This window comes from Cupressus sempervirens, chromosome 3 (genome assembly GCF_028749045.1).
Source record: "Cupressus sempervirens isolate cs-2001-9-10 chromosome 3, ASM2874904v1, whole genome shotgun sequence".
In the NCBI taxonomy this organism is placed as follows: Eukaryota; Viridiplantae; Streptophyta; class Pinopsida; order Cupressales; family Cupressaceae; genus Cupressus; species Cupressus sempervirens.
In genome coordinates this window covers 302,454,436-302,526,524 of record NC_143120.1, presented here as the reverse complement: position 1 = coordinate 302,526,524, position 72,089 = coordinate 302,454,436, and the positions used below count along the sequence as shown (strand labels likewise).

Genomic DNA, 72,089 nt, shown 5'->3' with positions numbered 1-72,089 from the left:
ACATATTTTCCCAAATTTTCATATAAAATTTACAAAAAATGACCTTCACATGAAGTGACATGATGTTTGTATGTACTAATTACCTATAATAAGTATTAATTTTTCCAACTACCCAAATTTGTTCCAACTTTTTTTTATCACAACTTTGCTCCAATAAAAATATACCATTAAGTAAAATATATGGAAAACATTAAAGTATACAAATATAAAAGATTCGAACTAGAAAATTTATTTATTTATCATATGTAAAAATAGCTTCAAATGATTTTAAAAAGTTATAAATATAAGTTAATTATTGTTATTATTATTCTTAAATTTCATTCTAAAAATTTAAATTTACATAAAAATTAAATCTTACAATATATATGAGATTATATCATATGATAAAAAAATGTTCCAAATATCAACTATTTTAGTTTAATAACTTAGCAACTAGTATACATATTGATTGTTAGAATATAATTGCTTTAATTTTAAAAAAAATTTAATCGGTGAATGGTCGAGGCCTTGATTAATTTATATAAAATAAAATAATTTTTTTTACAAAAGCTAAACTCCGTTCAAATAGGCACTGGTAGGAAAGAACGAAAAAGAAAACTTCCAGTCTTGCCTGGGACGTATGTCCTATATTATTACAATTTAAAAGGGGCATACCCCAGTAATCATAATAATCAAAAAATAATTTACAAAATATAGGAATCATAACCCTTTGAAAATATACATCGCATCTGAATATGCTTACAAAGCTAATCAACTGATATTTCAAAGCCTTGTTGAAAGAGGACCTTCATCATCCAACCGACCTTTATTCGAGTTGGGCTTAGAACAAACATGTTAGCGAACACACAAATCTACAAGACTGAAATTATATAATCAAACAATATTTATGCAAAATCCATACCTTGTATTTAAAAGTCCCAAACAATTACCCAAACTATAATAAAGTGTCAATAAAGACGCATTTCAAATGAATAATAAAGTTTCAACAAATGTGAAATAATCAACAAAACATCACCCATTATAACAATCTAAACCTAGAAACATACTAAACAAGAAAACACCTAAAGGGGTAAACCCAAATAATCACAAGAGACAAGAAAAAAATATACTGAATACAACTAAATCTAAAACCAAACACAATAGGGTTAATTAAAACCTCAATCTACGAAATCCACTATATGCTCTGTTATCTAATGAGAGAAGCCCTTGTATCTCAAAACCATTAGTAAAAAGCAATCAACCTAAAAATTGATATACAAGAAAAGTCAATATATTGATTCTAACATTACCATTACCCATGGTGATGTATTTGTGTCTGCAGATCTATCCATATCCAATTAAAACCCAAAGCCGCATAAACTCCTTACCAGGAAGCAAATACAAACCTTCAATCACACTCGCTACTAGGAGCCATACAAACTGTTAAATTTGAAAATAACCCTAGGGAGATTAGAAATAAATGAATCGATCAGCTTAACCCCAAACTTCTTACCGTAATGTGTCTTTGAAGCACATCTGATAATTAAGATAAATTCCTATCAATACTGATAGACAATTCCTTTCCGCCACTCAATAATATGTGACAAATTCATAGGGGAAGGGTAACAATATTGGCTAATGGATTAAATATAGAACCCATTTTTAAATTAGAATTCGAGAGTCCCCAACCTTCCCTGACCACTCAAACCCGACTAGATCATTCTCTAACCAGATACGCATACAATTCAGGATTGTCTGTTGAGCAAGACCTAATCAGGGAGAATTAATAATACAGAGTAATCTTATGCTAAACCCTAATTGGAACTATTAGGAATTTGCCAAAAATAGCTTAAAACAAAAACCCATAAACATACAAGAAACGTAATTTGTTATCGGAGCATAACATTATATAATGTAAGCCAAATCAATGAACAAAAAACCTTCCACCAATACTAGAAGGAAGATTAAATTCTAGCATACCATTGCACAAGGAACAAAACATGGAAAGGATAAAATATCAGAGCCCACCAACAAATTAACATAACTAGATTAGTATATTGATAATATAATGATAATATAAGATTTTTTACAAAACAATGCTATACAAAAGATATCACTTTAACCAGTATTCTTTAATACATATTTTTATCAGTAGTCCTTTATCATACATTACTGTAACCACTTAATGCATAAACCCTAGATGAAAATGAAACCAAAAGTTTAGACACAAAACTAGACAACAAAAAGGAACTAATCTCCCAGCCATCCGCTAACCCAATCTAGGAAATACCATAATGACTTTCGAGATGTCATAGGGATTCTCCACCTGAAAATTTGGGGGAAGCTGGAAGTCGGCCTTCACTTTGCTAGTTTTGTCTACGTTGGGGATACAAAATATGAGGGCTTCCAAGTTGTCAAATGAGACGCCTGGGTGAATATAAGCATGAAATATATTTAGATACTCTGTCAGCCACAAACTGTTCACTTCAACTACTATTCCCCTCTAGTGAAGGAGGAATCTAATTGCTGCCTCCATTTTGGGCCACTGGTTGTAAAATTTGAGACTTTCCTGGACAATCAACGAGGGTCTACGATATGCCATATCTAGCTCAGAAGATCCTAGAGGGGAGGCCAGATATCTCTCAGGGAGCGAAATCCTCAATTTGTTGTCAATGCTCCTGACTATGTTTTCCAACCCCTTATGCCACGTAGCTCAAAAAATATCATTTCAGAGTTGGATAATTAGGTCATGCTCCACCTTAGCTCTAATTAAATAGCCTATGAATGTACCAATAATGCTACTGTTAGTCTGCCAGGTGTAACTATAGTTGAATATGCCTTCACCAATTGCCCTTCCCATTACAATCCTTGTCATGTCGTCTAAACGATTTAGGATCCTATTCCATCGTTTTGGTTTTACCGAACCACAAAAATCCATAGTCCTAACTTCTTTAGTGTGAAAAACCATAACATTGGTGTCCACAGTCGCTAAGATGGAAAATGACAAGCTTCGGGTATGGACAATTCCATAAAACTTGGCATAGACAGATCTAGAAGTTAATGCGCCTCATCATGGAGCTAACACCATTAAACCAAGTCACGCAGGAGGTAAAGGATGAGTGTTAATTATTAATCACAACTCCCATCATGAAATGGTAATGTGAGACATCTACATTCTGATCCGAGTCTAACTCTTTTGTACTAAGGTTTTCACTAAAAGTACTGTTACAGCCACTATCTTACAAATTAAACTAATAATAATAGGGACCAATATATAATTCGAGAGAGAAATAAAAATCCTATATAATAATTATGGTGCACTTATGTTAATGGAGTAAGCTATACTCTAATATACTTGACATCAAATTAAGTGAATGAATCCCTAATTAAATGAATGTTAATACCATCTGCCCCTTTATTTGCTAGTTGATCTGCTTTTAGGTTACCTTTGCGATAGATATGACAAATTTGATAATCCTCAAAACGATCAAGAAGCTTAAAAACAGTGTCTAATCTAGAATTAATGACCCCATTAGGAGTAGATCACTTTCTAATTGCATTCAAAATGATCTGAGAGTCTCCTTAAATAACCATTTTGGTAATCCCAACCTCCAAACATAAGAGTAATCCTGCTTCTAAAGCCTCAAGTTCAACCATGTTGTTGGATGTGGGTCTAATTGCCATCGCCTTTTTAGCTAACCAATGACCATAATCATTATTGATAATGCAACCTATTCCTGCTATCCTCAGATTACCATGAGTAGCTCCATCAAAATTAAGCTTAGCCCAACCCAACGAGGGAGGGGACCATCTGCAATTTGCCCTATCTTCTTTGCTTTTCTTTAGATAGACAAGGGGGGGTTGATCAAGGAACCTTCTTCTTTCATACACTTTCTGAGATGTGAGTTAATGACTTCCACTATACTAGCTTCAATTTTTAAAATTAGCTCCTCAACCTTCAATTCAACGTTCTTAAAAATGCACTGGTTCCTTTCCTTCCAAATCTCCCAAGATACAATTGATGGACAAATATTCCAAAGTTTGTTGTAAATGCCTTTAACCAAATTATAGGGCCAACTGATAAGAAGATCCCTATAGAATTTTGGAAGAGGCACACAACAACCTAGCTTAGATCTAAGCCACTCCCAACAATTAAGCGAATAAGGACATCTGTAGAGCAGGTGATTAGAATCCTCATAACTTTGTTTACATAGAATGTAACTAGAAGGACCTTGTATCCCAATTTTTCTTAGCCTATCAGCAGTTAAGATCCTATTTTGGAAAGCTAACCAAAGGAAGAAACCAACCTTACGGAGACAGGCCCCATCCCAACAGAGCTTGAGTGGGATATCGATACTATCCTAGCGATGAGAGTAGAGAATTGCATTATAGCCATCCTTAACTTTATAGTTTCCATCATTGGCAGCTGCCCAAATTAGCTTATCTAGTTTATCTGATTGCTTGACTACCCTGTCAAAGATAATCTTGACATAAGCTTCTACTTCTGCTTGCTCAACACCCAAGTCTTCCATCGATTTCCAAACCCATTTATCCACACCATTATCTAAGATCTTGGTTTTATATTTACCAACTTCCTTACCCCATCGAGAGATTAAAACTTCATTTAAATGTTTTGGATGGGGTTTGGAAATTAGAGGGGGATAGCCATCCCACGAATCCTCCCAAAATAAGGCCTTATCGCCTTTTCCCACATCCCAGGTAAGATAATTACCTATGAGATCATGACAATTTAGCATAAAGTTCCAGCTTTCAGATCCCCTAGGGGGGTTAATCATTCTAAAAATGGAGAAAGGGTCTTCTACATTGAGATATTTGTTGTAAAGAATCTGAGCCCATTTATGGTCCCTTTCATTGTACAGTCTCCAAATCAGTTTTGCACCTAAGGCTTCATTCTGCCATTCTAGGTTTTTAATGCCAAGTCCTCCCAATGTTTTAGGTTTGCTAATATTTTCACACTTAGTTAAAGCCAATTTTTTGTCTTCAACATAATGCTTCCATAGAAAATTCCTGAGTTTAGATTCCAGTTTATTACAGTAACTCTTAGAGAAAGGGAGGCAGGAGAGGGGATAAATCAGAATGGCAGAAAGTACCAAACCAATTTTAGTGACTTTACCTACTTTAGAGAGCCACTTGTCTTTCCATCCCCCAATCCTGGCCTCCAATTTCTCAATTGTATTCTACCAAACTTTGCAAGATTTGGAGCCTTTTTCGAGTGCAATTCCCAAATATTTGCAGGGAAATTGTCCTTTCTAAAAGTCCATCATCTCATAAATCCTATCTTCTATATCTTTCTTGGTATTTAAAAAGAAAATCTTGGATTTATCCTTATTTACTCTCTATCCTAAAGCCATCATATATGAATTTACAATGGATTTAAATCCAGAAGCTTCCGCAATAGTGCTTTTTCTAGGGAGAATCGTATCATCAGCGTATTGTTGACGAGTGATATTTAGCATGTTCCTAGTAATGGTAATACCAGATAGTAGTTGATTCTGTTGAGTAGCTGTTAAGACTCTCCCAAAAGATTTAGCCATAATGATGAAAAGAGAAGGTGATAACTGATCACCTTGCCAAATACCCCTGGAGATTTCAAAGAAGCCTTCAAGCATGCTGTTGATAAGAATAGATATTTTGGGCGTAGATATGAATTTAAAAATGAAATTGATCCATTGTTGTGAGAATCCAAAGGCTTCGAGAGCCTTACACAGGAATCTCTTGTCTACCATATCGTACACTTTTTGAATATCAAGTTTCATAAACATACACGGTTCTTTGCTTTTGCCGGCCAAATGAATTGTTTCTTGTAGAGTAATAATACCATCAAGAATAGATCTCCCAGGGACAAAACATGTTTGCTCCTCAGAAACCAATTTAGGCAAGAAGCCTTTAAGCCTATTAGCTAAGATCTTAGAATAGATCTTATAGATCGTATTTCATAAGGCAATAGGCCTAAAATCTCTTGCAGTCTTAGGATCATTAGTTTTGGGAATTAAAGCGATAAAGGAAAAATTAATTTTCGATAGTAAAGCGCCTCCATTTCTTGAGGCTTCAATGGCTCTCCATAGATCGATCCCAATAATGTCCCAACATTTTTAGAAGAAAAAGACCTAAAAACCATCAGGTCCTGGAGATTTATCAGGGTTCATGTTAAAGACTACAGATGTAACCTACTCCAAAGAAATTGGTTTATTTAAAAACTTCTTATCCTCATCTAAGATCAGTCTAGGAATAAATTACAACATCTTATCTTGTGCCACCTTATTAGATCCTTCATAATTGTTTAGTACATTCTTAAAATGAGTTATGAAGATATCTACAATCTCGCTTGGCCTCTCCACTAGATTACCTGAGTGATCTTGGATGCTGGTAATTTTATTCTTAGATCTATTATATAAAGTTGAGTTATGAAAATTTTTGGTATTATGATCTCCTTCTTCCAACCATTTCTCCCTAGATTTTTGTCACCAAAAGGTTTCTTCTTTTGATAAAATAAGCTCTTGCTTAGCCATTAATTCTTTCTCTAACTGATAACTTTTGTTGTTCATGCCATTCTTTATGATATCCATATTTAGATTTTTGAGTTTGTTTTCAATATCTAACTTCTCTTTGAAAATATTATTGAAATGACATTTGTTCCAATTTAGGATACACTCTTTAAGTAATTTTAGTTTAGACACAAATACGAACATCTTAGAACCTTCTACTTTATCTTGTTCCCACAAGATTTTAATGTTTTTAGTGAAATCTGGGTCTAAGAACCACATTTTTTTCCCATTTGAATGGGTTCCTGGTGGGTTTTTGAGGTTCTGAGAGTTTCGAGCGAATTGGAAAATGGTCTAACCTGGTGATAGGCAGGATTGTCAATTGAAAATTATAATTATTATCAGCTAGCTCGCTTAAGATAAAAAAATCTATCTAATTTTCTCCGCGATATATGCGAAGTCCCTTCTCCTATTATTCCACGTGTAAGTTCCATTATTGGTGGGGACATCTATCATGTCATGTTTACTAACCCATGTTCTAAAGTCTAATGAAGATTGCGAAAGGTGATGGATACCACCAGTTTTTTCTGATAGGTCTAAAATTGTATTGAAATCACTACCTATTAAAAAGGCATTATCCTTAAATTTTAGGATAAAATTGCTAATCGCATTCCAAACCTTCTTTTTATCCAAGAGACTAATAGGACCATACACATTAATGAGAATAAATTACAAATCAAGCCTTAGACTCTTAACACTCGAACTAATCCAGTTAGGACTATGACAAAGATAGCTAAGAGATACCTTCCTAGGATTCCAAAAGACACCTAAACCACTTGATGCTCTCGCAAATTCTTGGAAAAAAGAATTCCATAAGCCTAACATTTTATCTAATTTAATTTCTTCATCCTTATTTAGCTTAGTGTAGTGCCTGCCCCTAAGTCACATTTCAGTCATCCTTGCCAAACTCTTTTAGGCCAATTTTATGTTTGATAATTAGTATTATTATTTTAGAGATTATCAGATGTTGTTTTACACTCAGTTTATTATATGATGAGATTACTTGGTACTCTATATTTCATGCATGTATGATTATTATTTAGTGTTTTCAGTTATCAATGATGATTAGTTAGATGGTTTATTATCACATGTGCTTTCTTATGGATACTTACCCCATACTGCATGTGTATGGTGTGCGTGTTTGTTTTCTTTATGTATGGTGTTTCTGATGTGGTTAAGGAAGGGAGTCGTAGTCACCTGCTAGTCGGGATCTACACGATGCACCACTTCCTGCCATTGTCTGTTTAGCTTAGAATATTGTGTCTGTACATGCATGGATTTTATGCAGGTTGTAGGTACCGGGTATCGACTTCCCTGAATTGCCAGGATGAGCGTACCCTATCGCATTATCTCAATGGTAAGAGAGTGGAGATAAACTCTTAAGTCCAAATCCTAAACCCTTTAGCCAATTGTCCTAATTGATAGTTAGGACAAGTATTTGAGTTAAGTACCCTCCGAATGCATCAAATGATGTAATTTCATGATTATAACCCTTTTGTTTGATTTAGTATGTGTTTTTCTATGAAGGGGTTTCGTATGTTGTTATATGAGTCCTTGATGTGTTTTCTATTAATTAAGTCTAATTAAAAAGATTAATTAATGATTTAATTTAATGGAGAATTAATATGATATCTTTAATATTTAATTAATTGAGAAATTAATTAAATAAAAGAATTAAATTGGGAGATAAAAGTTCAAAGATAAATTTAGAACAGGATAATATTTATTTAATTTAATAATAATATATTTGGAGTTCATTTTTAAATAAATGCTAAATATTATTGTTATTTAAATTAATTAAATATGTTATCAATTAAGTTTCTAAAATAAATTAAAAGTTGAAAGATATTAAATTATTAAGAATTATAGATCGCATAATCTAAGCATGAGTTTAAATATGAGAAATAAATTAAAAGATTAAATTATAGAAAATAATAAGTTATTTTAATTTCATAAAGTGCACATGAGATTAAAGTAATAAATTAATTTAAAATAGAAGTCAAGTGGAATATTAAGTAAAGTTATTTAATAATTCAACTTAATGTGCATGAAAGATGAATGCAAAATAAAAGAAAATATAATAAAGGTTAATTTAGAGTTAACTTAGTTGTGCAAAGAGTCTTCTCGGGTAAACGCACAATTAGTGCCCCGATTTGAGGAGAAAACTTCTTATCACAACTTTGGGGGTTCATTTTTGGGGACACACGAATTTGGATGGGAATTTTTGGGGAGACAACTTTTGGAAGCAAATTTCAGAAGGCTAATACCAAGGAAAGATTTTTGGAAGAAGGTTATTGAGAGGAGCGAATTCTCTTACAGTTCTTGGAGATTGCATAATAGCATCAGGATCAGGTAGGGTCTTGTGTTTTTTATTATCGATTAAATATGCAATTATCCTTTCCTGTCTTCTTCGTGTCTGGGGTTTGTAAACCTGAATTTTCTATGATGAATGTTTAAACATTACAATATTGGAATTTATCAGATGCTTGTCAATAAACTTCTGTATACATAAGATTTAAATGGGAAGGGTTGAATCTAAGACTGAAATTCTAAATTAGAAGTTCGGATGGTTGACTATATTTTCTATATCAATATAAAGAAAGAAACAAATTTTCAATATATATATTTATATATATATTAAAAGAAATTATTTTAATATATTTATAAATTTATATATATCTTTAATTGATTGGTTTATCAATAAAATTTTATTATAAACAAATTGTATTTTTTTTTTTTTTTAAATTATAAAATAAATATGTATACATTATAGTGGGGGGGAGGGAATTACCCCGTACCCACCCCCATTGTCGGCAGAGCCGACAGTACCTACGTCGCAGGTACTGCGACGACAGGTATAGGGTACCTGCCGCCGCAGACCTTGCGACCGCAGGACTGCCGCAGGCGGTCTTAAAGCCGACGGGTTTAATAAACGTATGAATATAATGTGTTTTGTTTTAATTTTGTTTTTCATAATTTTTATTATTTATAAAAAATTTATTATTATTTAAAATTTTAATTAATAAATTTTAAAATATATTTTAATCTTTATTAATATTTAATAATTAAATATTAATGCATTTAACATAGTTTTTGTAAATATTAATTTATTAATAATTTTGGTTAAATATTAATAAATTAACAATTAATGAATAGATTAATGTAAGTAATTAGAACAAGTAATTATTGATTAATTTAATTAAAATTAGTTTAATTAAAGTTAATTAATAATGGATATTATTTGATGAAATTGTAGATTTAGATTATTGATTTAATGGAAGTTATTATAGAATGGGTTAATCGTAAGGGGTAGTTGTGAAAACTTAGTTACTTGAAATAAACGTTAAACTGGAACATAAACCTTACCTTAACTCAATAATATACTTTCAAATCCAATCTGTGAGACTTTGATGTTTTCTATGTGTTCTTTGTGTTTTGGGGTTGTTCTAGTATTGACCAGTTTAGGTTGTTACTAGAGGCCCGGGTTTGTGAATGTGAGGTTATGATGATTTGTTCTCGATCTTTTCAAACCAACCAAGGTAATGTGATAGTATGCTCTATGATGGATGTATTTACTGTTTGTTATTGCTTTCCAGTTTCCTTGTGTGAAGCTGAGGTGTATGTATTTGAGATACCTAACTTAACCATTTTTGAGTCTCGATCAGTTATATGTGATAACCATTTTTGAGTCTCAATCAGTTATACTTGTATTACCTTCTAGTTGCTTTGAGAGGACTGAAGTGTTCGTTTAGATCTTGATGATGTCATGTTGTGACATGTTTTGACTTGACCATTTTGGAGTCTTCGATCAGTATTGTAATTTACTATTGGGATACGTTCTGGTTGCTCATTGGAGAACCATTGGATTTTTTGATTTATCATTGATGCCTTCAGTTGCTGATAGAGAACTGATGTGGTCATATGATTAATATTTGATGCTTATCTGTTGCTCATGAAGAACTGATATAATTTTTGTGGCTTATCTTTTATGATGTTTTTCAGTTGCTTGTATAGGACTGAGGTGATTTTATTATGATTTTTTGATTTTTGATTTCATGAACCTAGGGTAGGTTATCTATGTGTAGAGTCGGGAAGTGGCTTGCAATGGGGGTCGAGGCCCTAAGAGGCTGCCTGGAGAAACCCATTGTAAGTCATTTTAATAAGTGAAAACATTTACACTAAATGAGAGAAAATGAACCTAACAAGATAATTGTATGTTCTCTCCCATACCTTGAGTGCTAGTACAGACTAGGATGGGGTAGAGAGAATGCTTGGTTATGACCTTGCACTCCATAGTATGCCTCGTCATTATGAGAGGATACTAGTGGCCGCAAGGATCACTAGGGACTCGGGATTCCTAAGGGATTGCTCGGGTAACTTCTATGTGACTTTTGCGATGACACTTTCCCGCTTGCATAGTAGGTTTCCTACGTGTCTTTGTGGTGCCTCTGGGTTTAGATGTCGAGCTTTTTAGGAACCCTTGAGTTAGCATACTTATAGGATTTCTTGGACTTAGAGAGTATTTATGATTATAGGTTTTGTTATCCTATTTGGGACTTGAGACTATCTCCTCAGCGCGGTGGGAGGGGACCATTTAGGTTCCACGTGGTCGGGTGGTAGTTCTTTTACTCTTACCATTGAGATCTGTTCGTAGTCGCCGTGGCTAGAGTTTTCTTGGTTGGCATTTACCTTCACTATTTGAGGTTTTGATCTTGAAGTTCAATCTCGGGTTCTTCTACACCCATCGTAATGCAACTTTGTTTTTCTTTTTTCACGCAAGTGTAGTGTTATGCCATTTTTTACCATCATTTTCCTACTCTACAAAATATGCTAGTTCGCACTTCACCATTTTTTATAATTATATTATAATTGCTTTAATTTAAAATTAAAATATACAATATAATAATAATAAATTATTTATGGTTATAATCTAAAATAAATTATATAAATCAAAACTAATATTATATTTTAAATAGTGTGAATACAATACTATAGAACTTTAAAAAATTAAAATCTAAATTGTTGTATTTCAATATAATATAATGTATTAACTGTATTTAGCAAGGCTTTCACTTTTTTAACCCTATTTTGGAAAACTTTAGGGTTGGTATTCAATTTCGTCTTGTCTCATGTTTCTTGATGTTTTGAGAATGGAAAGATGGACAGAGGAGGTGGTTGTGAGCCTCCCTATGACCTCTAGTATTACACCTATTTCCTGTTTGGAAGGTTAGCTAAGAGGTTAAGATAGATCGATTATTAGTTGGTGTTTCTCTTGAGCCAAATGGGATTTAATAGTTGCTTTTTGGTCACTTTAAGAACTGTATTTAGATCTTAAGTATTTCTTCTTATTTCTATATGAGGCAAAAATAGGACAATGTTTTCCCAAATATTACTATAAATATAATGTTTAGTAAAGGTTTAAACACTAACAATTTTCTGACACGTTTAGTTATGGAAGGAGGGATTATAGATATTTCGATGAATTGGTAAGATTTATGTTAATTATAATGGTTTTAGTAACAATAAATTAAGATCAAGATAGCTTTTATTGTTTTAAGACTACTGTAGTTTTATTATTAACCAATTTGATTGGCAAGATAGCTAGACAGGGATGAACGTATCTGTCAGCCATGAAAGAATGCAAAGAGAAGTGATGGAATGCTTCTTCAAAAGGTCTTTGTTGTAACTAGGAGTTATCTGTCCAAATAAATTCATTTTAAATAAGATCCTTATATTGTAATATTTGAAATGAGGACAATTTGACTAGGGTATGCCCCTTTTATGATGTAATAATAAAGGACCATGGTCCTGGGCTAGACTGGAGGTTTTCTTCCCCGTTCTTTCCTACCAGTGCCCGTTTGAACGATGGACCGCTATTATAATTAATTTTTTTATTAATAAAAATTTCCAAGGCCTTGGTCGTTTACCAATCTCTATATATATATAATTAAATTATATGTATTTATTAGTATTATATTTTTACTTAATTGTAAATTCTATAAGATTAATATTATACTTTTTAAAAATTTAATAGAAAATAATTAGTCATTAAATATATTAAAATGTAGCATTGGAATGATGTTTGGAATAATTTATTTTCTATTGAATTAGTTTATAAGAAATTTGCCATAAGTAGGGAGAGGTCAAACATCACAACAAGAGAAGTAGTTTAAATGAGAGAAATAGTTTAAACTTGAAGAGAAGTCCCTTTCATTGTCAACTCCTCCATCAAAAACATTAAAATTTATGTATAGTTTCCTAAATTTAAGTTATATATTTAAGTGCAATTAAAATGTAATTATTTAAAAGTAATATTTAAAGAATAAATAATTATTTATAAATTAAATACATGAAATTGATATGTATCTAACTATAGATAAGTTTTTTAAAAATAGATTTGTATGTCACATAATAGTTTATTTAGTTATAAAATATTACAATTAAAAACAATCAATGCCAGTAATGATGTATTGAATAAAATTGTCAACGTTCCTATCCTTAATTTAATCCAAATATTAAAAAAAAAACAACAGTTGCAATGCACTTCTTGCATATTTTTAAAAATCGCCATATATGAAGAAAACATATACATCTGTCATTGGATATTGCACCCATCTTGTATTCATGCAATGTAATATGTTTTAAAATATTCCTCTTAACATAAACACTTATATAGCTAATATTTTCAATGTGCAGGATATGGACTCTTACAATGGAAAAGACCGAGATAAAGCCCAACTAATGGAATTGAGGAGGTTGCAAAGTTGTAAGAGCAGTTGAGATTACTATGCCCACAACAAGGAGGAAATAGTTGGCCACACACAAATAAAAAATGAAAGAAAATGAAAACAACCCCCAACAAGAAGTGCAATAGTTATAGAACTGTAAAGTAGTTCAATTTTTTTGGGACGAAAAAAAAAATGAGTGTACAAAAGTGTCATATAAACTTGGGTAGATAAATATGTCAAGAGCACCAGACTCATCAACAACATCACATAGGTGATGTAATGTTGTTTAGCTGTGATGTTAACTTGACATATGCACTAAGAAGATTAAGACAATGAATATATGTAATATCCAATTTGCATACATGCAAAACATGCAAGAAAAATTACTAAGAAATGCTCCTTCAAACATCATAGCCTTCATACATTGATTCTCATCATTGGAAAACATTGATCCAAGAGAACAACCTACCATATTGAAAAGACTTGCCCAAGTGGAAGAAATGCTCATTGCTAGATTAAACACAATATTGTAAGCAACCCACACTTTTGGAGGTAAATACAAATACATGATCACATCATAAGCTTTGCTAAGACATTAAAAATATCACAAGTGTGCTTCCACAAAGAATACAAGAATTAGATGTATAACTTAAATGTTGAATATACAAGGGCAACATTGTGATTGCTATGGTAGTAGAAGTCATGTTAGGGATGCTTAGAAATACAATACCAAGAATGACCCTTACTGCAATGATATTAAAATAGATGTTGAATATTTAGTATAAATCCCTGAAATAAGAACACACATTTTAGGTATGCTTACCAACATTGAAACATATAAAGACACGACCATGCAAAATAATGAGCAAGAAATTGATGAAGACCAAAACAAAAATAACACAACTTTAACAACATCATTCATGTCTAGAATGTTATAAATATGAAGTGGCCATATCTACATCAATTGTTATCAATGATCTTCCTATTAAAATGTAATTAATTAAGCAACATTTGGAAAATATAATCAATAACCCCATACTACAACGTTATACTTGATTAAAAAACTCACAATATTTTAGGAAGAAGTGATTGAAAAACTCCTTGATGAAAAATATTATTGGCACATATATGAGTGGTAACATAGAGGTACATCACATGTACATGGATTTTTTTGGTTCCTAAATGCACCCAATACAGACAAACTTGATTGGAAAATTGATGTAGAGGATGAAAGAGCAAGAATTTTTTTTACATGTATGTCAACGCGTGGAACCCTCACAATGCGGAGTGCAAAAATAACACAATGTTAAGATCTCCACTATATAATCCATGTTTGTTATAAATAATTGAAACATCTATTGCACATCTTGTTGATGACTATGAGGAAATAATAAACCATGTCTAAAGGTACATAAAGTGTAGTTAGGGAACATGCTTGTAGAAAAAGGGAAAACAAATAAAGTGTGAATATGAAGCTCTCTTGAAAGAACTGAGTGACTCCACCCTATCATGTGACAATAATGGTAAAAAAAAAGAACCTACAAGAAATGATGACAGGCTAAACATACAAAATCAATAAATGTTGCATATATGTAAATGCAAAATAGATGGTCAATTGTGGTCTTTCACACACTTATTCTCAGATACATTACCAAGTATGAATGAAAAGCAGAGAGAACATCCAAAACTTTCACCAATATGTTACTAAGAATATCTGCAATACAACAAGCATATAGTTTGGCCCTTGCACTATACCAAAAAATTATTACTGAGATTATGGTTGAGTGTGATATATGAGCATAAGAAACATGCCAATGCTCCAAAAATTGCCTCTCATTGTTTGCAACTACCCAATCACATCTTTGGATGTTGGAAGAAAGTGTCAATGGCATTGCCAACATTTATTCAAAGTTCTATGTAGTCCCAGATAAGGACTCAAAACACTCTAAATTATTCCATTGGATACCACTCTTATAAAAAACAAAATTACCATATGGAAAATGACATAAGAATACAAAAGTGTCAATAATTATAAATTGGGAGCAAATGAATGCAACCAAATACAATGTATGACATGTCAATCGTATCAGCCAAGAAGAAAAAATCTGAAAGGAGAAGAAGAAGAAGAAGAAAACAACAGTGAGAATGACAAAAATATAGGGAACACATTAACACTATTGCAGCCATTGATTATTAATCTCCTATCATAAATGATTATTAAACTATTAAAAACAAATTCACAGCTAATATCAAAAAATAACACCGCTGCAACTTCACCAATAAAATACAGAAAGAAATTCACAACACAAAGAATGCAATATTTTTGGACAAATCGTCCTTGGAAAAACCTCTAAGGGAAAACTAGTTCTATAGATGGAAAATATATTAACTTCAACAAATCTAGAGATACAAAATTCCTTGCCTCTCACTAGTAGAATTTAGACAACCTCCTAATTTCTCCTACTGATACTCCCCACTGCTATCCCCAAAGCTATCACTATGTCCTTGCTAACACTATAAGATTGTTTTCTATTAATACAAACTCATTTGTTAACACTGCAAATGCTTCTACAACTCCTTGTATTCCTCTATTTTGTTTTGTACTCCAAATGCCTCCCTTGACCCCCTTTTATACTACCTAACCAAGAGGTTTCTAGTTGCTTCTTGAACAAGAAGTTTCTAGTTGCTTCTCGATTAAAACAACCTAACCAATAGGTTACTAGTTGCTTCTAGAAGGAGTCAATTAATTAACAAATAATTATTTGCTAATTAATCACATATGGATGAACAATTGTCCAAGCTACCTAAAACTAACACTCCCTCTTAGCGAGGAAGTTGTTCTGCATGACACCAAGCTTATCTTTGAAGAAGATGAATTCTGCCTTCCCTAATGCCTTAGTTAGAATGTCTGCTACCTACTCCTTTATAGGTACGTACTATAGTTGAACAACCCCTCGTTGTACACAATCTCTAATGAAGTAATATATGATGTCTATATGTTTAGACCTATCATGAAATATTGGATTCTCATACAACTTGATGCAACTCTTATTATTGCAATGTATCACAATAGTCTCAAACTTCTAACCAAACAAGGCTACTAACAAATTTTGAAGCCATATAGCTTCACACGTCACCATGCTAGTTGTTGTGTATTCTGCTTCTACTGAACTTAGAGCCATGAACTTTTTCTTCCTACTAAACCAAGATACAACTCCTAATCCCAAACTAAAACAACACGCCAAAGTGCTTCTTTTGTTCATTTTACTTCCTATCCAATCTGCATCAGTATATCCCATCAACCTGATACCTTCATCTCGAATATATTTGATCCCATACTCAACTATAGCATGCATGTAACATAATACATGCTTGGTTGTTGTCCAATGCATTCTCTTCAATCTACACACATGGGTCTCTTTGTTGTGTGCTACAAAGCCTTCTACTTGCTCTATGTATACCTCCTCCTTTAACTCACCATTAAAGATGTTGCTCTCGGATTGGTTTTGACAAGTGAGTGTCAACACACTTAAGTTATTTACTTAGTTCATACCAAACAATTAGTACATGTCGAGCATGACATGTATATATTAGACCACGACGAGTCATGGTGAGTGTCAAGCCACTCATGTGCGAGGTCACTCAAGTGCTAAGCAAACAGTATATGTGATGAGGACACAAACCACAACCAGAATGAATGCAACAAGGGAAAAAGGGGAATATTATTATCAATAAAATATGCTACTACATTCAGTACATGTAATTAGACCCAAAGACATACCCTATGGGCTTACAATGGTTAGATCTTGAAGAAAAATCCTCCTTATAGTACCTTCTCACAAACTCCACCAAGAACTGCCTTTATAATGCCATAAATGTTCTTAAATAAACCCCAGTTAGGTTTAAGGTTAGGAATACATTCTAGAATATGCCACTTGGCATCCACTTCCAAAACAGAAGGTTCTAGAAGTCACGTTAGAAGCTGGTGTAAAATTAGAAGAATCCAAAAATGGTAGTCCAACTTCTGGGAGGCATAAGTTTTGATCTGGGACTCCGATTGACGAACTGTTTCCATTTTAGAAAGCTCTCGAAGCACTCTATAGCCTTATGGACCAGCTTTGCTTATCCCTCATTTTTTGGTCTTGTATGAGGTCATTTAATGCCTCAAATTTGACTCAAAAGCACTCTTAGGAGGTCTCCAGGCAACTTAAAACTGTAATAAATTTCAAGCCATAAAGCCTTTTGACCTTTTTTTTTTTTGAGTGTTTTAAATTACAAATATAATCATCCCTCTAACTTACACCCTCTAACTCATCATAATTATGGCTCAATTACAAAATAACCCATTTTTTTGCATTGACACGTAGCCCAAGGTGCTCAAAAACTCTAACCCAGAAAAGCAATAGTGGAACTATGAGAGTTGGAATCTTTATTTGACCTAAATGGGTATTTATAAATGAAAACACTTTAAATAGAAACTAACACTAAGCATATTTTTGGGTGATACAGGATTGCCCTTACACCACTAGATGCTCCTGCATCAATATGCTGAGTGACACGAGAGCTCAGTAAACAGTGGATGCCAAGCAATACAAGTGTCAAGTCATAGTATAAAGATTAGTGTATGCCGAGTATCATAGACTTCAGATGTTGAGTAAGACAGTTTTGACATATTTGTTTGTAAAGACACAAACAACTATGTAAACCATTTTTGAGCCAACTTAAGATTGAATTTCAATATTTTGGAGATAAGGACAAACCTCAAGTTGGATTCCCTGTGCAATTACATGTAGCCAATCAGAAAATGGGAAGGATTAAGTGGCAAAATGGATGAATCTCAGCTGTAGATTCATACCTAACCCTAACTCACCTAAGTCTTCTTAAGGAGGACAAACCCTAAACTCTCTATATATGTTGAAGGAGCAAAGAGAATAGTTTGCATGCACAAACAAAGCATTCATGGTGGCTTAGAAGTTATGAAGTGAAACTACATTGTAGAATCAGTTAGAATAGAATAGAGGATAGAGAAAAGGATACAACAAAGAGACAACTGATCAAGAAGGATCAATAAGACATTGTTTAGAGGTGCTCCGTTATCAAGCAATCAACTGCTAACCACGTGATCAAAGATGAGACATTCTAACAGGTGATTTCAGTCAAAATCTCTTAATAGAGTAGTCCTATCAAGCTGTATGAAATCCTTTAATAGGGTGCTTACTTAGTTGTAAGTTAAAGTCCTTTAGCAAGGCACACTTCTAACAGTGTGTTGAAATCCTCTAACAAGGTGAGACCTAAAAATCTTTGTAAGCCTTTATCAGGGTAGACCTTTCATAGGGTAGATCATGTTTCAGTCAAAACATTGTAACCTTCATTAGATACACTTTAATACTGCAGTAGTGAAGATTTGTGGGTGTCATCCCCACCCCAGTTTTACCTTCTCACCTGGAGGGTTTCTGGGTTATCATATCTGGTGTCATATGTGTGTGATTGCTTATATGTTTTACATGTTTTAGATGTACATGCTTTACATGTTACTTCAGTTTACTCATTGAACGTATGAGATGGACGTGTGGCAAAAAATTTATGGGTCCAAGTTTAAACTATTGATTCACCCCCCCTCAAAAGTTTACCTTTCCTATTGTAATTCCAACAATTGGTATCGAAGCTTTGTTCTCTAAAAGAGAAGCTTTGTCGCTTTCAGGAAAGATCTTGGAAATGGAAGTCTACAAGTTGGGAAAGACTATTGAGAATTAGGAGATTGAAATACATCTCATTCTAAATCAATTGAATGAAGCTAGAGATGAACTAAAGAAATCCTTGAAAAGAAGGAAGGAAATTTCTATTGCAGAGAATGACATACAATACAGAGAGATAAACACTACTAAGCTATTTGCAGATGGAGACTTTAATGAATTTGATGCAGCAATTGTAAATCTAATGGAAAAGAATAGAGCCTAGGCTGAGGAAATAAAAAATCTTAAGATAGAGCAAGAATCACAACCTATACTGCTATGTGATGTGACTAAATAGAAGAAGAAAGCCATGGAAGACAAAGTTGTGATTGAAGAAGACAAAAGAGTTTTGGCCAATAGACTGGAAGAGAAATCATCATAACTAACCAAGATTTCCAACATGCAATTAGATAATCTAAGTCAAATAATGAATGCCAACTCTAAATTGAATGTCAAGGACATTGAGATAACAACATTGAAACTACAAAATGAGCAACTATAGAGTGATCTAAAGAAGGAAAATGAATTTGTTTAAAGTTTCAACAAATCAAATGAAGCCATCAAATAATTTGAGCAACTATTGAGTTCCCTTAGATCTAATAATGATACATCTGAACTGGGATACACAAGCACTGAAGAAGGAGAGTCATCCAAAAGTGCTAAAGAAAGGAGCAACAAAGGTAAGAACTCCAAACTACTTTTCATAATTGTGGTAAGAAAGGACATACTGCTAATATGTGTAGGAGCAAGACTACAAATCATAATGTTAATCATAAGAGCATGGTTCACTATCATAAGTGCAACAAACAAGGTCATCAAGCACATGAATGCAGAACCAAGACCATGCACACATAGAGATTTGAAGGATATTGCTACAATTATCAGAAGTATGGATATGGAGCTTTTGGAATGCAGATCCAAACCCATGTGGTCATCAAACAAGCAAGCAAAGGTAAGGAACAATGGAAACTCTTATAATACAAGATATATCTATCATTATTGTCAATAATATGGGCATGTTCCTAAGAATTGTATTAGGACACACTTCAGAGGTAACTACCAAAGGTGGTTGAGTCAAACCACATGGTCAATTGTTTAAAGACTAGTCGCATCAGTAGGTATTGTCCAACTAGGTCAAAGGCACTAAGTTGTGAATTTGATAAAGGCAAAGCTAAGGCAAATGTTGAAAATGTCAGAGATGAAATGAACAAGACATGGAAGAAGAAAGATTATTGCAGTACATCAAATGGAGAAGGGATCACTTCACCCAATGGGTCAAGTGATCACACCTCAACAAACTAGGCAATCAAGAGGTATGTGGAACTGATATTTAAAGGTTATATCATACATCAGTTCCAAAATGACTTAGCATTGAAAAGATTACATTAGCTTGAATAAAGAGGCAATATATTATTAGAAATCCAAGATAAATCTTTAAGTTTTTCATGTTGTTTCTAAGCACGAAATATTTCCTATGTGTGCCGAGTGAAATGCTAGAAGATACTGAGCTAACAATCTAGCTAGTTGATGCAGAGCTCGTAGTGGTTGCAAAGTGATTGAAATGTTAGTGGATGCCGAGTGAGCTTGAAATAAGCACTCAACATTTATTGTAGGATTTTCAATGGGTATTTGATCGATTTTAGCTCATTTTTCATCACTTCAAAATTGAGAAAGAGTGAGCAGAGTAGAAGGCATTCTGGAAATCCATTCAAAGTAGTTGCAGAAGATTCTAGCAACGATCTCACACTAGTTCATCAAATTTCATAAGGTATTTATCAAGAGTCGAGCTACATAGTTTAAATTTTGCAAACCCTAGTTTCACATTATGGCACTGAGTTCAAAGAATGTAGAGGGAAAAGAAGTTTTGAATGTTTAGTTAGTGAGTAATGAGGTCAATCAACCCATTTTCAAAGCTATTCCTGATATTGTGTACAAGAAAGACCCTTCTAGTGCATTGTTGATGATTCCACCAAATGTGATAATGGTATAAGATGTAAGAAAATGATATAATTGTAAGATTGGTAGCATTAGTGATATGGAGATTAGGGAAGCATATGGCAGACTCTGTGATAATGGCGTGTTGAAAGAAGAATTCAAAATTGTTGAGAGAAATGGATTGACACAAGCCCTGGATTTTCCAAATGTCTTTAAGACAGAATGGATAAGGATAGTGCTTAGCCGAATTCATGATGGTTCATTATGGCTAGACAATGGACCTATCAAAATTACTAAGAGAATAATTCATAGGGTTACTGGCTACCCAACCCTATATCAACCTAAGACACTAAGAAGTGATTCAAGGGAGGTTACCCAACCCTAGAAATGGATTGACATGAGCCCTTTGTCAGAGCTTGAAAATTTATGTGAAAATGCTAAGAAAAGTGCAAACTTATTAGGATTTAGTCATGTTGATTTTGATAATTTGGGTAAAGTAGAGAAAAATCAAGTGGAGGAGGCCATATATGCCATGATGGAAAAATTCAAGACAACCACACTAGAGATTGCCAACTCAATGCCAAAGAGTCTATATGTCAGAGTTGAGCAAAAATGGCACTGTTGTCTAAACTTGGAGAGACAAATTAGATAAAGATCTCTAGCCCAAGTGATGCTTGAACTAACTAAGACACAAATTGCTAAGGCTATGAAGAAATATCTAGTTAGGTTTACACCTAAATGCAGAGCCTTCAACATTTTACAAAATAACATTGAGCATGTTGTTAAGAAGTCCACAAAGATGTGGAAGCTCACTTATGGGTTGACAATAGTCAAGGAAGGAGAGCAAGCACCCATTGAAGTGAAAGATGATGAAGAAGATGACAAGAATGAAGGTACTATTGAGGGAGGAGTAGAAATGAACATAGATGACAAGGTAACAGCTGAGCCAGAGCAGCAAGAAGAAGAACAAAGTGTGCAAGACACACAATTGTCGAGTGCCAGTTCTCAACATGTAACAAGGGAGACAACTAAAACAATAATTGTTAAGGATGTCTGATCTATCAACTTAGAACATCAATCCCCTTACAGAGGATGATTTGAAGAAGATACTAGATTAGTCTACACTGCAGGCCAAACTTTGTGACAATCCTGTGTTGGTCAATGTGGATGAGCTACAGAAAACAATGACTGATACTAAAAGGAAAAAGGTGGATCCATAAGAACCACCTTTGATTATCTCTCCAGTTAATAATGTACAACCTTTGGTCCAAATACTAGAAGATACATCCAACAAGGTTGATACAATTGCCAAGGTTGATATAGTAGAGAAGAGCACAATGGAAACACAAGTTGCTACAGTAGAACAACAAGAAATAGGTCAGATAGACTTATTTGCACCTACAACACAAGATCAAGGTTTGATAGATTAGGGCAAGATTGAAGAGAGTGAGATGACACCACAACTGAAGGGCAAACTATTATCCAAGCCCTGGTAACCTTACCAGTATCTAGCACTCCTACTCAAACTCTTCGAAAGCCAAGCACAGATGCTACACCATTGCAAATCTTAGTGCTGAGTTTGAGTTCATCAAAGGCAAAAGAAGTGATCCAATATGGAGATGTGAGCCTTGATGGGGAGATCATTTTTCCCAAGTATGACTATGGTACCATGACCATAGAAGAGATGGGTATACTACAACAAGTCTTAGCAAGGAAGAAGCATCAAAAAATGCTTAGAAGGGAGCACATGCATAAGCATACACTACAAGATATTAAAGACGTCATTTTAGATACATTCAGTCTACCAACTCTGGATGAGACCAAGCCACTAATGGAACAACTAATAGATATAGTGGAGAAGGTCAATAATGAAGACATAGATACTAATGCAAAATTGTTAGAATGGTCAGAAAAGAAATTCCAAAACAAAGTGAATGAAAAGATATCAAATGACATAGCACTGACACATGTTTCATTAGAAACTAAGGTTGAGGATGTGAAGAAGGTGCTCGAGAATATATTCTCATTATACACTAAATTATGCAATCCATCACTCTTCACCCAAAGACTAGAAGTCACATTCTGAGTCTGGAAAGCCAAATTACTGCATTAGGTGCAAAACTACTAATGAATCCAATGTAGAGTGAGAAGCACTTCAGGACATTGCTTCAAACCCAAATTTAGTTAGCTATATTGATAGTATATAAGGCCAACATCAGGGCCAAACTGACTAGCATCCAGGTCACTCTCACACCCCATATGGAAATTTTGCACAAGGAGTTAGGTTATGCTGAAACCTCAATGAAGAAAAACTCAAATCTTTCTACTTGAGATGGTCTAGTTCACCTTGTTGTCGAGCTAGCAATCCAAATCATGTCATTGGATGTAGCATGTGAGAATCAGGATGCAACTCTCAAGATGATATTGGATGTCCATAATCTTTCCTGGACAAACACACTATAAGTGTATAGCCCATTTGACATAAGTGTCAAAAGGGGGGAGAATAAGATAAAGGGGGAGAAATATTTTGGGGAATAATGAGAGAATGGGGGAGACATAAGGAAAGTGAAAAATGGGAGAAGTATCAAATGAAAGAGTGAAGATGTTAATGTTAATGCCTCTCCCACAATGAGAGAATGGGGGAGACATTAAACTCTCTATGAATGTTGAAGGAGTGAAGATAATAGTTTGCATGCGCAAACAAAGCATTCATGGTGGCTTAGAAGTTATGAAGTGAAACTACATTGCAGAATTAGTTAGAGCATAATAGAGGATAGAGAAAAGGATATAACAAAGAGACATCTGATCAAGAAGGATAAAAAAGAAATTGTTTAGAGGTGATCTATTATCAAGCAATCAACTGCTAACCGCATGATCAAAGCTGTGACATTCTGACAGGTGATTTCAGTCAAAATCTCTTGACAGAGTAGTCCTAACAGGCTGTATGAAATCCTTTAATAGGGTGCTTACTTAGTTGTAAGTTAAAGTTCTTTAACAAGGCACACTTCTAACAAGGTGTTGAAATCCTCTAACAAGGTGAGACCTAACAGTCTTTGTAAGCCTTTAATAGGGCATACCTTTCATAGGGTAGATCATGTTTCATGGTCAAAACATTGTAACCTTCATTGGATACACTTTATTATTGCAGTAGTGAAGATTTGTGGGTGTCATCCCCACCCCAGTTTTACCTTCTCACCTGGAGGGTTTCTAGGTAATCATACCTCGTGTCATATGTGTGTGATTGCTTATATGTTTTACATGTACATGCTTTACATTTTACTTTAGTTTACTCATTGAATATATGAGATGGATGTGTGGTAAAATTTTTATGGGTCCAAGTTTTAACTACTAATTCACATCCCCCCCCCCCCCCCCCCTGAAATTTACCTTTCCTATTGTAATTCCAACAAAGGAATGTTGTCTTGACATCCATTTGATGGATTTGCCATCCCATCTATGCTGCAAATGAGATCATAGCTCATATAAAAGTATACCTGGCCATTGAAGCAAATGTCTCCTCATAGTCTATTGCCTCCTTCTGAGAGAACCCCTTGGCCACGAACCTCGCCTTGTATTTCTCGATGCTACCATTTGCACCGTGCTTTATCTTATAGATCCAACATGATCTAACAATTGCCCTATCTGTTGGTCTAGGCACTACTTCCTACACATCATTCTACATAATTGAGGAATACTCCTCAACCATAGCATCTCACTATACCTAATGCTTTACAACATCCTGATAGGTAGAAGGTTCACTATCTACCAACTGACTAACTAATGCCATATAGTCATTGAACTTTGTTAGTTGTCTCTGCTATCTAGGACTCTTCCTAGGAGCTCCCACAAACTCCTGAGTATCCCTTAGTGTCTCTTGAACCTCACAGTTCCTAATGCCAACTGTAGAGGATGAAATATCAACCTCTAAGTCTTCTAGATGCATTTCCTATTACACATGTTGCTCCATGCTTTGTGAATCTTCACCACCCAAGCCTACACTTATACTGGTAACTATACTTGTGCTTTGTTTCCCTTGACTAGGCCTTGGAGCTTCTATTGGCTGCTCACTTTGATCATCTGCTAGCAAATCTCTAGACCTTCTAAATGCCTTGTCCTCCATGAACTTTACATCATGCTTGACAATAATTCTTCTAGTCTCGAGGATAAAGTTCCTATATGCTTTTGAGGTTTCATTGTACCCAACAAAGTACCCCCCTCTCTGTAGTCTGATCTAACTTTGTACATGTATCACTTGGAATATGATAATATGCCAAACTCCCAAATATTCTGAAATGGCTAACATCACGCTTCTTAACTGTGAAAGCTTCTTCTAGTGTCATCCTCCCTAGTGCCTTGTGTCAAACCCTATTCTAAATGTAGACTATTGTACTACACACTTCTGCCCATAAGTAGTAGGGCATATCTTGGTCATTTAGCATAGCTCTTGTCATCTTTGATATAGAATGGTTCTTCCTCTTAGCAACTCCATTATGTTGTGGATTGTAAGGAACAATCCACTCTCTCTTGATTCCTTCACTGGTACGAAACTCCTGGAAGTTATTTCCTTTGTACTCACCTCCATTGTTTGACCGAAGAACTCTTGTCTTCCTTCCTGTCAAATTTTGCACAAGAGCCTTGAACTCTTGAAACTGACTGAAAACCTCATCCTTGGTCTTCAAGAAGTATATCCAAGTATTCCTGGAGAAATCATTGATAAAAGTAACATAATACTCATATCCTCTGAGAGACTTTATCAACATTGGTCCACAAACATCTGAATGTACTAGATCAAGAACACCTTTAGATCTAGTGTCACTCCTTGGAAATGATGCTTTCATAAACTTCCCCAACATGCATCCTTTACATACATCATCATGCTCTGTGCTCACCTTTGGAACACCTGTCAGCGTCTCATGAAGCAATTTGAGTGCTCCATGATGAATATGGCCCATCCTCCTATGTCATAGCTCTCCAAGATCTCTAGGATTACAACTGCTCATGAGTGCCTTAGGAGTATCAAACTACAACCTATAAAGGTGACCACTCCTAACTCCAATAGTTAAGGGTGATTTCCAATCCTTGTGCTTAATCAACACATGTGTCCCTCTAAAGAGTACATTATACCCCCATCCTAAAGAACATATGCAAAAATCAAATTCGTACCTAAGCCTAGCACATGTGCAACACATCATGAACTGGAATTATCTTTCCATTCTCCCTTTGAAACTGAACAGTCCCTTTCCCAACTGGGTTGAGTTTGGACAAGTTTCCCATTGAAATTTGGATATTGGTGTTCTCCTCCTTATAAATGGAGAAGTACTCTCTAACTCCTGTCATATGAAATGACGCCCCACTATCTATATACCAAATAGTCAGTGAGGTTGAGCTCACCATATAAGCGATAAGTGCAAACTCATCTTCCATTCTATTGTAGAGTTCTTCTGCACTTGTTGAAGCTGCCACCTGCTTGTTTGCCTTCTTCCTTTCTGGGCAATCACTGACATAGTGACCATACTCATGACATCCAAAGCACTTGACCTTAGAAAGGTCCTTCTTCTCACTTTGTGAATTTGATCCTTTGCTAGATCCCTTCTTATCTTTCCCTTTCCCTGCTAGGGCAACATTTTCATGTTCCACCTCACTTTTCAGACTCTTGTTGGCACCATTGACAAGAATTAGTGTAAACTCCTCCTAAGTGAAATCAGTCCATAGTCAATCCCAACTTGATAAAGTATCTTGTACACTGACAACTTGAACAAAGACACTCCATTATTTAGAAAACTCATTTAGGGCTATTCTCACTAGCTCATCATCATTGGGACTATCTCCAACAACTGCTAACTCATCCTTGACAAGTCTAAGCCTAGTAAGGTAACTTGTTATGTCTTCTCCCTAGTTCATCTAGGTATTCTTCAGCTTCTCTTTGAGAATCATCTTCCTGTTGGTGGTAGTATTCTGGTATAGATTCAAAATGGCATCCCGCATCTTCTTCATTGTATCTAGCTTCGCGATATGTGGAACAATATGATCCTTGACACCATCAAGGATAATCCTCCTCACCTTGGCATCATCCTTCTTATATACTATAAGTTGTGTCACATATGTTGGTATAGCTACAACACTGGTAACATAATCCTTGATACTATTCTCTTCCAACAATAAAGAAATTCAAGCCTTCCAAACACCAAAATTCAAGGCACCATCCAATCTGTCTTGATCTCTCAAACTAGCTGAAGCCGTCTCAAGGGATTAAAGCAATAATAATTCAGAAGAGATCAACCCTTAATTTCTTTCCCAGGGCAAAACATTTCTACCCTTAACAATGCTCTGATACCATGTGAAAATTAACACTATTGTAGCCACTAATTATTAATATCCTATCGTAAACAATTATTAAACTATTGAAAATAAATTCACAGCTAATATTGAAAAATAACACAACTACAACTTCACCAATAAAATATGGAAAGAAATTCACAACAAAAAGAATGCAATATTTTTGGACAAATCGTCCCTGGAAAAACCTCTAAGGGAAAAACCAATTCTATAGATGAAAAATATATTAACTTTAGCAAATCAAGAGATACAAAATTCCTTGCCTCTCACTGATAGAATTTAGACAACCTCCTAATTTCTCCTGTTGATAGTCCCCACTACTATCCCCAATGCTATCACCTTTCCCTTGCTAACATTGCAAGACTGTTTGCTATCACTGCAAACTCATTTGCTAACACTACAAATGCTTCTACAACTCCTTGTGTTCCTCTGTACTGTTCTATTCTCCAAATGCCTCCCTTGACCCCCTTTTATACTACCTAACCAAGAGATTTCTAGTTGCTTCTTGATCGAGACAACCTAACCAAGAAGTTTCTAGTTGCTTCTCAATTAAAACAACCTAACCACTAGGTTACTAGTTGCTACTAGAAGGAGTAAATTGATTAACAAATAATTATTTGCTAATTAATCACGTATGGATGAAAAACTGTCCAAGCTATCTAAAACTAACACACATTAGAGATGAATGAATGGGAGCTATGTTCACAAATAGGTCCATCAAATATTATCAACCTAAATGAACTAGATACATGTTCACAAATGTGCTTAGACAATGTGAACTCCATACTAACTATAGATGGAATCAAAATATGGTAACCTAACACTTACATAAAATGCAACACAGATCATCAATACAAACATGACATGCAATTAGGATAATACCATGATGTCCAACTCCAACATTCCAAGCTTTTCTCTGGTAGAAAAACAAGAATCAAAACTTATAGTAATAACAAACCATAACAAATCCCCTTTTACTAAACCACTTTACATGATCATTCAAGGAATAGCTAGTATAAGAAAATTTGTACTTAATATAATGCATAAGAAATGCGCTCGACAGTAGGATACTACAACAAAAAATTCAATTTCATACAATAGATCCTACAGAGGGTGTTGCATTCAACATATGTATAATAATGGTACATTCAATGCTTAGGATTCCAATTAAAAAAATACAACCACTCCATGGAAAAACATTGTCAACATTCAAAGAGGAACTAAAGGGCATCATACATGTTCTAATTGATGAAGAAAGTTTCATAAGAGAAAAGTTGCTATTAAAAATAGACAATAGATTGTGTTAGGCATTTCCATAAAATCAACACCTGTGCTTTAGTGGTGTCTCCATAATCTTGGTTGGCAACCTCACATAGTTTCCACCTGTGATGGACAAGCCTATCTACACATCTCAATCACATGTTAGGACAATGTGGGAGTAGTTCACAACAATTTTTACATTAAAAATGGTAGAAATATACCAAAAACACAAACTCATCAAGTATTGCAAAATATACGAAATACAAAGCCACACTAGGAAGACTTGCATAGATAAACATTTTGAATTAAGTGACAAGGAAAAATTTGGCAACTTGATGCACCTATTGTCCACCAATGATTTGGCAAAGTTACACAATAAAAGAATGTCGAGACTGTTAAACTATACACTTGCATGATAAGTATGGTGAACGATACGTAACTCAAGAGACAATACAATCAAAGATGAACAACATGAAAAATAGGCATTGCTTTGCAAAGGACAACATATCATGCACACAATGAACATATGGACACAAGTAGGGCTTGTAAAGGAGCTCTCAGTGAAGTGATTGACATTGTTTACAATTCAGATTCTAGGCCACCTGATGTTCCAATCTATGTTGGAGCGAGGATTGAAAATTAAAAAGGGCTGCCATAGAATCAAAATGAACCTAAACTTGTACCGATGGTTCTTGTATCATTGGGAAGTTGAAGATAAATACCACTCACAATGACATGGGTTATAACCATACTTAACATTCACTACCATATCCAAAGTAAGATAGTTGAATAACCTTTGCATTCAACCAATGTTAACCTTCGAGAGATACTCTAAAATGCAAAACAATCTGTACATAATTATGAGGAAAAAAGAGGAAGTGTGGTGGCAACCACTTTCTTTCTAACAAATCAATGTATGAAACTCTAGGCCATATCTCCCTCACAATACACTATTATTAAAAAATGGTTTACAGCTAATCTTAGTATCTAATAAATACACTGCTTCTATCATGAAGACATGCCATACAATACAAAAGCATATTCCTTAATATAAAAACAATTATATCCTATATATTTTAAAACATTTTCTATTGATATAAAGTTTTCTCCTACATCAACTAAATTAAAAATAATAATAATAATTCTAATAAATACACTTATAATTTTTCCAAACTTATTTCCCATCACCCCTCATGACTTATCTAGCTACACAAAAATATAACACCTTATTGATGCAAGTGCGAATGCATCTTCATATTAAGAATCCTTGACTACCCAGTTAACCCATGACTTATCTAGACACATGTTCACAATTGTGCCTAGAAAACACGAATTTGATACCAACTATAGATGGAATCAAAATATGGTAACCCAACACTTACATAAAATGCAACACAGATCATCAATACAAACAAGGCATGCAATCAGGATAATACCATGATGTCGAACTCCAACATTCCAAGCTCTTTACTGGTAGAAAAATAAGAATCAACACTCGTATTAATAACCAACCACAATGAATCCCCTTTTACTAAACCACTTTACATGATCATTCAAGGAATAACTAGTACAAGAAAATTTCTACTTGATAGAATGCATAAGAAATGCACTCAACGGTAAGATACTACAACAAAAAAGTCCACTTCATACAATAGCTCCTATAGGGGGTGTTGCATTCAATACATGTATAATAATAGTACATTCAATGCTTAGGATTTTAATTAAAGAAATATAACCACTACATGGAAAACATTGTCAACATTCAAAGAGGAATTAAAGGGCATTGTATATGCTCTTATTGACGAAGCGAGTTTCATAGGACCAAAGTTGCTATTAAAAATAGACAATAGACTGTGTTAGGTATTTCCTCAAAATCAACATCCGTGATCTAGTGGTGTCTCCATAATCTTGATAGGCAATCTCACATAGTTTTCACCTGTGATGGACAAGCCTATCTACACATCTCAATCACATGTTAGGACAATGTGGGAGTAGTTCATAATAATTTTTACATTAAAAACATTGTTTCAACAACATGGTAGAAATATACCACAAACACAAACTCATCAAGTATTGCAAAATATATGAAATACAGAGCCACAACAAGAAGACTTACATAGACAAACATGTCAAATTAAATGACAAGGAAGAAATTGACAACTTGATGCACCTATTTTCTACCAATGATTTGGCAAAGTTACATAATAAAAGAATGTCGAGACTATTAAACTATACACTTGCATGATAAGTATGGCGATCAATATGTAACTCAATAGATAATACAATCAATGATGAACAACATGAAAAATAGGCATTGCTTTGCAAGGACAAAACATCATACACATAATGAACATGTGGACACAAGCAGGGCTTGTAAAGGAGCTCTCAATGAAGTGTTTGACATTGTTTACAGTTTGAATTCTAGGCCACCTGATGTTCCAATGTATGTTGGAGCGAGAATTGAAAATTAAAATGGGCCATCGTAGAACCAAAATGAACCTAAACTTGTACTGATAGTTCTTGTATCACTGGGAAGTCAAAGATAAATACCACTCACAATGGCATGGGTTATAACCATACACAAATTGACATTGGAAAAATAGAAAGATGTGGCTTAACATTCACTGCCATATTCAAAGTCAGATCGTTGAACAACCTTTGCATTCAACCAATGTTAACCTTCGAGAGATACTCTAAAATGTAAAACAACCTGTACATAATTATGAGGAAAAAAGAGGAAGTGTGGTGGCAACCACTCTCTTTATAACAAATCAATGTGCAAAACTCTAGCCCATATCTCCCTCATAGTACAATATTATTATATTTACCACAAACGTGAACTCATCAAGTATTGCAAAATATACGAAATACAAAGCCACACCAAGAAGAATTGCATAGACAAACGTGTTGAATTAAGTAAGAAGGAAAAATTTGGCAACTTGATGCACCTATTTTCTACCAATGATTTGGCGAAGTTACATAATAAAAGAATGTCGAGACTGTTAAACTATACGCTTGTAAAATAAGTATGGCGATTGATACATAACTCAATAGACAATACAATCAATGATGAACAACATGAAAAGTAGGCATTGCTTTACAACACATCATGCACACAATGAACATATGGACACAAGCAGGGCTTGTAAAGGAGCTCTTGGTGAAGTGATTGACATTGTTTACAGTTTAGATTGTAGGCCACTTGATGTTCCAATGTATGTTGGAGCGAGGATTGCAAATTAAAAAGGGCCACCATAGAACCAAAATGAACCTAACCTTGTACCGATGGTTCTTGCATCACTGGGAAGTCAAAGATAAATACCACTCACAATGACATGGGTTATAACCATACTTAACATTCACTACCATATCCAAAGTCAGATAGTTGAATAACCTTTGCATTCAACCAATGTTAACATTCGAGAGATACTCTAAAATGTAAAATAATCTGTACATAATTATGAGGAGAAAAGAGGAAGTGTGGCAACAACCACTTTCTTTCTAACAAATCAATGTATGAAACTTTAGCCCATATCTCCCTCACAATACACTATTATTAATTTTTTTTACAGCTAATCTTAGTATCTAATAAACACACTGCTTCTATTATGAAGACATGCCATACAATACAAAAGAATATTCCTTAATATAAAAACAATTATATCCTAAATATTTTAAAATATTTTCTATTTATATCAAGTTTTCTCCTACATCAACTAAATTAAATAAAAAAAAAATTTCTAATAAATACACTCATAAATTTTCCAAACTTATTTCCCATCACCCCTCATGACTTATCTAGCTACACAAAAATATAACACCTTATTGATGCAAGTGTGACTGCATCTTCTTATTAAGAATTATTGACTACCTAGTTAACCCATGACTTATCTAGACACATGTTCACAATTGTGCTTAGAAAACACAAATTTGATACCAACTGCAGATGGAATCAACGTATGGTAACCCAACACTCACATAAAATGCAACATGGATCATCAATACAAACAAGGCATGCAGTCAGGATAATACCATGATGTCCAACTCCAACATTCCAAGCTCTTTACTGGTAGAAAAATAAGAATCAACACTCATAGTAATAACAAACCACAATGAATCCTCTTTTACTAAACCACTTTACATGATCATTCAAGGAATAACTAGTACAAGAAAATTTCTACTTAATAGAATGCATAAGAAATGCACTCAACAGTAAGATACTACAGCAAAAAAAATCCACTTAATACAATAGCTCCTACAGGGGGTGTTGCATTCAATATATGCATAATAATGGTACATTCAATGCTTAGGATTTTGATTAAAGAAATACAACCACTACATGGAAAACATTGTCAACATTCAAAGAGGAATTAAAGGGCATTGTGTATGTCTTATTGACGAAGAGAGTTTCATACGACCAAAGTTGCTATAAAAAATAGATAATAGATCGTGTTAGGTATTTCCACAAAATCAACACCCGCGCTTTAGTGGTGTCTCCATAATCTTGGTAGGCAACCTCACATAGTTTTCACCTATGATGGACAAGCCTATCTACACATCTCAATCACATGTTAGGACAATGTGGGAGTAGTTCACAATAATTTTTACATTAAAAACATTGTTTCAACAACATAGTAGAAATATACCACAAACACAAACTCATCAAGTATTGCAAAATATAAAAAATACAGAGCCACACCAAGAAGACTTGCATAGACAAACATGTCAAATTAAGTGACAAGGAAGAAGTTGACAACTCGATGCACCTATTTTCTACCAATGATTTGGCAAAGTTACATAATAAAAGAATGTCGAGATTGTTAAACTATCCAATTGTGATAAGTATGGTGATCAATACGTAACTTAATAGACAATACAATCAATGATGAACAACATGAAAAATAGGCATTGCTTTGCAAAGGACAACACATCATACACACAATGAACATATGGACACAAGTAGGGCTTGTAAAGGAGCTCTTGGTGAAGTGATTGATATTGTTTACAGTTCGGATTCTAGGCCACTTGATGTTCCAATGTATGTTAGAGCGAGGATTGAAAATTAAAAAGGGCCACCATAGAACCAAAATGAACCTAAACTTGTACCAATAGTTCTTGTATCATTGGGAAGTTGAAGATAAATACCACTCACAATGGCATGGGTTATAACCATACACAAATTGATATTAGAAAAATAGAAAGACGTGGCTTAACATTCACTGTCATATCCAAAGTCAGATCGTTGAACAACCTTTGCATTCAACCAATCTTAACCTTTGAGAGATACTCTAAAATGTAAAACAACCTGTACATAATTATGAGGAAAAAAGAGGAAGTGTGGCGACAACCACTTTCTTTATAACAAATCAATGTACGAAACTCTAGCCTATATTTCCCTCATAGTACAATATTATTAATTTTTTTTTACACCTAATCTTAGTATCCAACAAACACTATTTCTATTATAAAGACATGCCATACAATACAAAAACATATTCCTTAATATAAAAATAATTATATCATATATATTTTAGAACATTTTCTATTTATCTATTTATATAAATTTTCTCCTACATCAACTGAATTAAAAATAAAAATAATAATAATTATAATAAATACACTTATAAAATTTGCAAACTTATTTCCCATAATCCCTCACGACTTATCTAGCTACACAAAAATATAACCCCTTATTGATGAAGTGCGACTACATGTTATTAAGAACCCTTGAGTACCTAGTGAACTTAGGGAGGAGTGGAAAGTGAAAATATCATGCGATTCATACTTTTGAAAGTCCATAGGCTATTTTTAGCCTCGTGAACGTTAAAATATTATCTATCTATCTATCTACCTTTGAAAGCCCGGAGTTCGTGTTTGTATCCACACGTGTAAACAAGCGGCCAACTTGATTCTAGTGCCATTACCTACACCCCATTTCCAAATATTTGAGAAGACCTAAATTAAAATTCGAATCAATGAAAAATGAAAAATGAAAGTACGATCCGCACCTTGATACTTACTGTCAGCTGATATCAGATAGACCTGCAAGCAGATTCATGCGAAAATTTGCCCTCGTCGAAAAAAACATTATTTTGTGTAGTCACTTTTCTGGCACAGGTGCTCTTCTCTTCCGAGGATTTCTGGGAAAACCCTAAAAGGATTGTGAACGGAAGAGAAGAGAAAGAGGAATGCAGCGCACTGGACTTTTCGAGGGCTATTGTTTCTAAGGTAAGATTTTAAAGTATCCGTTTCATACTTCATTTCACTGGCGCTTTCTTTTTGGGTTTTTAAATGGGGATTTTGGGAATTATAGCATGAGTTAGGAGTGAAGTGAAGTGAATTTTTGTGTGACTTAACTGCATTGTAGCTGGGCATTTTGTTCCTATGCTTGCTACTTCGTGAGCTGCATTGTAGGCAATATAAATCCTACAGCACAATCTAGGGTTTGCATGATTGGTAATTTTTGCCGGTTTAAAGTTAGGGTGACTGCTACTTCTTTATTTTTATTTTTATAGAAACCTGAAATGGAGAACCAATGACCTAGTGGGGTAGTTTGAATTGGGAAGTCATTCTATTTTTATGAGAAATGAAATCTTGTTTTTATATCTAAAACATTTGATAAAACATTTTAAGATATTTTTAATATTTAGCAGTGTTTCGAGAATAAGTGGTAAAGCATCTTGATACTTGGTTGCATTTACGCATGCTTAGTGAAGGAGTTTGATATCCACAGGGGACACTTGCCTTATACTTTCTGTATCGTGAACTTAGGATTAAAAGATCTGCGAAACTGGGCGAATTTGGAAGTCTTTAGAGGATGGAAAAAGTGCCTGTAAAGAGGGGCCGGGGAAGGCCTCCAAAGACGCCGAAGAGAGGTCGAGGAAGGCCTCCAAAGAAGGATAAACTTGGAGGAGATGTAGTTATGGGCAGCTCCCCTTCGAACTCCCCAGAATTTGAGAATGGTAACAATACCGGCAAGAGCAGTCCTGGAGAGGATTTTCCCAACGGCAATATTGATATTGTAGTTAGTGTAAAACGTCGCGGAAGACCAAGGAAGCACCCCCTGGATTTGAATTCTTCGCCAAGTTTGAGTAAAGTCGAGAATGCAGATGCCAACGGCCTGAAGAGACTGAAGAGCGAACGTCTTCGGGATATGTCGCCCACACGGAGAAGTAGAGGGTATTTTCAAAGCTTATCCCAGACCCATATTGCCGTTCTTCCGGATATGGGTGATGTAATAAGGCAAAATTCTACTGCCGAGATACCTGAGGACGTCAAAGGTTCGCCATCAATGAATGCTGTAGTCAAAGTCTTTTGCGTGCACACTGAACCAAATTTTTCACTTCCATGGCAACGCAAGCGTCAGTTCAGCTCCAATAGCAGCGGATTTATTATTGGTGGTCGCAGAGTACTTACCAATGCTCACTCTGTAGAGCACCATACACAAGTGAAGCTGAAGAAGCGGGGATCAGATACTAAATATCTGGCTACCGTGCTTGCAATAGGGACCGAATGTGACATTGGTAAGTGCACAACTATTATATTTACTTGTGAGAATCAGCCCCATCATTCAGTCAACTATTGACAAATGCATTTTGTTTGATTTTGGCAGCATTGTTAACTGTTCATGATGATGAATTTTGGGAAGAAGTGACTCCTGTGCAATTTGGAGCTCTGCCATCTTTGCAGGATGCTGTCACTGTTGTAGGTTATCCAATTGGCGGTGACACAATTTCTGTGACTAGTGGAGTTGTGTCACGCATTGAAGTTCTTTCCTATGTACATGGATCCACAGAACTACTAGGAGTGCAGGTGACTTTTTGAATGTCTCATTTGCTATAAGGATTTGTGTACACATCTGCAACACCAGGACTTAATAGTAATTGTGTTTTGGCATTTTGCTCACCCGAATGGACATTTAAAGAAATATGTGTAGAAGGGGATAGAACTGCATTTAGAAATGTTTGATAGGTTGATGTCCCAATTGAATAAATTATTTCAGATTGATGCTGCGATAAATGCTGGAAATTCTGGCGGACCTGCTTTCAATGGCACAGGCGAGTGTGTGGGAATAGCATTTCAGTCTCTCAAACACGAAGACGCAGAAAATATTGGATACGTTATACCGACTCCTGTGATAACACACTTCATCACTGATTATGAGCGTTCAGGAGATTACACAGGTTTGTACTTTTCATCTTATGAATTATTTGTGAAAATTTCTGGTCTGTTTGTAATGTCTTTGTAATTGTGCTGGAGACTTTTCTTCTGGTTTCTCTTTGTTCGCTTTTTATTTTGATCCTCGAGGACAACACAAACTACAACATTAAGAACAAACCTTTCGTCAAAGAAAGAACGGTAAGCTCTATTTTAACAAAAAAGTAAACGGAAAATATAGACTTTTTTCTCTGGAGATGATTGTGGCTTTATACAGGACACACAATTTGATCCTTTGATTTGTAGAATGCAATGCAAAGAAAACTAAAAGCTACCTTATGTTTTGGTTCTTGGGAATGATTACAAGGTTGATACAGGTCTTCAACACATAGAAGAGAGAGTTTAATATTTCATGACGAACACAAAGTACCTAATCGTTAACAGCTGAACTCAAGCACTGTCTGGCCAAAGTGCAAAGACTAGAAATCTAAATAGAGATACAGATTTTTATCCTTGAAATTTGAAATTCAAACACAAACGTAAAAGTTCTTTTATTTGTCTGCAAAGGTGGCAATCTGGGAGCATATAATTTTTTATTTTAAGGTTTTTTTACCATCCGTCCCCCTACAATTTATTATTTTCTTGTGCATCAGTGGTGGTCTTATCGTTACTCTGTGACACACAAGTATTAGTGGCCAAATTGAAACTGGGTATGGGTAAGCAGGTATGATATGTTGGTATGACAGCCATACTTGAAGCCTTGGGTATGTTTGTAGAAACTTAAAATACATATAAATAATGTTGAAATGGAACCTTTTGGGTGGAAAATTTATATTCACCTTTCTAGTTAAAAAAGAGAGAATACTTTGGTGGACTATGAGCATTGTAGAAGGGGCATGCGATGCCCAGACTTCAAAGCCAGATTAAATTATTAGTTTATTAAGGCAGTTAAAAGAAGACCCCATTTAGGGGCAGCTGCTTTAGGACAAGCGGGGATTACTTTTTAATAAGTTGCCACTAAATTCAGTAGCTGCTAAAAGAATCAGAGATGCTAAACAAAACAAACCATATCAGCATTAAAAGACAAACATATACCAAATAAAGAAATTACTAAAGGTACAAAAGGAGCACTTGGATCAATAATTCTAATCCCTTATGATTCAAAATAATAAAAAGTCAATTGATATATGATTTTGATTTTGATTTGATTGATAAATGTGATTGTGTTAATTAAGTCATTGCCATTTTGATGTTGTAATCTACACTAGTCATTTACCTCTATTTTGATATTGTTGCATATTATAGCAACTCTAGTAATGATTGTATTCAATTCATTGCAATATGAGATTAAATTAACTTTGATATGTTAAAATTTGGAAAAAGTAACATAACAAATTAATATAAAAAAATAAATTAATATGTTAAGTGTTACATAGAAGATAATTTCCACAGCAAGTCAAATTGTGATATTGCTATTAGGATTTAACTGTGTGATTTTTGAGTCAAACTCATATTGATTCAATATGAATCCATCTGTCATGAGAATAAATGGAACACTTAGCACTCATTGGATCTATTTATTTTATGAAATAGATTACACAACTAGATATGCTTGTTTAAAATTAAATTATGATATCAATCTATGCATAACCTAAATATATATATATATATATATATATATATATATATATATATATATATATATATATTGTAATGCCCTTTTGGAAGATTTCTTATTTGTGCCTTTAAACAATAGTTCCACTCAGAATGATAGTTGCATTATATATTTATATTAAGATTCAAAGTTATGAAATATTTCTAGAAATATAAGTTATTTTTGTTTTTAGTTGTGATTTTTCCTCCAAATTGCATCAATATCGATTGTATGAATGTCTCTAATTTTGGTCAAATTATGGGTTTTTTGTCCATTAACTTGATAGGAGAAGCTAAGGGTTTTTATCCTTAAAATCTATATGTGAATCTTGGAGTGGCTTAGTCATCTTTGGTTGCATCACTCAGTTGGAATATGTCATACTTTGGTTGTATGACTCACTTGGAGTATGTCATAATACTCACAATTGATTGATGCTTTCTTCCCCTTTTGGATTTCCTTATTTCATTTTTTTCATTTTATAGTTGTGATTTTTCACATGCCCCTTAACTTTTGATTAAAATACAAATGCCCCTTAACTTTTGATTAAAATACAATAAAATTTAATATGTTATATATGTATGTATGTATGTATGTATGTATGCATGTATATATATGCATGTATATATTATAAGTTCCAAAAAGGGGAGACAAAAATATTTTTAAAAAATTCTTTGAAACATGAAACATATTACAACATGCCTTAGATAGATATACCTTCCCTGCATGTGGTGAGGTCTCTCTCTTAAAGCTTTCACTTCTAGTTTTAAAGAAAAAATGCATCAACTTTCAATAAACTATGTTTTATGAAATGAGGCTAAAGAGGTCAAGTCTTCACTCCAAGATAGAATTCTGACAATTTTAGGAGTCTTTTGTGTTTTTTAAAATGTTAGAAGAAATGTATTTTTGTTCTTTTTGGACCATTGCATATGGGTTTACTTGGGTTTGCCTAGGTTCCCACAGGTCATTCCTTTTTAGGGCGGCCTTGGGTGAAGGCAAAGCCATCTTCACTTTGGGTGAACGCAAAGCCGTCTTTGCCTTTGGGGCTGGGACCATATGGTAATCCTAGGGGTTGTAGGGTGGGGCATGTGGAACTAGCAAAATAGGTAGTATTTAGATAAAGTGAACATCTAAAAAGGTGTTGCAACTTGAAAATGTTAGACATTTCATATTACAAAAGTACAAATACATTTTGTATGATTAAAGGTCAGTAAAATTTGAATGATCATATGATGCAACCTTAAAGCAAACAACTTCTAAAAAACCACTGAATAATTTAAGTGGCTAATGGTATTTGCTAAATTATTGTTGACATTAAGTTTAAGATAAACCATTTATTAAGTTAAAGGTTTTTTCAAGTTGACTTGTTTTTATTTAGTTTATATTTAGCTTGAGTTTTATTGTGTTATATCTTTAATATAATTCTTACTAATAATTTATCGTTGTTTTTTTTAATAGTTAAAGAGCTGGATAGGGCCAGCTACCTTTATATCAATAGAAAAATAAAGAAGTATATTATCTGCAAAAATCCCCAAGTAGTGACTATTTCATACCATTTACACTTATTATACCAGCACCCAAAACACTATAGCCCACCTGTATTTGTAGACCTTCCATGAAAACAATAATTTATCATTATTAATTTTAATTAGTTTTTTAGTTTCTAGTTTTTAATTTGAAATTAGAATGTTAAAAAAATTTAAATTTTATTTTCTATTCAGACCAAGTCATGATTTTTTCTCCCCTTGAATTTTATCAATTAACTAGCTTGTTTTGAATACTCTTCATTGAATTTGAACTTGAACCTTGTGACTTAGCCATAAAGAGTGTACACACAATGGTTGGATTATAAATCAGAAACATGATGCAGTAGAAGTAAATCTAATAATTGAAAGTTGCATACAGAGCTGCTACACCTACATCAATGATGCCTACAATACAAAGTTCAATAAATTGCCATTTTCTATCCAGTTTCCTAAATCAACAAACAAGACAATACACAGGCTGAACAATAATTTTAGCAGCAAGAAGCAAGATTAATGACATGGTGGTGCTAAAGTCTTGGATTGATAAAGGGAGAAATCACGAAGTCACAGAATTTGCTAGTTTGTTCTTATTGGGGTAAATAGGGGTATTGCCCAACTAGTTTCACTATTAGATTGTCTTCATTCATTATCATTTAAGTTGACCTAGGGTACACATCAGATAGTTTTCACTTTATGCCTCATATCATAAGATTAAGACGCTTGTCATAACCTTAACATATTTTGTGTCTTAATTTGCGTTATGGAATGTGTTCTCATTGTATATTTGCATTTATTTTTAGGAGTATACATTATTCTTGTCATATTGATCTTCTCATCTCATTGTGCTTTCCATTAGGCCTTTAGATTTTGGGTGGCCTTCCCAATGGTTAACTCTTATATGGTATTAGATCAAGTTGGATGCCTTCGGTTAGTCTCTCGAGAGATTTTGAGTGAGACTCTGGTAGATCATGAAATGTTGAGTATTTTCTTCTCTTGCATCTTAATGATGATATGGGGAATATATGAAACTTGATTTTTTCTATTTGTGGCTTTGTATTGCAAGTTTATTTTGGAGCGAGCTTGTACAAATCTAAGCTTAATATTGAGTTTAGGGTGCCTAAAAAGTCAGATCTGGCTTTTATTTCTTTAAATTTGGCTACCATATAATATCCTAACAAATAGGGTCCATTTGGTTGTTGGAATACTATTTGAGAATTGGCATTCCAAATCGTGGATTTGGGATTCTGGAACTTGAAATCCAGATTACAGTTTTGGGAAATTTAGTTTGGGACCATTTGCTTCAAACTCAAAATTATTTGATATTCTGAATTTAGTGTTCTGGACCTGTTTGGTTCTAACACAGATTCCAAAGAGAAAAGAACAGTCTAGAAATAGTTTTTACATCTCAATCAAAGATCAGTGTATTCAACTATATCTTCCACTTTAATAAATTTAAAAACTATGATGAATTTGGATATCATAGCTATTGCTGAGTTCACACTTTTTAACTCAGCAATACTATTTTAAATGGCACATAAATTGTTTTATGAAAATTTATATCCCCCACACCCACATCTCCACATCAACACAGACCCCTCCAACAAACGCTAGCAACTTTGTTCTTTTAGATCCCCAAAATAGTTCTCAAACTGAGTGTGAAAACTTTGAAATACCCACAGATCATTCATGTCTGATATGAAGCTCTGGAAAGGGTTGAGAGTAATTGCCTGGAAGAGTTCAGTGGATCCGGCACCTGGGCCTTTCTCTCCCCAATTGATTCCATCTCCAAGAAAGACAGACTTTGTTCTCTTGTATAAAAATGGTGTTTCTTATTACAGCTCGAGAGACTGGACTGGAAAATATTACTCCACTATGCAGCAAGCAGTATCTGATATGTACATTGAGACAAAATTGATAGTTTTTTCTCCGAAAAATATGTACTTACGATATGATATTACACCCCAAGCTTGTTCGACAACAATGGTGAGGGCTGCTATGAGCTTTAAGGGTGAGCTTACGCTCTACTTTTTGATTAATAAATTATAATAGATGGAACCAAGTTTAGAAGCTGCCTCATTCAAATTGTGCCATGTATGGTGTATGTGGGGCTTACAGAGTTTGTGTCACCCAAGCCAATATTCAGATGTGTAGGTGCAGTATGGATGGTTATGAGTTGATAAATGCCTTCCTGCTGTGTCGATGTATTGTTGTTGTCCTCCATGTGAGGCCTTGATGCCCTTGTAGAACCTACAAGTGACTTAGTCTGTAATGGCCTGAACCAATAGGCCACTAAACAAAACCCTAAATTTAATACACTGCTAAAATATATTGCTGAAATAAAAGAAATAATAGTGCCAATGTATTCCTTCAATGAAAACCAAATGTTTTTACAAATGATATGACAAATTTCAGCACCAAAACATTATGACATAGCACATTACAGAGAAACCCTAACTGGCTGTATACAATTGAGAACTTGCTGCAACTACAGATTGAAATGAAGAACCTGGATTGATCAAATGGTGGAGACTGAATGCTGAAGATGATATGGTGAAAGTGCAACTCCACTGGAAACTCCAAACTAGCAATTAAGCACAAGTGAAAGGACTGAAAATCCTTCCCACAGCTGCAATAATTCAAGTGATCTTTCACACCCTCAAAATTGCATACCAACTGAGAGTTTTCGTTCTCAATGGCCGATTGTGACTACTTGCAGAAACCCTAGGCTCCACAACGCACATAAACAAAAATCAATAATAAATCTCGATGATAGGCAATGAGCCCTCAATGCCTATTTATTTATTTTTTTCTCGATAGGTCGGCCTCCTTTTTATTTATTCATCGCTTCTTCCAGCAACCTCTAGAAGATTATCACTTTATTGAGTTAATTAAATATAAAGTTATCTTGTAGTATATTTTTATTGATAACGTTATAAATAATTTAACTCTTCCAAAAAAACGGGGACATTACAGGTCTGCCCCTCCTAAAATTGCTTGGCCTCAAGCAATCTTAATGCTGGATGCTACAAAATCACTTCTCCCTCCTAAGTAGCATCTTCAACAGGTAAATCTTTCCACTTAACTAGATTCTCTTTGATTACTCTCCTACGAAGCTGCTTCTCTCTACTATCCAGAATGGATTCTGGCACTAAGATCAATTTCCCCTCATCATCCAAGGGAGGTAATACTGTAGAAGGCATCACATTCTGACCCAACGCCTTTTTGAGGCGTGATACATGAAACACATTGTGCACTCTACTATCCGTGGGAAGCTCCAACTCATAAGCCACCTCACCAACTCGTTTGATGATCTTGAATGGTCCATAGTAGCGTGGCTTGAGTTTCTCTGCCCCACTCTTCTTGAGAGTGGACTGCTTATATGGCTGCAACATGAGGTAAACCATATCATTTACCTCAAAACTATGCTCAGTCCTCTTCTTGTCTACATATTGCTTTTGCTGGTTCTGAGCTCTAGCAATGTTGTCTCTGAGAGTAGCAACTATATCCTTGCTTTCCTGTAATAGTTCACCTGCACGGGGTACTCGACTGTCTCCCAACAATAAATCTAAGAAATTAGGTGCTTCATAACCATAAAGTACCATGAAGGGTGTCATTTGTATAGTCATATGATATGTAGTATTGTAACAATACTCACAGAGATATATCCATCTGACCCAAGCTTGCTGTTGATCTGCCACATAATTCTTCAAATACCCTTCCACCCATTTGTTTACAATCTCTGTTTGACCATCAATCTGTGGGTGATAACTGGTACTAGGTGTAAGCTCAGTGCCACACAACCGAAATATCTCTTGCCAAAAGTGACTCATGAAGCGACTGTCTCTGTCACTCACAATGCTCCGAGGCAAATCTTGTAATCTAAAAATCTCCCCGAAGAAGACCTCTGCCACCTGAGTTGCTGAGTATGTAGTAGCGATAGGGAAGAAGTGAGCATATTTTGTCAGCCTATCCACCACCACATAGATACAATCACGCCCCTGGGCCCTAGGCAAGCCCGTAATAAAATCCATAAAGATGCACTCCCACTCCCTGTCAGGAATAGGAAGTGGTTGTAGGAGCCCTGCTGGATAAGTTTGCTCTTGTTTGTTCTGCTGGCAAACATGACACTCATGCACATACTGCAAAACATTAGCCTCAAGTCCTTTCCAAGTGAATCGTTCCTGTACTAACTTGTAAGTCTTGAAATACCCAGGATGGCCTACTGTAGGTGAATTATGGAATGCTCTAAAAATCAATTGCTTCACTTTCGATCCTGGGACTAAGTAAATCCTGTTCTTGTAAATGATCAAATCATCTATGAGAGTGTATCTGGTGTCGATTGTTGTCCCCTCCACTATAGAAGAGGCCCACGTGTCTTTGGCATATTCTGCTACAATCAAGTGTCGCCAATCCTCTGATATCTGAATCATAGAAGTGAGGTGTGGCCAACGGGATAAAGCATCTGCAGCAATATTCTATGTCCCCTTAACATATGTGATATCAAAATCATATGCCTGTAACTTGCTCACCCACTTCTGCTGACGATCATTCAGGTCCCGCTGTCCCAAAAAGTGCTTCAAACTATTATGATCAGTTTTAATACAAAATTTGCTGCCCACAAGGTACTGTCTGAATTTGGCCAAGGCATGCATGATGGCCAACATCTCCTTATCATATATACTGAATGATCTCTAAGCCCCTCTGAGTTTCCTACTCTCATAGGCTATAGGATGCCTGTCCTGCATGAGTACAACACCAACTCCCTCTCCAGAAGCATCACATTGAAGCTCAAATGGCTTTGTGAAATCAGGCAATGCTAATACTGGGCATGTAGTCATTATTTCCTTGAACCACATAAAACACTCTTGTGCCTCCCGAGTTCACACAAATGCCCCTTTCTTCAGCAAATCTGTCATGGGCGCTGCATGTCGTGAGTAGCCACTAACAAACCTGCGATAGAATCCAGATAGAGCAAGGAACCCTCTTAATTGTGTAAGGTTCTCTGGTGGTGGCCAATCAACAATAGCACGGATCTTTTCAGGATCCATTCGCACTCCTTCCGCACTAATGATGTGTCCAAGATACAACAATTTTGTCGTCCCCAAATCACATTTGGACTCCTTGGCATACAAGGACTCGCTCTGTAAAATGCTTAATACTGTCTCCAAGTGCTCTAAATGTTCCTGCCATGTCCTGCTATAGATCAAAATATCATCAAAGAACACTAGCACAAATTTCCTCAACTGATGGTGGAAGACCTTGTTCATAGTGGATTGAAAAGTGGCAGGTGCATTAGTCAAACCAAAAGGCATGACTACAAACTCGAAATGCCCATAATGACATCTGAAAGTAGTTTTTTCAATACCCTGCTCTCGAACTCTGATCTGGTGATAGCCTGATCTCAAATCAATTTTTGTGAAATAACAAGCCCCATGCAATTTGTCTATCAGCTCATCGATGCGTGGGATGGGATGCTTGTTCTTTATAGTTCTCTTATTCAACACCCTATAATCAATACACATTCATAGAGTTCCATCCTTCTTTTTTACCAAAACAACAGAAGATGCAAAAGGTGACTTACTTGGTCTGATGTGTCCCATTGCTAGCAACTCGTTGATGGTCCTCTTGATCTCATCTTTGAGTCCTTTTGGGTGCCAGTATGGTGTGATCATGACAGGCTTAGCGCCTTCCTCCAACTCGATAATGTGCTCAATACCTCTGTCTGGTGGCCTGCCTGGTGGAATCTCACTGAATACCTTCCCACACTTGATTCTCAATTTTTGAATATCTGGATGATATTCAGTCTTATGTTGCTCCCCTTGGGTAGGCATCAAGGCACATATTGCTGCCCACTCTATATTATTATGCCTGGTTAATCTCTCCAACCGCCTAAATGAGATAGTCCTAACATCACCATTACGGATAGCCTTCAGCACATGAGTCCTGCCATCCACCACGAATCGTATCTCCATATCCTCCAATCTCAGGGTAACCTCCTTCAAAGAATGTAGCCATTGCATCCCAAGTACTATGTCCATATCACCCATGTTGACCACATGATAGTCCGCCTTAAACTCATAGTTGTTCAGGCGCAAAGGAAGATCTCGCACCATCCTATCACAACGAAGAGTATTTCCATCAGCTACCTTAACTCTCAGTCCCTCGAACTCCTCAGTAATGAGTCCACGCCTCTCCACAAATCGTGCATCAATGAAATTATGCATGGCACTTGTATCCAACAGAGTAATAATCTTTTGTCCTGCCAAGACTCCTCGAAATCTGAAAGATCCCTCACTTTGAATACTAGACAGACGTGCCTCCTGTAAATGTATCTTTGGAGCCTCTTTTTTCTCAGCACTATCTACCTCTTGTTCACCCTCTACCTCATCAGGATCCTCATCATGGTGCTCTGAGATGTCTGAATCTGAACCTTCATAATAAGCCCACATCACCCGGTTAGCCTTCCCCTTAGGCTTCATAGGACAATCAAGGCCAAACTCATAGGGACCTTTGCAAAAGAAGCATAGCTTCTTCCTACGTAAGTCATTAAGTGTTTCCTTATCCCAAGGTGCAGCTAGCTTGTCTTTTGAGTCACTAACCTTCTCTTTACCCTTGCTGAATTCCCCTTTGGTATCTCTAAATGATGAAGAACCCTTTGAACTAAACCGGTTTGCTGGAACTGCAAGTTCCATACTGCGGGCTTTCTTCATGGCTTCCTGTAATGTAGGAGGATCGAAGGCCTTTACCCACCCCTTGAGTGGTTCAGTTAATCCCTCTATGAATAAAATGACTAGCCTCCTTTTTGAAATGTCAGGCACCATCACTGCCAGCTTCTGGAAGTCATTGATAAATTGTTCTTAACCTCTTGACTGTCTCAACTGGGCTAACTCCCGGAAATAAACTTCAGGATTTTTTTTATCAAACCTTTCTATCAATCTACCCACAAACTCTTGATAAGTGGTTACCTGATTGTGTTGCAATGTGATCATGCCATGTGTCCACCAATCATGTGCTGCCCCATCTAAGTGTAAAGTGGCATACTTGAGTGCTTCAAATTCTGTCATCGTTTTCAAAGATAGGAAAGTATCCACCTTACGAATTCAAGCACGAGCAGTCATTTTTCCACTGCCATCAAATGTGGGTAATACCAACTTGTTGGTGACCTGTTGCAACTCACTATGTTTACCTACTTGCTTCTGCCTGACAACTCTATAGTTCAGGTACCTGTCAAATGTCCATCCATCCTGTACATATTCTGGTAATGAATCCCACTAATTCCTCGCTTGTCGGAGTTCATCTACAATATCTGTTACCATAGCATCAGGTGTGTGTACTGGAGTTTCTTCTCTGAATGTAGGATGTGTGGGTCTGTCAGCTGTTTTAGATCGTGTCCTATGTTGTGATCCTGCTATGCTCTTGTCATCTTGGTCATTATTATGATTATTCCTCCTATTTTCCCCAATCAAATGTTGCATCATAACCATCATTGCTTGTGTACATGCCTCTATTGACTGTAGAAGCCTCTCCTGTTGCTGTAAAGTCTCATCATCTCGCACACTTCTGGATGGGCTTTGAGAATGTCTCTCAGCCATATTCTCAGTTATGTTGGTTCTTTTGTAAACTAAATTAAATGGTGGCTGGGTAACCCTATCAGGCTGGCAGGAAACCGCTCTGATACCATTGTAATGGCCCGAACCAATAGGCCACCAAACAAAACCCAAAATTTAATACACTGCTAAAATATATTGCTGAAATAAAAGAAATAATAGTGCCAATGTATTCCTTCAATGAAAACCAAATGTTTTTACAAATGATATGGCAAATTTCAGCACCAAAACATTATGACATAGCACATTACAGAGAAACCCTAACTGGCTGTATACAATTGAGAACTTGTTGCAACTACAGATTGAAATGAAGAACCTGGATTGATCAAATGGTGGAGATTGAATGCTGAAGATGATATGGTGAAAGTGCAACTCCACTGGAAACTCCAAACTAGCAATTAAGCACAAGTGAAAGGATTGAAATATCCTTCCCACAGCTGCAATAATTCAGGTGATCTTTCGCACCCTCAAAATTGCATACCAATTGAGAGTTTTCGTTCTCAATGGCCGATTGTGACTACTTGCAGAAACCCTAGGTTCCACAACGCACATAAGCAAAAATCAATAATAAATCTCGATGATAGGCAATGAGCCCTCAATGCCTATTTATTTATTTTTTTCTCGATAGGTCGGCCTCCTTTTTTTTTATTCATCGCTTCTTCTAGCAACCTCTAGAAGATTATCACTTTATCGAGTTAATTAAATATAAAGTTATCTTGTAATATATTTTTATTGATAAATTTATAAATAATTTAACTCTTCCAAAAAAGGGGACATTACATAGTCGCTCTCTAACTTGTCCTTTCCCTCTGTAGGCAATGTCACTCGATAGCCTTCTCATTGCTATCCCACAACTAAACCCTCATAGATCGATCTGTAAAGCCGTCAATCAAAAGCAACAGAAGAGAGGTCGATCCATTGTATTTCAATAACAACAATGGTTATTGAGGTGGAGAGACTCAAAAATGGATTTAAAACCTAATTAAATCACACTATTCCAAATAACAACTATTTTGAGGGAATTTGGAATCCTCGTTTTGGGGGTCAAATGGGGATACCAAATCCATATTTCTCTGAATTCCAATTCTGCTTTTGTGCACCCATACAACAGATTTGAAATTTTCAAGGATTGGGCATGCCAATTCTTGTCTAATTCTAGCAACCAAACGGGGCCATAAGGATTCAAAGCCCAAATTCGGTGAAGAACTTTTTATTGGAGCATTGTGAGCCCAAACACATGTTATTGTGTTTAGAAGGTCCAAAAACCCTTATTTTCATATAAAATGTGTTTATTTTTAACAATTTGATATTTGACCATTTCATTTTTTGTTAAGAGAGTTTGCAAACAAGATATTACTTGGAAGGCTGGCTTTGTGGACTTGTCAATGATGTGGAGTTCATTTTAAAATTTTGCAGTTGATAAAAGTTAATTGTTGATTGAATTCATATCTTGATTTTGGGTTTTGAGTTTCGCGATTCTTGTGTTGCTTGAAAGGTAATAAGGAACTCCCATCATGAAAATTTCTAGTTTTAACCCTATAATGGGGTAAATGGGAGGCACCCCACTACAAATATAGGAAGAATGCCAAGATTCCTCCACAAGGGAAACTTGATTGGTACAAAGGTGAAAAACCAATGCGTGATCTTCTTGGGTGTAAGGATGCTTGAAATTTTGTCTCGATCAATGCTTAAATGCTATGAAAGTACATCTCCCCCTTGATGACTAAACTCCACTATCTTCAATAAAGAAAGAATCTAGATCTAGATGAAGAAATGCGTGATGGATGATTGATTGGATGAAGAAGAATGCCTTGGTTAGTTGCTTGGAAACTCCTTGAACGTACTTGTTTGAACGTTTGAGAATGAATGCTCCTAAATATTGTGGATCTTGTGTGTAGAGTGGATGATAATGGATAACCTGTACATAGAATGGATGATCAAATGAAGTTAGCAAGCCTCTTTTTATAATAAATTCAGGATCAAAATTGAAAGGGTTGACTACACAGGGCATGAAAAGATTAATATTTTGCATTAGACCCGGGTTGAGGTCAAAAATTACCTCTCGGGTTTAGGTTGCCTCAACCTCAACCCAAATGTGTTGACTTCCAAGAAAAGTTCTTGGATTCAAGAAATATTGCAAGTTTAGGAGAAATATACAATGAGATATACAAGAAAAATGATCAAAAATACATTTAAAACCTAATTTTGTGATTGGAGGAATAAATATAGAAATTGATGTCAACTTAGAGTTTTGAGCAAGATTGTAGGAAGAAAAAGGACATTGATTTAAGTTATTAAATTCAATAAGAGATCCTACACTAAGGAGGGCTAAAAGAACCTGCAAAGCAAGTGTACACTTTTTAAGGTGGTACAAACTTGAAGTACTTTCTATTCAAAATTTCCCCTATTTATGTTGGATGATTACTCAGACATACTTATTAGAATATTAAAATATTTCTTTAATGGTCATCCTAGTATAATCTTTAGTTTATTAGGTAGTTTCTATTTTTGTCTTTAGTTCATGATTATTTCATTTAGATACATTGTCTGTGTATCTATATGAGGAGTGTTGTCTCCTCTATTTGATACAACAACATTGATTTGCCATAACATGGCATTAGAGCTAGTTAATGGGATTTTATAACCAAAATTTTGAAGAAAAATTCAAGCCTCTTATGTTTTGGATTTTTTTCCAAAAAAATGTTTTTTGAAATAAAAATTATTAGAAGTATGTTATGAAAAAATTTTTGGTTTGTCTTCGAAGATTTTTGCTGAAAAACACAAAGCTTGATCGAGAGTTTTGATTGTGTTATTTCTCGGTGTGAGCAAAAGTCTCTAATTTTTCGAATTTTTCGAAGGTTGCATGTACTTGCATGTGCTTTTTGTGAATTGCATGTTCTCACATGTGCTGTTTTACCATGCAAAGTCTCATGTTTTGCTGCATGAAGGTTTATTGGGTGGCTTTGTACTTTTTCTTCAAAGATTATCTATTGGTTTTATAAATTGTCTAAAAAATTATCTGATGGGTTTTCATAAAGTTTTCCCTTGAAAATTTTCTGATTTCTTGCTTTGAGCAAAAGTCTCTAATTTTTCAAAGGTTACATGTACTTGCATGTGCTTTTCGTGAGTTGCATGTGTTGTTTTACCATGCAAAATCTCATGTTTTGCCTTGTGAAGGTTTATTTGGTGGGTTTGTAATTTCTTTTCAAAAATTATTTTTTGGGTTTATAAAGTTTTTCTCAAAAATTATCTGATGGGTTTTTACAAATTTTTCCCTTGAAATTATTTTAATGGGTTTTAATAAATTTTCCTCACAAATTTTCCGTTTGATTTTACCTTAACCTCAAAATGATGCTTTGTATGCTGATTTGTGTCCCAATTTTTGTTGTTTGGTTTTGATCGATTTTTCACCTCAAAAATTGTGTCTAGTTTTTTCCAATTTTCTCCTTAAAAAATGTGGCTTTTTGTAGTATTTTTGGGACATCACGCTCATTTGCAAAGTTTGGATGGTGTGTCGATTTTTCCTCAAAGTCATGCTTGCTATTCTCAACATTTTTCTTTGTCACCAGGGACAAGCAACTCCGTCATCCAACATCAGGTGGGATGTTTTGTGATGATTTCTTGTTAGATGTTTTGCTGATTTTGAGAGGGTTAGTGGTAGACTCATCTTGGTGGTAGAGTCGGTGACAAGCTATTGTCTCGTTTTGTAAAGCTTTTTGGAGAAGGGAGCATCCTTCGGTGTTCTTTTGTGGACAGATTTTCGCTTCTTGGTCATTAACATTTTGCAGATCCAGGGAGGGTCTCAACAGTAGCAAAATGTTTTGAAGAATTTTTGAGTAAAAGACAACAATTAGATGATGACAATTAAGTGAGGGTATTAGAATATTAGAATATTTCTTTAATGTTCATCTTATTTAATCTTTAGTTTATTAGATAGTTTCTATTTTTGTCTTTAGTTCACAATTGTTTCATTTAGAAACATTGTCTTTGTAAATCTATACAAGGAGATTCTTCTCCTCTATTTAATACAACAACATTGATTTACCATAGCAATGCTGGTACTTGGGAAGGTTTTGTTTCTATCAAGTTACTTCATTTTAATCATGTTCTATATATTGATCTCTTATTTATAATTTGAATGTATAATTTTTTTATCTTGGCGTTTTCTATTCATTGTTCTTTGTGATGATTTTGCAAACCTTTTACCTTTGCCTATCTTTATGAACTCCTACTTTATCTTGACTCACCTTGGAAGAAATCAGTTTAGGGGATTAATATTAAATAAAAATAATGATCATATCATAGGATTGATTTGTATGGTGGTTGTGGTGTTGATATTCTTTTGGAGAATCTTGGGGACTCCCATATCTCTCCATTAGCAAATGATTTTGTTGCAAATTTCCTCATTCTCCTTGATGATGATACTTTAGAACAACTTGAATAAAGTAATATCTTGAATTTTTATTTCACAAAGATACTTCTTTTCTTGCTTCATCTATTGTGGTAGAATAATCATCTATTGTTGGTCTTGATGATACTCGTGTGGTTACACTGTAGCTTCTTGTGATTTAGTGAAACAAGATACCCATTGTCTTCTAGACATGACTATTTGGGATATCTACTGGATAGATATTGCAGCTTTGTTTTGTCTCCTATTTTGCAGATTTGGAAAACACCATTGATATCATTCATTTTCTCTTTGATGGATTTGATTTTTCTTTAATTGTTATGAGGGACACCTTGTCTCTCTTGTTCATTCTTTACATGAGTGTTGAACTTTGGAGCAACATTTGGAGGAAACATCTTTGTCTTTAGTGAAGACATTCCGCCTTCCACCAAACTCTAGATTTTCATTTTCAGTAGTGTGGCCTATAATACTTGATTTGGAATGGGCAACTTTCAACATCAAGATGTATACAATTGATCATCTTTGAGAGAATCCATACTTGTGATGTCCTTGGTTAGAATGGAGATGGTCCGCCTTTTCGATTTGCTATAATTTTTGTAACTATTGTTATAATTATAAAGTTTATCCTTGTAGCACTTAATAATGTTATTAGAATATTAATATAAATTTTATCTCCTCACAACATTACATGTTTGTTATTGAACATCCTATTCCTATACTGATTACACATTTATAATTCTTATAGTATACTACATACGAGTAGTAATATCTTTAAGTTGTTTCTTTTTTATAACACTATAATATTTTATCATATGTATAATTATTAACTATCTTTTAGGTCAATTACTAGAGGTTTTTTTTTAATGATCATAACATGGGAATTTTTAGCTTGGTTTGAGCTAGGCAATGCCACAAATGACGAACATCATTCATGCTATGAGTCCATTGCATTGATATGAATAGATTAAACTTGTGAGTTCAATAGCCTAGTAGGGGCACATAGTCTGCATGGTCCTAGTATGAATGGCAATTACTCTAAGATGAAGGTTCATAGACTGCATGGTCCTAGTCTGCATTGCTAAAACCTTGTTCCAGTTCCTTGGTTTTGTTCGCTCAGAAACCTCCCATTGGTGTTGGCAAGTCCAAGCAATCTTTGGCGGCATTCATTTGCAGAAAGGTTGCACAAGTAAGCCGACTTTAGTTATATGTTTTAAAGTTTTTTTTATCTGTAACACTTTAAATTTATTTGTCAATAAAAGAAAAAAACATTACCATATCTTGCTGAAGACTAATGCCTAACCATAACTCATGCCTAGGCTATGTACATACTATGCATCTTATATAAGCCTTAAGCAACACCTGTCCCTCCTATACACAGTAAACTATACAATACTTGCATTATGTGCTCAAATTAGAAGAGAGCCAGGGCACTCTGTCTCTCCTAGCATGGGCTGGCTGATCATCCATCGTCACTGTCTTTCCTGCAACCACAGTCCAAAGCTACTCCAAACCCCTGCTTCCATCACCATGTTTGTTTCCCATCCTTAACACAGTCAACAACAACATATTGGGCCTACATATCCTGTTTGCACAAACACAATTCAGTGGGCTCACAACATTTAAACCTCCTGTCATCAGTATTTCAGCAGACTATATGTTTTAAAGTTTTAACATTATGTATAGTTTTACTTCTTATTTATTTATTTATTTATTTTATATCTTAGTTTTCGTGCATTTGAACTTGAACAAAACATATAATTGTAAGTTAGTTTTAATTTGTTTATGTATTAATAATAATTTTTGAAAGATTATATATTACTTTAAAAGTTAAAAATTTATATGATTTTTTTAATTTGAATTTAGTGCATTATCTATTATTAATGTAATTTACTGATCAATCTATAAATAAGTAGATTGAAGTATTTATTATTATTATTAATTTTAGTTTCTTTTGCGAAGTTAGACTAACAAATTAATATATCTTTATCTTTATGTTTTAAAAGATATAGTTTAATTATTATATTTTATTAGTTTTTATTTAAAGTTTGATATTCTAAAATAGAAACTAGTTTTATTTTAATTTATTTCTAAAGTTTGTAATAGAATTTCAATAAATTTAATTTTAATTTTTATGTTAATTAAAATAGTATTTAGTATTTATTTTTAATTTTGTGTTTTAGAGTTAAGAATAAAGAAATCATATATTTTATTTTAATGAGTTTTTTTTTTTAAATATTGAATTATTTAGTTTTCTTTTGGATTATACAGGTTGTCATTGAATGGCTCTCAAAAGATCAAACTCTAAAGTTTGGAAATATGTAACTAAAAACATCTTTGTAATCATCCTTTCACATGTTTCTTTTGGATAAATGTAATATCTCTTTGTAATGATTTCAAATCTATTTTGTAATGGTAAATTATTTGGATAATTTATCATATTCTTGTATTTTTTTGAAAATTATATAAGGCGAATGTAATGTCATTTTTTTGACCTTACCGAACTTCATCCAAACTTCATAGTTGTCGAACCCAAACTCAAACCTTGTGACTTTGTATATTATATACTATACATATAGTAATTGAAATGCTTGTTATGAAAAGATGTAATAACAATATAAGAAGTAAAATGTCAAAACTACAAATGCCAAATACTAAATACAATAATGCTAGTACTTGAACATTGTGATTATCAAATGTCGAACTTGAACTCGAACCTTGTGACTTTGTATACTATATACTATACATATAGTAATTTAAATGCTTGTAATGAAAAGATCTAATAACAATATAAGAAGTAAAATGTCAAAACTACAAATGCCAAATACTAAATACAATAATACTAGTACTTGAACATTGTGATTATCAAATTTCTAATTGCTAACCTAATAAAATTCAATTTGACAAATGAATTTGTGAATCAGCCAATGGAAGCTTTTTATTATATTAAAAATGTCATAAAGATATATACAAGGATTAGCATGATATTTAAATAAGTAGAAAATGTCAAAATGTAGTGAAGGGGGGATGTTAATCATCCCTGAAAAGAAATTCATTCGTCTGGAGCCTTTGGACTCCTCATGGTCGAGCTCTTCCAAACAAATACCAACCGACCTTGCATTTGAAGGGGCTACACTACATTCTCATCCTCAATAGCTTGTGATGCCTCCTTTGTTTCTACATATTATAGTGCTGCTGGGCTCTCCTTGTACGTGTGTCTTGATGTCCATGATGCACTAGGCAATTTGTACAACCTCTAGCATCTCTACTCTCCTAAACGTAAGTCTATTCCTGTTAAGAGAGTGGATGAAGTTGTACTATTATTGTGATCAAATTTCAATGTTTATTGATATCAATACTGCTTCTATATGTTATGATAGTTCTACCATAAAATTGAGTCATCTTCTGCCATAGTTCTGAATTTTGGGAGGTTGGTGCCTTTGTCCCCTCTAGGTGAAGGTACTGTTCAACATAAATCGATGGATTTGTGACATGTGCTTAACCACCTCTCTTGGATCCTTGTCTTTGGCTGTTGTGATGTTCAGTGAGAGCTTGAGCTTTTGGTGTAACGACAACGGTGATTCCAACAAGTGGTATCAGAGCACTGAGTTACGAGTTTAAATCCCCACTGAAAGGGGGGATTGTTGGGAGGTTGGTGCCTTTGTCCCCTCTAGGTGAAGGAACCGTACAACATAGATCGATGGATTTTTGACATGTGCTTAACTGCCTCTTGTGGATCCTTGTCTTCGGCTGTTATAATGTTCATTGACAGCTCGAGCTTTTGGTGTAATGGTAGCGGTGATTCCAACACTGAAATCTATCTTTGCCACATACAAATAACCCCTAAGAGGCAAATTTTGTCTACTTAGTGTCGAATCTAGCCTATAGTTTTGAGTCTTTTGACATCATACATCTTATCAATTCACCTAAAGAACCTTGCCTTCGCCTCATCATCTTGAATCCATGTAATTCCACTACGCATAAGCAACCATGTGTAAGGAGTGTTCATCTTGTTCCATCTTTGACAAATAATTGGTTGAGTGCTCATTATAGAATGCTAAATTGGGATCCTTCACTCACACAACCCTTATCTAGTCAAAAGCATAGAATTGATGCACTCATACACCCTCTCCAAGGGTACATGCATCCTAATTGCACTATCTAATGATGTGGAAAACTGGAGCAAATGATTGTATTTTGCATCACTCCAAAATGCATCACTCTTCGTTATCTCCATCACCCTCTTCCCTTGCTCGGTTTTGGGCTTACCCACCAATTCCAATCATTCTTGGGAGCCATGAGTACCTCTTGCAATGAATGAAATAGAATGCATATCTAGTCTCAACTAGTTTCACGGATTTCATAAAGGTCCTAAAGAGTGCGTTTGAAGTGTGGTGGTTGAAGATAAACATTTTCATTTCTCTTTCATCGTTCCAACCATTCCAATCGAGTCATTTTTCTCAATGCCCTTGAGTGTGTTGTCACTAACATGCACACAACATGGAGTCCACCAAATATGTCCGTGACTCTGTAGGCTGCCTCAATAAGCATTTGTCACCACTTGGACCACATTTTGTGGCCTAGTCTTCTCAATAGCCTCTCCAAGGACCTCAAACTGAAATCAACACTTTTGTGATGCATGGGCCGTTTGCACATGTAACCATGATGTTGGTTAGTGGACAATGGCTAATGGTTGTCTACCCATCCATAACTATGCTGCATCCAGACTCTACCCAATATGCCTTCATCTGCTCCATCCAAACATTTATCCTAGCATAGTTTTTATCCAAGATTGTGGGCCTAAATTTGTGCTCACCTAGTGGCAAATATGGTGGTCTTCCCCTTATCATCATCATCATCTTCTTATAATAAGGAAGTCAAGTGGCATGAAATGGAATGCCATTTAGAAACAACTTGCCAATGGCATCATCTCTCTAATCCCTCAACTGTACATTAAACAAATCAGTTGTAGGGTTGCTTTGTATTACATTTCTCCTTGTTGATACCCGCTTGTAAATTTTACTGCAACACTGGAAGTGAATGAAGGTTCCGAGGCTGATCCTTAGAGTGAAAACATTTGGTTGTCCTTATATATTCTGAATAGTCTAAACCTGATTCCTGGCAAACAAAGTAATAGGCATCGAGCTAGAGTGACTTCAGGAATACCCCAAAGCTTATTGAAGTCAATTTTGCTGTGAATATTTTTAGGGTCCTTAAAAATTTACATGGATCCACACCTTTTCCTGTCCAAAGGGGGAAGTGTGCATTAACTCTAGTAATGTGTGGGAACCATTCTGTATTATAGATGTTGCATGTAAGGATAGAATTTTGCACACCTTTATCAATGATCAGGTCAGAAATAATATTGTTAGCGTCATAATTCCACACTAGGCATCACAGCTAACATACCTCTAAGTCTACCTTTTGCTCTTCCAAGCTGTTAGGGTCGAATAAGATATGGGTTTTCTGAAAAGACTATGAGTCAGGTTTTCCACGTCCATTCCAATCCACAAGTCCCTCTTGAATCCAAGCATTATTTTTATGGATAAGTTTCAAAAGATTTTTCAAAAATCGAGTATATTTCAGGAAAGTCAACCATTCTTAGTACTCTGGTAACAAATCCAATCAAGGTTCAGAAGTAAAAAAATGAGTCAAGGAGTTCACTGGCAACAAAGGAATTAATGCACGGTTAGGAATCAGGATATTGGGCTCCTTCCAGAACTCCCTAACCAAGTTAAGAGTTTCATATTCCACCCAACTCTTCAACTTTGAGTGAAAAGCCAGATACAAAGACATCGTGAAGTCAAATTGTGGACGTTGATAATTGTAATGGTTTTTAGAAATGTCATTCTACCTGACATATTGTAATGGTTTGGAAACTACGTTATCGGGTGACATATTTGGTTCAAAATTCAGATATCCGCTAAATGAAAGTTCCCGAACAGTTATAAATATAGCTAGGAGTTCTACTGCACCAGACTGGAGGAAATGTTGAGGTTAACATTCAAAGGCATGGGAAGAATCACAAAATTTCGCAATGATTTCTAAGATGGGTCTGGGTTGGCTGCTTCATGTAGATTCCCCAAAAATTAAGCCTGGCACATCCATTGTTAAATTTTGTGTACAATTTCTTGCAGGTTTCCTCATCATTTGACTTGGTGATAGGAGTGCTTACTGAGCTTGTGAGTTGCGATGAGGATCTACCACAAGTATTTCTTTCTAGGGTGCAATATTTTAGAGATGTATTAGTGGTACCATTACTGGCAACTGGAAATGAAAAGATTATTGGCGGTATTGCATCTTTGTTGTCAGAAATTGGACAAGCTGCTCCTGCTCTGATTGCAGAGGCAAGCACAACAGCCATTATACTTGTTCATGCTATTTTGAGATGTGTGGCTTATCCAAGTGAGGATTGTGATGTAGTAGATTCAACCTTACAATTTTGGCGTGCCTTGTGTTAAGTTTTAGAGCAAGAATACAATATACAACCAATAGAAACACAATAACATATGACATGGGAAATTATCCTGGGATTACCTTCCACTCGAGGTTGGAAAACCCTGACCTACAAAAGATGGATCCTTTATTGTATTCTCAAAACAAATACAAAGGTCTCCAGCTTAAGACTGTTGTTAACTTTAGCAGTTTTACAATCAGCCTTATACAGAGTTCAAACACGCTTACTATACAAATGCAGAATATGCAATATTATAACTATACTTTAGTAGTTAAACAATCAGCCTTATACACAGTTCAAACACCGCTTACTATACAAATGCAGAATATGCAATATTATAAGTATACTTCAGCAGTTAAACAATCAGCATTATACACAGTTAAAACACTCTTGCTATCCAAATGCAGAATATACAATATTATAAGTATCCCAGAGATAGTTCTGAGAATGTGAATGTCTTACACTCCTCAATTAATCATGTATTGAATCTTGATGAATCAATAATTAATAAACACATGCAAATTTTGCTGTAGAACACACAATTGCATTCTCTGTTACTAAAACAAATGCACACCCCCCGCCACCCCTTCCAATGTGGTCTGACAACAATGAGATGCTACAAACAATAATAATATTCTGCTACAGGAAAACTGTATCAGGTACATGCGATAAGAAACAGAGAGCGCCTCCAGTGATCATGCTCACATCTAAAACATATATCAAACCCTCAAGAAGAATATGCTTCTGATAAAATACGTTACTCTAAGAACATCTCACCCAAAAAGCTATTACAAAACTGAGAATAAAAAACGATGCAGAACATCTTCATGCACAGTACATAAATCACCAACTGCTCTGTTCTGAAGAAAGACAAAATTACTTCTCTAACACACTTGCACATGAGTCACTCCAAAAACATACTCCATGAGAACGAATAGGCTCACCAAAGGAATCAAGTAAGATGCAGGTTACAAAACTAGTAATAGATGGTAGTTACAAAGTCTCGACGACATCCTCTCAGCATGAACTGATGATTGCAATACTTGAACCGATGGCATCTCCATAATATGAACTGACAAATGCTACTCATAAATGGACAACATGCCCATGCTGCCAAGTCATCTTGTATGTGTTGCCATGTCATCATATTTCCAGCAGTTACAAAGATGAATATAGGAAGAATTAAATATAGAAGAGAACTGTCAAAGGCATTTACACAGAGAACTCAGATAAAGCTTCCAGCTCAATGCCGTTACATATAACTGGGCAGCAACAGATAATAGAGGCATCTCTACACCTTCTGACAAACGCCAGGCCTTAAGAAATGAGCTGCAACATAAACTTGGAAGAATCTCTGCTAAACATGTGATTCAGCACCCAATGATACAAAAACAGAAAACCAAGGATTTTAATTGATATCCAAACAAGTGCTCGAACCAAAGAGAAGAAGAGAGGATCAGCAAGCATAACATATATATTCTGGTAAGGCTGAAAAGGCTAACTTAGGTGTGGGTGAACTCTCACACAGCTACCAAAACTTCAACTCCTTGCTGGTTATATTTAGGAACAAAGTTTGAAGAGAGCTGCAAACATATGGCTTTGGTTGTATTTGTTGTTGTGTTTTCAACATTGCTTGATGCTCATTTGCTTCATTCTCAGGTTGATACTAGTATATTGAGTGTAGCTGATTTAGATGCACTATTTTAAATTCCTGATGGTCTTGCTCATTTTCGATTGAATATGGAGGAGCTTCTGATTGAAACTTGTCATCATTTGGGGCCAACACAGTTGTTTGCTGGAGCATGGAGCTCATTAGAAGCTCCAATCCGACATCAAGATGTTGAAACAAAAGTGTCCCTTTATCGCAATCGCTGTTGTCACCACACCTCTGAACAAGCTGACTTATGTGGAAGTTCCAGAGAATGGCCTTGAGGTCAAGTTGTTAGGCTCTGCTTTGACAAGGGATCCAACAACAACTTTATCTCCAACAAGTTGAGATGTTATTTTGTGATGCGACAAATCACAAGAAAATTCGTACGCTGTGAACTTTCACTATTCCAATTGAAGGCTGTCCTCCAGTTCATTTCTCGTTGGCAAAACTGTGTGAATATAAGCAAGCAATAATACGTGATAATACAAAAGGATGGACAACATTGGTATTCATGTTTTATGTACAAAACTTGAGTTGAGCATTGCTTTACCTGTTATGATCATGGTTGGAGATGATGAGGATGATGAATGCGAAGATGCACAAGATCAGGATAATGATAGCAATGGTTATATCACACACTGTTTGAACACCCTTTCCAAAGGGAGATCTGCATATACATATATCGATTCTCTGAAGCATATAGCAAGAGCCTCTGGGTAACAGATGTTGATTTCTGTTCAAAGAAAAATAAGGTTCCTTGTCATTTTAATCTAGAAGTTTAGAACAAAGTATTAAAAAGGTGGGGAGGGCCTCTTGATCTCATTAAAGCCCAATCACTTCCCGAAAGATGCACCAAGGCAAAGTGTTTGTTCTTGAAAACTGGAAGACTATTTTAGATTGGTCCCATGACAGCCACTTGTAGTTAAACCCAAATTTAGAGACATCTTTTCATTGCAAAGATTTTGCCTTGTAATTTTGTAGCTCATAATTGAAGAGTGTGGGAGTGGATATATTCAATTAATTCCAAAGGAAGTTAAGGGGATGACAGTTATAGAAACTGAAAAGACTTTCAAGAGCAAATCTTTAGATATGCTAGGAGATGATGTAAAAACTAGGAAGGAGAGATTTTTCTTCTGAAGCCCATGCTAAGGGGAGGGAGTCTTGACAGTTACAGAAACTGAAAAGGCTTTAAAGAACAAATCTTTAAATATGCTAGGAGATGACGAAAAAATTAGGAAGGAGAGAGATTTTTCTTCTGAAGCCCATGCCAAGGGGAGGGAGTCTTGACAGTTATAGAAACTCAAAAGACTTTCAAGAACATATCTTTAAATATGCTAGGAGATGATGAAAAAAGTAGGAAGGAGAGAGGTTTTTCTTCTGAAGCCCATGCTAAGGGGAGGGAGTCTTTATCTGTTTTTAACATCGTAAAGGGTATAGCAGTTTTTAACATCGTAAAGGGTATAGCAGTATATTTGCTGAAGGATTAAAGAAATACATAATCTTAGTACAAAGATAAAGAGTCTTTGTACTCTCTCATGTTTTTTCAAGGGGCTGTTGAAATTTTGATTTCATTTTTTTCTTCTTTATGATTGTTATGTTTCCTATTTTAATTGCAATCAGTTCGTGAATGAGTCTGTCTGTTATATTGGTCATGGGTGTGAATATTTTTTTAATTTTTCGGATTTGAATGTTTACACTATTTTAAAGAAGTTGCTGTTATTTCCTGTTTATATTTTGTGGGATCCCGAAAAGTGAACTTTGTGTCATTTGTCCCTAAATCCCCTGTTTATAAATCTGTCATTCACATTTATGCCATAGTTGTTTAGATGTTCGTTTGCCTTTCCTGCTCTCTAGTTAAAAGCATACCCTAGAAACAAAATGTTCATCTTAAGGTGGAATTTTACCTCTAAAATTCTGAGAAAGACCATCCATTCAATGGATGTCTGTTCAAGTGTTGCTTGCTAGTTTATCCCCAGCGTTGGGCATTAGGAGTCATTTTTAGGAGTTGTTTTGGAAGGACAGATCTGCAACCAAGAACCTTAAGAATGAATTCATATCTCATCCTTGTTCACATCATGACTATGGGAGCTCATTGTGACATTGCATTTCACAAAATGAAAATAAATTCAATGAACACGTTAACTTACATTGGTGATCACTCCTCTAATTTAGTTGGGTCTTCCTCATGCCTTTGAGTGTGTTCTTCATGGTATGAACACAATATGGAGTCCAAATATCTCTGTAGGTGGCCTCGATAAGCATTTCTCACCACTTGGACTGCATTTTTTGGCCCAACCTTCTCAGTAGAGCCCCCCTAAGGACCTCGAACTGAAAATTAACATCTTTGCGATGCTCTGAACAATCAAGTGCCCTGAGAAAGTAGGGATTGTCTGCACATGTAACCATGATCTTGATGAGTGGACAATGGCTAATGTTCATCTATCCATCCATAATTGAGTTGCATCTAGACTCTGCTCAATATGCCTTCATTTGCTCGAAAAGAATTATCCTAACATAGCTGTTATCCAAGACCAATTTGTGCTCACTTGGTGGTACATATGATGGTCCTCCCCTTGTTACCATCGACATCATCTCCTTATAATAAGGAGATCGAGCTACATGAAATGGGATTCCATTGGCAAAGAAGAACTTGCCATTGGCATCATTTATCTAATCCCTTAGCTGCACACTGAACAAATCAGCTATGGGGTTACTTCACATCTTGTGTTTCCCCTTGTTGGTGCCCTTTCAGGATTCGAGCACAACACTGCAAATGGATGAAGGTCCTGAGGCTGACCTTGACATTGTTCTTTCTCTTTGGTGGAACATTAGAGTAGAAACATGTGGCTGCCCTGTCATCTGCTCAATAATCTATGCTTGATTCCTAGCAGACAAAGTCTTTGGCATGGACCTGCAATGTTTTCCGGACCACCCCAATGTTTGTTGAAGTCAATTCTCTGGTCAATATTTTTAGGATCTTTAAAAACTTAAATGTATCCACAACTATTTTGTCCAGAACAGGAAGTGTGCATTAACTCTAGTAATCTTTACAAGCTGTTTTGTACTGCAAATTTTATATATCCATTTCCTTGTGCGACCACTTGGTGTTGGGATTGTTGTTCTTGTTGCAAATTGTTTGCAAGGAGACTCAGGAGCAAAAGGATCCCTAGCAAACTATGCCAAAAGCTTGAAGGGGCAATAAGTAGCAACTGGCGCACTAGCCATGGAACTAGTTTGGCCTTCTAGATCAGTCCCATTCTCTTCCTCCTCAACCTCATGCTCATATTCTAATTGACTTTCACCTTTGTTACCCAATTGTCAAGCTAGCTAATTTGAAACTCTTTTGAGTTGTCACTGATAATGACTGAAAACTTCACATAGATGAATGTAAACCTTTCTGGTACCCTCTTCAAAAAGGCCGTGAAAGCAATAAAACATCTCTGCAATATATTATCCCAAAGAGTTGCTGCATGGAGTATCAATTTTTTTTGGTACATTAGGCTCCCTAATGCAGTCTAAGGATGGAGTTTTGCACACCTTAATCAATGAATAGGTTACAGATTGTTGGCGTCACATTTCACTCACAAGACATCATAGCTAGCATACCTCCGAGTCTCCAACTCTACCCAACGCTTGTCCAAGCACTGAAAAGACTTAATGAGTCGGTCTTTCCACACCTAATTCAATGCATAAGTCACTCTCGGACTCAAAAAGCATTTTTGTGGATCAGTATCAAAAGATTTTTTGAAAATCGAGTATGGTCAAGAAAGTCGATTGTTCTTAGTACTTTGGGAACAAATTGAAAGTTGAAAAGGGGGCCAAGGTTTTGCTGATAATGAAGGAATTCTTGTGTTTGGGATATTGAGCTCCTTCCAGATATCCCAAACCAAATTATAGATTGTCATATTCCACCTAACTCTTCAACTTGGGTCAGAATCTTGATACAAGGACAGGACGATGTTGGTTAGTGGTCATCGATAATTTAGTGGTCATCGATAATTGTAATGGATTTTGGAAATGTCATTCTGCCCAATATATGTTAATGGTCTGTAAACAACATCATGGGGTGGCCTATCTGGCTTGAAAGTTGCATCAAAGCCCTAACATGGTACCAAGAAAAATCAATACTTTCTAAATGAAAGCTCTCGAACCGGTGCTTATGAATATCTGCAGGTGTTCTACTGCACCAGACCGGAGGAAATGCTGGGGATAACATTCAAGACACACGAAGAATTGCAAAATTTTGCAATGCTTTGTAAGCTGGGTCCAGGTCTGTTGTTTTATGGAGGTTCCCCAAAACATGAGGCCAACACATCCTTTGTTAAAATTTATGTACAATTCTTTGCAAGTTTTGTCATTGTTTGACTTGGCAATAGTAGTGCTTACTGAGCTTGTGAGTCGCCATGAGGGTATGCCGCCAGTATTGTTACCAACATTGGCATCTGGAAAATGAAAATATTATTGGTGGTCTTGCATCTTTGGCGGCAAAAATTGGGAAAGCTTTTTGTGCTCTAATTGCAGAGGTGAGCCCGACAACCATTATATTTGTCGGTCCTCTTTCGAGATGCGTAGCTTATTTGAGTAAGGATTGGAATGTAGCAGATTCATCCTTACAATTCTGGTGTGGCCTTGTTGGTTATATTTTAGGAACAATGTCTGAAGAAAGCCACAAACATATGGTTTGGATGTGTATTTGTTCTTAAGTTTACAACATTACTTATGCTTATTTGCTTCATTCTCAAGTTGATACTACTAAATTGAGTATGAGTAAGTTAGATGAACTGTTTGAAATTCCTGATGGTCTTGCTCATTCTGATTGAATATGGAGGGGCTTCTGATTGAAGTTAGTCTTCGTTTGGGGCCAATATAATTTATTCAAAAGTTGTTTGCCAGAGCATGGAGCTCATCGGAAGCTTCAAACTTGTGAGCAACCCCACTTATGTTGTTGTTCCAATGGATGGCCTTCAGGTCAAGTTATTAGGCTTTGCTTTGACTGGGGATACTAAAACAACTTTATCTCCAACAAGCTTAGATGTTATTTGGTGAGGCTAGAAAGCTCAAGCTACTCCATTTGCTGTGAACATCACTATTCCATAAATAAAGAGTCTTAATCTTTGTACAGAAATAAAGAGTCTTCTAATTGCAATCAGTTCTTGAATTAGTCTGTCTGTTATATTGGTTATGGATTGTTAATATTTCATAAACTTTGGGTTTTGAATGTTTACACTATGTGAAAAAGTTTGTGTTATTTCCTGTTTTTCTGTTGTGTGTATACAAAAGTGAACTTGGTGTCATTTGTCCCTGAACCCCCTAGTTGTAAATCTGTCATTCGCATCTGTGTCATAGTTATGTGTAGATGTTAGTTTGCCTTAGTTGCTCTCCGGTTAAAAACATACCTTAGAAACCAAATATTCATCTTAAGAGGAAGTTGTACCTCTAAAATTCTCTAAATTTTTATAGGTAGATACATCCATTCAATGGAGACTTCTTCAACTATTGGTTGCTAGTTTGTCCTCAGTGTTGGGTATGTGGAGTCATTTATAGGAGTTGTGTTGGAATGACAAAATCTGCAACTAACAACCTTAAGAATGAATTTCCATCTCATACTCAATCATATCATGACTATGGAAGTTCGTTGTGACACAGCATTTGACAAATGAGAATAAATTCAATAAGCATATGGTTTCAGCCTACCTAAAAATAAATAAAAATTCAAACTCTAAATTTTAAATTCTAAAACAAACTGTATATCCTGAATCAAACCCTGAATAAACTTCAAAAAAATTCAATCTTGATTCTTGTAGGGCAAAATGAAGAATCATAATGATTCCTAATTTAAGTTTCAACTTAAAACCTGATTTAGAAAATGAAAAAAACACTGAAACAACAAAACATTTACAAACAAAAAGCAGAAAATGAAACTAAGAAAGTTTAAAACCCTACGGTGTGCTTGAAAAATCTCTTCAAGGAGGGGGTATAATCATCCTCTTCTTCTTGCTCTTCCACTTGCACTCAATGCGTCAAACACTCCTCTTTCACTTGCACATGCTTCCCAAATCACTCTCTTCTGTTCTTTTCACTCCTCTCTACCTGCTGTAGCAAGCAATGAGAAATCCAAATGTGGATAAAAATAAAGTTTGGAGGGGGCTAGATGGGAACCACTACCAATTATGTTTTGAATGGAGACCAAAACTAAATTATAAAACAAGTTTTTTTCTTCAAATGGTCTTTCTCTAATTGCCCCCCACAGGTAATTTGTAGACATCATTGGGATGGTCAAGGGATGCTTCGGTGTCCCTACAACCGTTCCTGCGACGTTGTGCCATCTCGGCAGCTGAAGAGTGGCAAAAAGGAGGGATATTATAATCGTGACACTTTCTTTGACAAAATGAAATAAATTCAATAAGCATATAGTTTCAGCCTACTTTAAAAAATTAAAAATTAAAAATTCTAAAACAAATTGTAAATTCTCAAACAAACCCTGATCAAAGTTTTAAAAATATCAATCTTGAGTCTTGTGAGCAAAATGAAGAATCATAATGATTCTTAATTTTGTCCTCGAGTTTCAGTATAAAACTTGATTTAGAAAATGAAAAAACATTGAAACAATGAAAAACAATTACAAAAACACTGAAACCCTACCATGTGCTTTGAAAATCTCTTCAAGGAAGGTATAGTATTTTCCTCTTCTTCTTGCTTTTCCACTTGCACTCAATCCTCCTAACACTCCTCTTTCAATTATGTGCTTCTCAAAGCACTCTTTCCTGTCCTTATCAGTCTTCTCTATCTGCTGTTGCAAACAATGAGAAATCCAAATGTGAATAGAAATGAAGATTGGAGTGTCCTAGATGGGACCCACTACAAATTAGATTTTGAATGGAGCCCAGAACTGAATTAAACATGTTTTTTTTTTAAAATGCATTTTCTCAGGGGACGTGTAGACATTGTTGGGATGATCAAGGGAGGCCTGGGTGTCCCCACGGCCTTTCTAGGGATATTGTGCCTTACCGGAAGCCAAAGAGTAGCGAAAATGAGGGGTTTGGTGGGTGGGCGAGGAGGCGGGCAGGGGGGTGGGGTGGGGGGGGGGTGCAATGCATTCCCTTGTTACACTGCATCTATTATATTCTTTGTATTGTTGAGGGTTTGAACTCAGCACCGTTTAGATGCCTACATGAACTTTTCTGTTAAGGCAAATACCCTTTCGCATCATGTCTATTATAGTTTATCATACTCTTAGGTAATTTTATGTTCATCAAATTGTACCTTTGCGAAATGTTCCTTTTTATTTACAAATACAACTGCAAGCCTACTGATAGCCTGCAAAGTATGCTGACCAAATGTTTTTCCAAAGCCACGAAAAAAGCCTGCAAATTCTAGCTTCTCGAGTGCTCTTTATCTATTTGCTACTTATCGCTAACTTATATTTCTGGCAGCCATTTTAAATTCTTAAATAATTTAAAGCAATGATCTTAAATGGCTAAGTCATCAGACATTGTTGCGTTACTGATCTTCAGATTCTATCTGGCTTACTGTGTGAAGCCAATGGTGTACACTGTAGAGAATTTTGCTGATTGAATGAAATTTTAAGGCATTGAAATAACTCAAGGTTGCATGGGTACTCGTACCCACACCCCTGGTACTCGTACCCACGTACCCAAGTACCGGGTACACGTATCCCACGTACCGGGTACTTGGTGGAGAGCATCATAGCTAAGGACCTTGATTAAGATTCTGATTTTTTTTTTTGGTTTTTTGTTTTTGTATTAGCTGCTTGTTTATCAAACTTAATTCAATACCAAATCAGTTTGAAACTTTGATACTCATTAACAATAAACTTTATCACTGTTCAAGTCAAAAGTTTATCATTTGCAATATGTGATTGTCATATGGTTTAGGATCTTCTTGTTCATGTTTAAAGTCTGCCTTCTTTGTTATGCATCTAAGCATTTATCATGTATTATTATTTCAAACATATAGCAAATCTGAAACTGAAAACAGTACATTACATTTGCAAACTTTATCACTGTTCTTGTTTTGAAAAACCATTGTCATGACTCATAAAATCAGATTTTTTATAAATATAAAAGTGTAATTTTTAAATAAGTTTGAAATACCCAAGTACCTCCGTCCCCTATTATGAAAAATACTTTAAACATTCAGCAATAGCATATATAAATATATTTGACTTATGGCTCATATTTTCAAATTTCTTGTTTTGAATGCTTAATGTCATGACTCATGACAGATATTTTGATTTTTATATTTTCTATAAAATATTAATTATATAGAAAAAATTAGGCATGCACACGTACCCCCGTCCCCTATTTTGAAAAATATGTGTACCCGTACCCGTTCCCGTTCCCGTACCCACGTACCCATGCAACCTTGAAATAACTATTTTCATTAATGAATTTGTAAGATTAGGTTCCTGTAAAGTAGGGATGGTACATGCAATTTACTAAATCATAACTGTATCAGTTCTGTATGCCTTTTTGAGTCATATATAAAGTTCAGTAGTTAAAACATTTGCAAGCCTCTATTTGTACAAAGTAGCCGATATATACCAAAACAAACCTGGATCTGAAGGTAGAATTGTCCGAGAGACAATAATTTTTGATGATATTACAAGCTGTGAGATCAATGTTGTGCTAAACAAACTATAGCCCTGAGCATCCCAAGGTACATCCATAAATGGTGACGCTAGCATCTTCCAAGGTGGGTTTACATCACAAGTGCAAATTTGACACAATTGGCTTTTTAAGAGATACTGAAATCTTATTTTTGATTATTTAATATGAATTTTGAATCTTGATACTCAATTTTCATAATGCATAACTTTTCTCTGTTTTTCATATTTCATGTCTCTGATAATTCTACGATCTTCAAGTGTTTGAACGATGAATACACAATTTTGATGTATGTGGTTTATTAAATTTTAAATTTTAAAAAGCCTATATTTTTGTTTTCTGGAATTTGTGCATTTTTATTTTTATTTTCCTCTATATGTTGTAGGACAACTTCTGTAAGAAAGCACTACTCTTCTAATTGAACGGTTATGCAAGCATAGACTCTGTAATGTCATTCTCATATAGTAAAGAAAGTTGGTTTCAGGATTTCCAATTCTTGGAATAGAGTGGCAGAAAATGGAGAATCCTGATTTGCGTATTGCAATGGGAATGAAGTCTAACCAGAAGGGTGTTCGTGTAAGAAGAGTAGAGCCAACGGCTCCAGCATCTATGTTCTTGAAGCCATCTGATATACTCCTCAGTTTTGATGGAATTGATATTGCTAATGATGGAACTGGTAAGGCATTTTAATTTATTTTTTCTTGCTCATTATTGATAGTTTTTGTTATTCATGATTCATGATGTCATTTATCTCCAACTTTGGTGTTGTCTGTCATGCCAATTTTCTGTGTGTAAAGTTAAAACATTTTTTAAATGTGATTTCTTGACACATAAGAACACATTTGTTCAACAAAATTGTCCATGCTCAAGTAGAATATGACCCGTCAATAGGCCTGGAAACCTTACTCTTGTATCTTATTTTATTTGCAAACTCTATGGCTTTTGAATTTCTTATTGGCTGGATAAATGTTGATTTCTTCAAACATTTAACTGTAACTTTTATGGACCTTTATCAATGCCTGGACAGATAGGGCATGTAGATTCACCATTATCTTTTGTTTTTTCAAATTCTGTGTTTGCTCTATTGGAATTAGTTCGATGAATTCCACTGTACAAAACCAACAGTGTGTTCAATCCAATGCTTCTAATTTATTTTTATTTATTCTGTAGTCCCTTTTAGGCGTGGGGAGCGTATTGGTTTTAGCTACCTTGTTTCACAAAAGTACACTGGAGAACATGCTAAAGTCGGAGTTCTTCGTGCTTCAAAGTATTTCGAATATGACTTGGAGCTTTCCACGCATAAACGTTTAGTTCCTGCACATATCAAGGGGAAGCCCCCATCTTATTACATCATTGCGGGATTTGTATTTTCAACTGTTTCTGTCCCTTATCTTCGTTCTGAGGTATGTTATGGGAAGGTATCTAATTGTGTCGTTCTCCTTTTAAACGGGATGCCTACTCATTGTGTGGGCATATATTTTAAAAATCCCTTTGGTTAGACTACTGTTAAATAGTACTTGATATATATATTTTATAGACACAATGATATGTTAAAAGTCTATTTTGAGTTTTGAAGGGATAGTTGTGTTTCTGAAATGCAGTATGGGAAGGATTATGACTACGATGCCCCAGTAAAACTGTTGGACAAGCTTTTACATTCAATGGCTCAAACAGAAGATGAGCAGTTGGTGGTGCTTTCTCAGGTTACTATTTTCAAAGCGAGAAATATCATATTGTTAAGATTTTGATGAAGATGGATGTGTAACTTAAATTTTGGATCACCTGAGACATGGCTTTTTATAATGGCAGGTGCTTGTGGCAGACATTAATATTGGTTACGAAGATATTGTCAATACTCAGGTATGAATTTGACAATTGGAAATATGTATTTTGGTAAGATCTCCGGAGTAGATAGTTTAAATTATCTATGTAATATCAAACATGGCTTTGTTGGCGATTCTAATTATTTAGATATTCATGATAAACATTTTTAGGTATTGGCTTTCAATGGAGTGCAAGTAAGGAATCTGAGACATCTTGCTGAAATGGTAGAAAGCTGTCAGGATGAATTTCTGCAATTTTCACTCGACTATCAGCAGGTAGTATACTCTATTCTATGCCTTGGCACTGCAATGCTAAGGCTCTTTTCAAGTACTTTACGTAATTATCAATAATATGTCATGTTTTCATACTTTTGAGATTGACATTGTCTACAGATTGTTGTTTTGGGAACAAAGGCAGCGAAGGAAGCAACACTGGATATTCTTTCAACACATTGCATACCTTGTGCCATGTCCGACGATTTGAAATCATGAAACAGTTTCTAGAGTTGAATATCCTTGCAGTTCTGTGAACCTTCTATAGTACGTTATAAAAGTATGATGCATCAAAATGGCGATCATGACTTTTTGTTTGCATTTTGGTCATCAATAAAGCTACAGATTGTAATAGTTGTAGGCCATACTGCAGAGTCAGATCCAAATTATTTCTGTTGGAAGGTTGAAATGCTATAGAAAAGTTGTAGCGCAGACAGATGTCCTTTCTGTTAAATTAATCAGCTCAAATTTCAAGTAGGAGATTTCTGGAAGGCTTTCATGGCCATATAAGCAGCTGCTATGTGACAATTAAAGTTTTGTTTATCACAAAAGAAATCTCTTAAATGCCTTCTTCGGCCCTTTTGTGGTAGAAGAAAAATCATTAAAATGTCAGCAAGTAAAAATGCTACTTAATATCTGATGATTCTATCGTTGACATTCTCGGACAAAGATTGCAGTTTTGCTTTGATGATCGGCGGTAGATTGTCATCAATATGGATATGAACATTCTAGCTTTTTTTAACATGTCATATATATACAATTAAAATTATCTGAATGCTTTGTTTATCATGATAGAAATCTCTTTTAAATTTGTAAGATTTCATTTTTCTCCGGCTCTTATCTGGTAGAAGAGAAATCAACAAAATCTCAGCAAGTATAAGCGCTTCTTATCATCGTCGTCATCATTCTACCATAACATTATCGGACAAAGATTAGAGTTTTGCGTTGATAATTGGTGACACAGGATTCACACCAATTTGGATAAGGACCATTTTAGCTTTTTAATATATATATATATATATATATATATATATATATATATGTCAGTTCGCTGGTAAGGTAAAATGTTGAAATGAGGTTTGGGTTCGTTATTACAGAAACATGTAGAACAATACATATGCATAATACATATGTATGCAGATACATATCTATGCAGCCAAAAAGAATGATAAAGATTAGAATGTCACATAGTATCATAAAAACAACAAAAATATTATAAACTTGTAATTATATTATTGTATCTATTAAAAAGTAGGAGATTTTTTTCACAGCGAGTCAAATTGTTAATTGTGATATGGGCCAATGAGTTTGACAGAAGAACTACAGAAAAATTATAATAGCAATATCACAATATATTTATTATCAACACCGAAATATTA

The 72,089-nt window shown here is 35.1% G+C and overlaps 1 protein-coding gene across 5 annotated transcripts; it reads left to right on the top strand.

The window, feature by feature from the left end:
• Positions 1 to 34,483: 34,483 nt before the first annotated feature.
• Positions 34,484 to 71,485, top strand: LOC149566186 (protease Do-like 9). 5 transcript variants are annotated; one of them, XM_089819602.1, is made up of 10 exons: positions 34,484 to 34,761; positions 35,305 to 36,056; positions 36,146 to 36,345; positions 36,536 to 36,716; positions 69,099 to 69,290; positions 69,785 to 70,017; positions 70,216 to 70,317; positions 70,424 to 70,474; positions 70,609 to 70,713; positions 70,831 to 71,485. In XM_089819602.1, the coding sequence occupies exons 2-10, from the start codon at positions 35,351 to 35,353 to the stop codon at positions 70,927 to 70,929; spliced, it is 1,869 nt and encodes a 622-aa protein (XP_089675728.1). In that variant the 5' UTR covers positions 34,484 to 34,761; positions 35,305 to 35,350; the 3' UTR covers positions 70,930 to 71,485. The 5 variants fall into 5 exon arrangements, with proteins under 5 accessions (XP_089675728.1, XP_089675726.1, XP_089675729.1 ...); XM_089819600.1 differs by having other exon boundaries at positions 69,785 to 70,032; XM_089819603.1 differs by having other exon boundaries at positions 35,267 to 36,056.
• The last annotated feature ends 604 nt before the right edge of the window (positions 71,486 to 72,089 follow it).

What these genes read in the sequence shown, in the direction of transcription:
- LOC149566186 (XM_089819600.1), top strand. Translation starts at nt 35,351, where the DNA reads ATGGAAAAAGTGCCTGTAAAGAGGGGCCGGGGAAGGCCTCCAAAGACG. An exon ending in TATTGCTAATGATGGAACTG is followed by an intron (nt 69,291 to 69,784) that starts GTAAGGCATTTT and finishes TTTATTCTGTAG; the next exon opens with TCCCTTTTAGGCGTGGGGAG. An exon ending in TTTCACTCGACTATCAGCAG is followed by an intron (nt 70,714 to 70,830) that starts GTAGTATACTCT and finishes CATTGTCTACAG; the next exon opens with ATTGTTGTTTTGGGAACAAA.